The sequence below is a fragment of the Globicephala melas genome, chromosome 11, assembly GCF_963455315.2.
Source record: "Globicephala melas chromosome 11, mGloMel1.2, whole genome shotgun sequence".
NCBI lineage: Eukaryota > Metazoa > Chordata > Mammalia > Artiodactyla > Delphinidae > Globicephala > Globicephala melas.
In genome coordinates, this window is record NC_083324.2 from 18,876,955 (window position 1) to 18,948,579 (window position 71,625).

At 45.1% G+C, this 71,625-nt stretch overlaps 1 protein-coding gene across 1 annotated transcript; it reads left to right on the top strand.

The window, feature by feature from the left end:
• The first annotated feature begins 3,812 nt into the window (after positions 1–3,812).
• EIF4E3 (eukaryotic translation initiation factor 4E family member 3) lies at positions 3,813–42,557 on the top strand. The gene is made up of 7 exons (XM_030867723.3): positions 3,813–4,019; positions 18,640–18,712; positions 27,899–27,993; positions 29,606–29,666; positions 32,257–32,323; positions 36,047–36,202; positions 40,559–42,557. The coding sequence occupies exons 1-7, from the start codon at positions 3,838–3,840 to the stop codon at positions 40,603–40,605; spliced, it is 681 nt and encodes a 226-aa protein (XP_030723583.1). The 5' UTR covers positions 3,813–3,837; the 3' UTR covers positions 40,606–42,557.
• The last annotated feature ends 29,068 nt before the right edge of the window (positions 42,558–71,625 follow it).

A 71,625-nucleotide genomic window follows, 5' to 3' on the forward strand; every position in this document is an offset into this window, starting at 1 on the left:
TCGGATCCCTGCCTTCCCTTCCAGCTCCAACATTCAACTGTTCCTGTGACTCCCAGGGAGCCGGATGTGAGTGGAAGACAGAGGACCACTTGTTACTAGGCAACCAGTACCCACCTCACCCATGTTGCCATGGTGATGATGAAAGTCTGGCCGATGGGATTACCAGCTCCTGTTAATTGCATATGAAAGCTGAAGGTCTCCGTCTCTTTCTTGCTTGCTCTCTCCATCTTACTTTCTTGTTCTAGGAACTGTGGAGAGATCTCCTCTCCTCCATCTGCAATGTCCCTGAGGCAGCCATAGTGCAATGGAAAGCAACTAGAAATGGAGACTGGCTGTGCCTCTGAGTAGCTGTGTGACCTTGGGCAGGTTACTCGGCTTCTCTGGGCCTCTATTTACCCATTTGGAAAATAAAGGTGTTGGAGTAGTGGTCCCTGTCTAAGGCTCTTTCCGGCTCTCAAATCCTTTTTGATGCCTAGGGAGCACGTCAGGGGAGCAGACCACACTGTTACTAGGCAACCAGCAGGCACCCTGCCCAAGTTGCCTTGGTGACTGGATGCTGGAAGGGAGGGGAGTAGTTGCTGCAGCTCACTGCTTAATTATTTATGAGTGCCTCAAGTCTTTTTTGTTGCTTTCATTGCTAGGGGCTGTGGGGTCACCTTCTCTTCCTCCCTCCTGCCGCCCCAAGCTGTCTGAGTTGCGTGTTACGCAGTGGGAGAGCACATTGGCCTGGATCTCAAGCTACCCACGTTCTAGTCCTGCCTGTGTTATTTCCTAGAGCTGTGGCCTCGGGTAAGTCACCTCACCTCTCTGGGCCTCAGTTTCTCCATTTGTAATATGATGGGTGTGCGTAGGTAATCTCCAAGTTCCCTTTCTACCCTGAAATTATTGGAATTCCTGCTGCCCAGTTGCAAAGTGGGAAAGATGAGGGGAATTTTCCTCATTTATTATCTTCTAAGGGTGATTCTGAAGAGTGATAACAAGAGTTAAGTCTCTTACACATTTCAGACAGGAAGGGAACGAAAGTAATGCCCATTGTTCCCTCCTTGCTTCTCACCTTAGTCATGTTGCCTGACTTCTTTTATTAATCTTAAGGTGATTTAAATTTTATATTTTTTGTATATCACCTGCTTCCAAAATAGATTTGAGGGGTTCACGGTATAAGATGCACACGTGCAACTGGATCATTAACATAAAATAGGAATATATTAACATAAAAATAGGGATGCTTTTTCATTGGTTAATATTGATGTTGTGATGGAACAGCAGCTGTAATTTCGAGCATCCTGGAAGCCAAAGCAAAAAGAGAGGGAGGTACATAATTGATATTCAATGAAGACAAATTGCGTGACTGTTCCTACTTCTAAATTCTGAAAGTAATTTATCAGGTGGTGCATACTGTCTTTTAGAAACTGCAGATAAAACTTTAAAATATTCCTTTCTTGCTGAGAGTATTGTCACAGAACATAAGGGAGAAGCTAAACTTGACAGTTTGACTAGTTCTAATCAATAGAAAGCAAAAACTCCCTTTCTACCAATGCCTTAGAATTTTATATAAAGATTAAAGATGTCACTAAGTAAATATAAAATTTCAGAATCAGCCATTATTTATAAATCAATTATATATAAATGCATGTAACCATTTGCATGGTAATTTAGCAATGTAATTTAGCAATTTTAGACACAGGCAAAAATTCTTCTTCTCCAAACTTATTCTGAAATAAACTTGTGCAGTTGAGGAAAGACATTAAATATAAAAATGCTTATGGTAGCATTATTTATCAAAGAAAATGACTGCAAACCAAATAAATCTTGAGGGCTAGTGAATTAAATTACATTACTTCTTTAGAATGGATTACTTTGCAGTCCTTAAAAAGAAGTAGATTTATATGTTTTGATATGAAAGTCTTCAAATGTATAATGTCAGTTAAGATAAGGAGGTGTGGCAGTGGTATAAAATGCTTCTATTTCTTTATAAAAGATATAGGTAGTAGGTATACAATTTATATTTGTAGATATATGCCTTTACAGGCATACTTGCATTTTTCCGGAAGGCAACTGTTAACAGTGGTTTCCTCTGGGCAAGAAGACTGATAGCCTTGGGAGGGAAGGAGACTTACTATTCATTTTCTTATTTTCACTATGTGGACCTGTTAGTTTTCCAGCTAGAGAGGCAGTAGAGACTGGCAGTTACAAGCCTAGACTCTGGAGCCTGAATACGTATGTTCCAATCCTGGCTCTCTCACTAACTGGGTGACCTTGGGGTTAATTTAACTTCTCCACTTCTCATCTATTAAATGTGCTAATAATAGTATCTTCCTCATTGGATTTTGTGAGGATTAAATGAGTTAATAAGGATAAAGTGCTCAGAATAGCTTAACCACTGCCATATATGCATTTTCTGGAAAAAATAAAAGGAGAAATTAACCAACCCCAAAAATGCATCTAACCGAAAGCGCCCCTTGTATCTCAGAGGTGCAAGGGCTTTTAAACATGTCACTGCTTGCAGCATGATACGTCGTATAAAAATTATGTTCGAAGCAGGGATAGCAAAGCAGCGGTTTTGTTTTCATTGTGGTCATTTTAGCAGAACTTGAATACCTTTTAGGGAAGGCACCTACCCTGGGACTCATAACAGGTGTTTACAATGCCTGTGAAACCCCCGAACCCATCTAGTTTTGTAGCTCCTCTTCTAGTCCATCCCAGAGTTGCTCAGGTTATGAGCGGAATGTATGCTAGGCCACGGAGAAAATCTTTGAGGAGACAGAACTCTACATCCACAGCTGGTAAAGGCCAGAGAGGCACTATCCAGAAATTCAAGCTTAAGGAGGGTGTCCATGTCCACGCCAGTTATGACATGTGTGTTCACATGCCCTCATGCGTCTCCTTTTCTTTTGAAAGAGAGAATGATAGACACTTGCCAAGGGGCGGTGCTAGGAGGCTCAGGAATCTTAATGGCCATAGGGGCTTCCTCCGCGGAGGGCTGGGTTCCTGATGCTCAGTTTCCTCCTCCTTCCTTGTGGGTGCTTTGGGGCAAGTGTGGAGACCTTGGGCTGATTTGGGGCACCCTCATTTAAAGTTGGTCACACTCTGGGCACCTGGTGGCCCCTTCAAATCAGCTGAGTTAGGAAACATGCAAAACTGACCTGTAACAACTTCATCCCCCGGTCAGTGGTCCTGGTTCTGTCTGTCTGACCCTTTCTTTCTGCACTCTTGGGCACTCCAGTCTCTATTCATTTGGCCAGCGGTTCCCCGGGCATCTGTCTCTCACATCCAACTGTGCTTCCATCTGCCCTTCCATCCCTCCACCCCTCCTCCTACCATCTGCCAGCTTTCCCACCCATCCTTCAGACTGCTGGTATGTCTGTCCACCCCTCCTCCCCTCCCACCATGTGGGTCTGAGACTCCATCCACTGGACCATCCATCCCTCCATCCCTCCATCTTTCTGTAGCCCACCCATAGGTCTTGCTCACCGCCTGTCTGGCTGCAGAACCCACCGCTTGACCCTTCCTCTGTTCCTCCCACCCCTGTAGCCTGGAATCCGTCCCCGCCGCTGCTCTGCCCTCCCCCAGACCCGCGAGTCCGTCAGTCCCCGCACGCTGGGTCGGTGCCTGCGCCGAATCGGCCCCCCACTCGCGTGGGCAGTGCTTTTGTTCGGCGGCCCCGGGCGGCCCGGCGGCGCGGCTCCAAGGCCGGGCGGGCGAAGGGCCGGGCCAGGGCGGGGCGCGCGCGGGGCGGGGCGGGGCGGCCGCGGCGGGGCGGGCGGGGGCCTGGGTGACTCAGCCGCTGCTCGCCCCGCGGTCCGTGCGTCCGCCGGTCTCGCAGGCGGGGCGGAGAAAATGGCGTTGCCCCCGGCCGCCGCGCCCCCCTCCGGGGCCCGGGCACCGCCGGGGCCCCGCGCCGCCGCCGCCGCCGCCACCACCGCCACCGCGCCGCCGCTGGGCCTGCAGCAGCTCTCGGAGCTGCGGCCCGAGCCGGGTGGGATCCCGCTGCACTCGCCCTGGACCTTCTGGCTCGACAGGTGAGTGGGTCGCGGGGCTCGCCACCGCCGCCGTGCGCCCGCCGGGCCTGCGCCGCCGCTTTGTCTCGGGGCCCACCTCCCCCGCCCCGCGCCGGGTGAGCTCGGGCGGCCCGGCCCCCAGCCCCGGGCCCCGGGCGCCGGCCCCGCCGCGCGAGCTCGCGCAGAGCCGGCTCGGAAGCCGAGGGTTTTGGGCCGACGCGAGCGGCTGTCGGGCGGCCTCGCCTCACGGCCGGGAGAGAAAACACGCAGTCGCCAAAGTTTCGGCAGCACTTTTCCTCTTTCTTTCCTTCCGTAGAAGAAACGCCGGCGGGCGGGTATCCTGGCTGGGCAATGGGAGATGCTGGGCCTGGCGGGGGTGATCGGTCCTCGCTGTAAAGTGAAGCGAGTGATGCTGTCCTGGTCACCCCCACGGGGCTCTTGGGGAACTCGGGACACGACCCTCGCCGTGACAGCGCTCAGGAAAGTCGACCAGCCCCCTGGGAACTGTGCGGAGGTGGTATTACTGTGGCACAGCGGGCGCCTACCCCCGTCCACCGATGCAGCCTTTGAATTCTTTCTCATCCACTGGGCGGCTGTTTCTTGAGCACTTACTGTGGACCCACACGCCTGCTAGGCGCTGGGGATTCAGTGGTGAGCCATGCCTCACCTTGTTGGTAAAGTGGGGCCAATTATAGCTTTCTCAGGGGACAGCTCAGGTACCTTCTCAGAAATGCCTACATGACTGCCGCATCTAAGTTAGCAGCCCTCCTCCCTCCCTTCACTCATGTCCTCTCTGTTTTTCTTCATAAAGTTCATAATGCTACTGAGTTGTGCTGTGTAGGAAACTGTTTATTTTTCCATCTGTCTCAATCCCTCAACATTTCCCTCTCTGTTACGGGCCAGTGAGCAGGAACTTGTGTTTGGCACCTAGTAGGAGTGCAAGAAATTTTTGACAGATGAATAAATGGATGAATTGCAAAGTTCCTTCGTAGTATCTGTCACCCAGTCGGTGCCCAAGGATGACACTTCAAGGTTGTCCCAAGAGCTTATGGAACTTTTGATGACACTGTAACTCAATGGTTAATTGTTAGGGAGGCATGGGTGTGTCCGTTTGCTGTGAAATTTACTCAGTAGACGCAAATCTGTTTTTTGTTTGTTTGTTTTGGGGTTTTTTTTTTTTTTTTTTTTGCCTTACACGGGCTTCTCACTGTTGCGGCCTCTGCCGTTGCGGAGCACAGGCTCCGGACGCACAGGCTCAGCGGCCATGGCGCACGGGCCCAGCCGCTCCGCGGCATGTGGGATCCTCCTGGACCGGGGCACGAACCTGTGTTCCCTGCATCGGCAGGCAGACTCTCAACCACTAAGCCACCAGGGAAGCCCGCAAATCTGGTTTTTAAAAGCCTTGCGTAAAATACCTGCAAGAATTTTAAAAAGTGATATTCATCTTTTCTTAGGGAGACAAGCTCATTCCTTTCTTCCTGTTGGAATTAGCACCCATCTACAAGAACTGACACTTGGAGTCATTGTCTTTTCTGGGGGCACAGAGAAGTTGGGGGTGGGTAAGATACAGTGAGTCTGTTGGGTTTTTTTTATTTTTAATATTTTCACTTTCGTTATGAGATGCTAAGAGCGTTTTACTGTCAAAACAAGAATGGTTTTGGCAAATTGTAGCAGAATGAAATCGTGTGTCTTTGTTTTCAAAGGTGTGTTGTAATTGCTATTACCTGGTATCTGTTTTCAAGGTGTTAAATCTGGACCTCTGGACCATTGGATACTGGTGGGCTGCTGGAAACAGTATCAACAGAATGTGTTTATAAACAGGTCAAAAATTAGTCTCCTTACAGGCACAACATTTTTAAGAATGGTCTAAGATACTAATACTATATAGCAACACAACTTTTAAAGAATATCTGGTATCTTTTTTTTTGGAAGCATAGTTGATGTACAATATTATGTAAGTTACACAGTGTACAATATAGTGATTCATAATTTTTAAAGGTTATACTCCATTTATAGTTATTATAAAATCTTGACTCTATTCCCTGTGTTGTAAATATATCTTAACACAACTTTTAAAGAATATCTAATATCTTTTAAGTTAAAACCACGGTAACTCCAGTGAAGACAGACTATAGCCTTCCTACTGTGTGTTTGCACATTTTTGTTCTCTGAAAGCCAGTAATCAAATGAAACATGTTACTGCCACCATGTCCAAATCTTCAACAGAAGTGGCTGTATTAATTTAGAAATAATATTTAGCTCCAGCATTGCACGTATGAATTCATTTTGCCTGATCCGTCATCCCATAGCTGCTATTGAACTTTCTCCACTTCTCTGGAGATGCAGGGTGCCCCTCTTTCCCTCGGAGTTGTGAGCACATTGTGTTCTAGAGGTTCCCCTGTATCTTTTTCCCCCCCCAGAGAAACAAGATGGTAGAGAGTGTGGTAAGGCTCTCAGGAGAGCCCTCCAAGGGCAGCCTTCACCTCAGGTAGCTGCTGTCTGCCGCCGATGACGTCAGTCTTGAGAACCACACCATCCAAAGGTCTCCTGCTACTTGAAAGTCTTTGGCACCTGCCTCTTGGCCTGTCCTACCTTCCAGCCTACTCTGTGACGGTGAACAAAAGTTCTAGCCTCACTAGCCCTCACTTGCATGGTTTGTGAAATGGGAATAAATAATCATAGGATATTCTTAGGGCTACATGAGCGCTATGAATGTAAAATACCAACAAGTGTCCTAGCATAGAATAACGTGTAAATGCTAACTACTAAAATTATTATCCAGTGCTCCCTAATTACCACCCGTTCGCCCATCAGTGGTTCCCCAGAGCAACTTGTCTGAATTCAGTGTGAGGAAGCCAGCATCCTAATTTATTTCCGTCATGGATGAATTTGAGAGTCCCCCCAGTAGAGTTATTTGCAGTTTCAGTAGTAAACCCCAGTAAGTCTTTATTTGTTGTTTTGTTTTTTAATTAGACTTTATGGCTAAGGATTCAAACATTTGGGGGATAATATTGGCGGGGGGTGTAGGAGGAAGAGTTTTCCTCCCTTTTCTGGCTCTGTAAAACTCGGACCTGTCTTGATTCTTGGAGGCCACTCTTGTTTGTGTGCCTCTGACTGCTTTGTTTTCATCTCATGATGACCCTCCCCTGTCCTCTTAAGTTTTATCCATGGGCTCAGTGCTCAGGCCTCTTCTCTTGTTCCCAGCCACACCAGTGATCTCATCCAGTCACAAGGCTTTCAGCTGCGTCTGTACACTGGTGATTCCCAAAACCTTGCACTCACGCATCCAGCTCCTCCTCTCCGTCTCCATGTGGATGTCTAATACACATCCTTACTCAACACGTGCCAAACCACTTCCTCGGCTGCCCTCCCCACCTTGTCTCCTTCGTCTGTGTCATCTCAGACCAGAGCAGTTTACAGCCACCCCATCCTTCCAGTTGTTCATCGCCCCCCCCCAAATCTTGGAGTCATCTGTGATTCTCTTCCTCTTCCTCCTTACCTCCCCCCCTTTTCTATCCCCTTCCCCATCCTTCTTCCTCCTGGTACATCCGTTAACAACAAATGCTATTGATTCTACGCTCAAAATGCATCTAGCATCCAATGTATTCTCACCACCTGCATCCCAGACCCTGGACCACACCACATCTGTCACCTGGATGAAGGCAAGAGCATCCTAACTGCTCTCCCTGCTTCTGCTCTTGCCCCATACAGTTCATTCCCATCACAGCAGCCAGAGCGGTCCCTTGAAATACCACAGTTCAAACATGTCACTTCTCTGCTCCCGGGTCCTCTGCGAGCAAAAGCCAGAGTGCTTATCGTGGCCCGTGAGACTCTGCAGCATGTCCTGCCCCCGCCTGGTACACCTTTCTCCTGCTGTCTCTCTGTCACTCTCCCTACTGCACATGCCCTTCTGGCTTGCTGGACCCCTTGCTCTTTCTCCATCATCCTAAGCATGGGCCTTTGCCACTGGGGGTCCTTCCTCCTGGGATGCTCTTCCCTCAGTCATCTGCTAGGTCTGCGCTTCCCTTACTTCCAGTCTCTGCTTGAATGTCATCGTCTCAGCGAGACCTTCCCTGACCATTGATAGAAAATGACCCGCATCTCCTGACACATTCCCCGAGGCCCTGCTCCTGCTTTGTTGTCTCTGTAGGGTTAGCACTGTTCGTCTGTCTTCTCTCACCAGAATGTACACTTCCCAGGGTTCTTTTCCCCGCCACTCTGTCCTCAGCTCCTAGATCAGAGCCTAGGACAGCTCAGCCCACACTAAATATTTAGGGGGCTCTTGAATTCTACCCACAGTGACTTTCCCTTCTGTGGCGGCTGATTTTACTCTAATTATCAGTTGCAAATCTGCATCCTAGCCCTGACCCCTCTCCTGAGTTCTGGACACACATCACCTACCCTGTTACGGTCAACACCACCACCATCCTACCTGGAGTCCCCTTCTGTCTCACGTACCCTTCCCCGTCCAGCTCTGTACTTGACGTTGCTCCAAGGCTAAGCCGTCCCGTCCTCTCCGTGTCCCTCCCTCTGCACATCCTGGGCCCCTCCAGCTCCTGTCACACTCTCTAGCGTCCTGCTCCCAAGCTTGTCTCTCCCCAGGCCTCCCCGACCTGGGCTCACAGCTTAGCCTTCTACACTACGCCTGGTCTCGTCGTTCCGAAACTCCCCTGCCCCTCTCCTCTGCCACGGCAGTGCATTCTTTTGACTCTGTCTCTCACCACCTAAGGGTGCCTCTGTTGTGGGGTTGTGTGCTCCAGCCAGGTGGAATTGTGGGTCTGCACCCCTACCTTTACCAGCAGCTCTGACTGACTTTTGTGGTAGAAACTTCTGTATTGCTCTTTTTAATCTGAAACCCACCTCCTTTTCAGCTTCATCACCTGTGTCTCCCCAACTCCATTATGCCGCTCAGCTGGCCCATTCTCTCTGGTAACAGCAGCAAATGCCTGGCCCTTCTGTTGGATAAACCATGGACTTGCCAGCCTCTGAGATTTGTCTTGTGAAGTTCCTTCTGCTCGGGTTGCCCTCCTCCCCTTCGTCTACCTAAAAAGCTGCCACACATCCTTCGAGGCCTTCTTGAGTTGCCACGTCTTTAATTGTCCTTCAAAGCGCTTGGCCCAGGCATGATTAAGCCCACCTCCTTTGTGGTCCTACCGCGTCTTTATAGCCTGTATTTGTATTAAGGATCGTTAATTCCTCCTCCCTCGCTCATGACCACGAGACACGTAACTGCCTCGTGTCTGCTCCCGGAGTGCGCCTTGGTGTGCAGAGGAGGTACCTAGTGAGTGTTTGTGCTCTCGTGTTTTGAATCGCAAAGGTGGGCCCTCACTACATCGCCCACCGACCCCACCCCATCAGGACTTAGCTCCGCCCAGTCAGCGTTAAAAAATACAGGCTCCTGTCCCTGCCCCAGACCTGCTCCATCAGATCTCTGGGGTACAATGTGCATTTGTAACAAATGCCTCAGGTGCCAAAACTTCTCAGTTACTGCTCTGCTTGTTGGTGAGATTAACGGAACATATTAGTTGCCAGTCACTGTTGTAGGTGCTGAGAGTGCAAAGATGACAACATGGGCCTGGGCCTCCCAGGAGGTTACACACCATCTGCTTCAGTGGCATCAGTGAAGAGTTCAGCCAGGTACTGAATTCTAGAGGGACCCGCCTTCCAGGGTGGAGTACGTTCAAGTGTGTTCCAATGGTGTCTCCATAAGAACGCGTCTCATGGAGGCGGGGTGGGACCAGGCTTGACAAAGAGGATCCGCAAGTCATCCTTGTTCATCTCAGAGCGACCTGCTGGGTCTAGGTGAGGGCAGAGGGCTGCATGGAAGGCCGTAGGTGACAGGGAGAAAGTGGCTGGAGTTTCGACTTTTCCTATCCTTTTTCCCCATTCTTGCCTTTCTGAACCCACAAGCTCTCTTAATGGCCAGGATTTTATTTTTTGTAAGAGGCAAAGGGGTTCTGGCTACTTCAGGCAGGGAAAGGCCCTGACCTAGGGGATCACAGCCTGTCCAACTGTGGGTCAGTAGCTGCCTCCTACAGACAGGCCTAAAGGTCCTAAATGTCCTCACTCAGAAAGCTTCCTAGTCCTTACCTGGCACTAGCTTCTCGAAAATACATTTTCCTGCTTTCAGGATTACAGAGGCCATTTCCTTATTTCCAAACCTAAGACAGCTGGCAAGACTTCAGTGACCTGGCCCTTCTTAGTTCCGTTGTCAGCTCTGGAACACTGTTAACACTTCTCTTTCACCCAGCCTCCGTGTACTAAAGGATTAATTAGATATCGAGATGAAAAGAGTCCCAGTTGCTACCGGCAAGGAGCTCACAGGCCAGGAGTGACAATAGACAAGAGAAGGGAAAAAATTCAAAATCAAATAAACCTGCAAAAATAAAGCATTTAGACAGTTTCAATAGACGCACTATTAAACGTTATGAATAGGCCCTGGCCCGTTTTTGCAGGTGAGCCTTTCTCAAACAGGAAGCTGGTGTAGCCACAAGCCGCAGATCTATTTAGAAGTGATTAAAATGAAATCATCTTTAATGGAGTGACTGATATACAAGGCACCCCCTTCGTCCAGTATCTGGGCTTGTGCAGATTTTCTCTGTGGCAGCTGAGCCTGATGTTAGTAAATTCAAGAAGACGACGGGCTTTTAGGAGACGTATCCCTGGCTTTAAAATTTTCCCCGTTTAGGTTATTCTCTTGGCTGAAATGAACTGATCTCTCATATAAGGTGAAGTCATCATTCGTTTTTTCACCAAACGTTTATTGTGTGCATGTGCCCTGGACATGTCTATCCATAACTTGGCTATCCTGTAACATATGTAACGTTTTAAACATTTTTTTTTTCACTTTAACCTATTAGTGTTCACAGCTGTTTACTTCAGTGCACCGGGCACTAGACTGGAGCTGTACATAATTACCCACAGAATCCTCACAGTACTGAAGTAGGCCGCACCAGCAACATTTTACACATGGGACAGCTGAGGCGCGGACAGGTAACTTGCCTGAGGTCACACAGCTAACATAGAACAGAAACGGGATTTGGAGTAAGGACTGTGTGACCCCAAAAAGCACTGGCATCCCTCACCCCAGTGAACACTGCTTCCCCGTGCATATGAACAGTGAATGGGACACAGTTCTCCCGTATTTCATATCCTCAAATATGGGAGCTGGGCAGGACTTGAGAGGTCATCTGGACCTGCCATTGAATTTCTCAAATAAGGAAACTAGGGGCCAGTGTCACAGGAGGTAATTAAGCCAAATTGGCAGAGAAAAAGAGAGCCCCGCCTAAAACCCATGTTCAAGTGCCTTTATAGGATTGTCCTTCACATTTAATGATAACCCCGTCTTAATCATCTCTTTGGGTGATGAAAAAAATGCATCTGTGAAAATGATGATTTTTTTTACATTTTTCTGATGATGCTGTCTATATTCCATTAGCTCTTATTTCCCATTTCTTATGGTGATTTGCTTTACATGATATAAATCAACAAACCTCAAACTTTAATGTATAGACAAATCACCTGGGATTCAGCAGGTGTCAGGCGCGGCCTGGAGACTCTGCAGCTCTAACAAGCTCCCAGGTAATGCTGCTGGTTGGTGGAATATAAGTGGCAGGGATGTGGGCAGGGTTTGGGGAAACCTTTTCAGCTTCTTTCCTTTGTAGGAAGCATCTCCAGAAATCCAGGTCCCTGGTAAGTGTTGCTGTGGTCTGCTAAGGAATGGTTAAGATAATTTCTGAGGTACCGACAAAGGCATCTGTCCCCAGGAATTTTATTCCTGAGCTTAGCCTGCAGCACCCAGGTGAGGTTTAATGGAGAAGGCACGTTTGGACTGCTGGGAAGTCAGGGTTGAGGGTTGCAAGGTGCAGGCGAGCTGAGAATGTATTTGGGGCCGCATTGTGTTCGCAGCACCAAGCAGGGTAGGGCGTCCTGCTGGAAGTGGTTAGTTCAGGCTCCTGACAAAGAGCCAGGCTGCCAGGGACCCTTGGTTCAAGTACCAACTCTCCTGTTAGCCAACTGTGAGCCTTTGGGCAAGTCGCCACCCTGAGACTTAGTTTGCTTATCTGCAGAGTGGGGTTGCAACCGTTATTTACCTCACGGTGTTTGATTAACGATGCGTGCATGTAGCACACGCTGTGTGATCTTTTCACCTACTGGGAGCACAGTAAGTATCTCTTGAATAAGAGAGAGGATAAAAATGCTTTGAAGCGTCTCAGACTCAAATTGAGCTAAATGAGTTCTGTCTTGGCAAGATTCTCAGGAACCTGCTTTAATGAATAGATAAAGATGATTTGTAAACAACACATTGAATTATTGCATGCAAATGGTGGTTGCGTGCCTGGAAACCGTTTAAGTTGAATAGTTGGTCCAACTTACTGAACTTCCTGCCTTCTCGTAATTCCCCAAATGAAAAGGGATTTTAACCAGTTTTGCATAGAGAATCTTAAGATGCATTTGCTCTAATTCCGTGATTAAGTTGAAGACACACAGGGGCACTATAAAGCTGGACTTGGGGATTTTGTAACATTAAGAGTTCCCCTGACATCTTACACTAATCATCTACTTGGCAGACCTCGGAGGATCCCTCCCCACTCCTGCCTTAACCATAACAGCTTCTGGATTCGCCAGGTCCAAGTGGAAGCAGCTCCTGGAAGCTGTGGCCTTAAGCCCAGAGAGACTGGCGCCGGATGGGCTTTCTTTCCTGAGGATGGACCCAGGGGTTTCTCAGCTCTGTGTCACTCTCACAGACTTCTTGGGATTTTTGCCCTCGGTCCCACAGATTAGAAAATGTGCTCGGTGTCTCTTAGTTGTGATGGCTTCCCCCTCTGTTCCTCTTGTGCTCTTGCTGCTGCCGCTGGTGACGACAGCCACTGTTGCTTGTTAGATGCCAGTTGCTGTGTAAATACTTTATGCGCCTTAGCTCTTGCAGTCTAAGTAGGGATAGAGACCATTCTCAGAAAGGGGAAGCGAGGGTCAGGAGAGTCAGGCTTGTCACACAGCGGGTGGCTGGCAGAGCTGGAACTCAGTTCTGTCGATTTCAAAGACCATCCTCTCAAGCCCTCTGCTCTCCTGCCTTCCTGCCACAGCCCAGCTTGGCTTTTGTTTGGTAAATTATCTTCCTCTCATGTCCAGCCTCAGAAAATGATGACCTGTAAATGCGTTCGTCCCGAATTGTGTTCCTTGTATCACGTTTTGGGGTATCGTTATTGCCAAGGGTTCTGGTGGCGTCTAACCCTGTCCCGCGTCTCTGCTTCTCCCCCCCAGCCCCTGCCCGCCCCCAGGCAGTGTGGCTCAATGGGTGGTGGTGGTGGAGGAGAGAGTGAGTGGCAAGGGCAGTGGGTGGGCCCAAGGATGGAGTAGATAACCTAAGAAGGGCTGAGAGGGGGATTTGGCGGAAGATGTGCTACCTGTGACCACCCATGCTCACAGTGACTGCTTGGTGTTTTACTGAGAAGCGTCCTCATCCAAGAGGAAGATCGTGGGCATCAGAGCCAGAGAGACCAAGGAAAGAACCCAGATCTGCTCCTCAAAAACACGCTCACTGAGTTTGGTTCCTAGTCTGTAAATGGAGATAATGATACCAACCTGGCAAGCTTGCTGTAAGGATTAGAGATCTATATGCAAACCCCTCTCATATAGTACGTGCTCAGTAGAAGGAAGCCATTACTATATTACTATCATTAAATCAGAGGGGAAACTCCTAGTGGAACAATTCAAACTCCTCAACCTGATCCACCAGGAGGCGTTTCTTGTTCCACTGCTGTGTTCCCAGCTCCAGCTGTGTCCTGTGAGAGGGTGACATAGTATTCAAAGAATGTGAAAGTAGGTCCTGATTCCTTGGTTCTGTGATTGTCCACAGCTTTGGCCGTATAGCCTTCCAGGAGTGGACACATTCAATGTTATATTACTCGTATATTCCTCCCTCAACTTTCTCTCACACTTCCTGCCTCCCAGGCCAACAAAGAGGAACCTAAACATTGTTTCTTTGCCTTCAGGAATCTGGGAAATTCAGAGAGGCAGGGGTGCCAGTTCTAGAGCATACGCTTCATGAGGACAAGGGCTTCGTCTCGAATGAACACTGCTGTCTCCTCGTCAGCTAAAAGAGGTGTGCGATGGATCTTTGGTGGTTAAATAGACGATAGGTCTTCTTAGGCTGTTTGTTGCACGTATACGGCAGGGTGTCTCAGCATGGACTCTTGCCATTTTGGACCTGATCACCCTCTGTTGCGGGTGCTATCCTGTCCAGCCCTGGCTTCTGCCCACTCGATGCCAGCAGCACCCCTCAAGTGGTGATAACCAGAAATGTCTCTGGATATTGCCAGATGTCTTCTCCTCAGAGGCCCCATCACCTCTACCTAGATGAGCACCCTTGGTCTGCAGAGAGAGGTTTGGTTAGGGTTCCGTTGAGAGGTTTGGGTGTGTAACATGAAGGAAGTCAAAAGATTTTTTTTTAAAGATGTGAGAATGTACTGTATGTATGATACCAGTAAAAAAAAAAAAAAAAAAAAGTCTCTTTCATTGAAATCCACTACACACACTTCCCTCCCAGTTGCTGCAAGTATCTGTTAGAGGAACAGGGAAGAGAGGGTTGCCGGCCACCTGCTTCCCGGGGCTGCAGCTTTGCCAGCAGCTGCCCACACTGCTACTTTAAGAAACAGTAACTGTAGATGGTACAGTTCGCTGTTGAATCAGCAAGTCCAGTACAGACTGACCTGTTTACAAGGCAGATCACTTACGAATCTCGGCTTGTTTTCCCTTTTAAAATCGATTTTGTGGATATGGCCCAGTTCTGTTTGCTAAGGATGGCTGAGGTTCAGGCACGAGGTATAGGCTTTTTAGTGTTTTCTAGTGACTGTCTGGATCACATTTGGCTTGCAGGAGAATGGCTTTCCTTGCGCTGGCCAAGCCAGCCAACGATTCACTACTGTCAGAAGTTCCGACAGTATTTTTCTTATTTTGACACCTGGATATACATAAAACTGTCCAGCATCTGGAAGGAACCTTGAAAATTAGAGAATCCAACCTCCTTCATTAAGAAATGAGGCAACTCATGGCACAGGGAGATCACCTTGGTGCTTTGCGACCACCTAGAGGAGTGGGCTAAGGAGGGTGGGAGGGAGGGAGATGCAAGAGGGAGGAGATATGGGGATATATGTATATGTATAGCTGATTTACTTTGTTATGCAGCAGAAACTAACACAACACTGTAAAGCAATTATACTCCAATAAAGATGTTAAAAAAAAAAAAGAAATTAGGCAAGTCATTTTCCATAGAAGCTGACACATTTCCTTTCAAACACCAATACATCAGCATCCTAAGATGTTAAGCAGAATAGAACTATTGTTGAGCGTGATCCTGTTGGTTTTAGTGAGGACCTTCTCTGCCTTGATCTGATGGAAAGACTATTCGAAGAACATAACGTGGACACAATCTTGTATTAAAAGTAGGATTCAGCAAAAACGGCCGCCTTGATGAGAACACACCAAGAGTCAATTATAAAACTCCATTAAAAAATGTAAGTGTGTAGGGGCTTCCCTGGTGGCGCAGTGGTTAAGAATCCGCCTGCCAACGCAAGGGACATGGGTTCGAGCCCTGGTCCGGGAAGATCCCACATGCCGCAGAGCAACTAAGCCCGTGCGTCACAACTACTGAGCCTGCGCTCTAGAGCCAGCAAGCCACAACTACTGAAGCCTGTGCGCCTAGAGCCTGCGCTGTGCAACAAGAGAAGCCACCGCAATGAGAAGCCCACACACTGCAATGAAGAGTAACTCCCTGCTCGCCGCAACTAGAGAAAGCCTGCGTGCAGCAACAAAGACCCAACGCAGCCAAAAATAAATGAATAAATAAATAAATTTATTTTTTTAAAAAAGTGTGTATATGGCTTGACTGGACAGTTTAGCAGTGAGGCGTAAAGGGCAGGAAGTCTCAGGTCACCTGTCTGCAAATCAGGTTTTTGTGTCCTGAGGCCACACCTTATCAAACCTCTTTAGGCACTGGGCTGCTTGGCTGTAAAATGGTAAGAAGTAATAATGACATCTGAATACGCAGGCTTGCGAGGATTCAGTGCTGTGATGAAGGTGACTTGCTGAGCACACAAGCAAGAATTCAGTCGATGCACGTCAGCCCCTGGCAATGTTGTCCTACGAAGCGCTGCCTCCTTGTTTCATGCTAGAACCCTTCTTGGACTCTGGAGACTACAGAGGTTTCTTCAGAAACCTAGAGCAGTGAAACTGAACAGACCTAAATGACTTTGTATAATTGTCTGCTGCACTAGAATATGAGTAAAAGACCAGAACGTGGAGACAGAGGCATTTAAAAAGAGGCATATAAAGCAAAGGTTTATCAGTGATATTTTTTTCTGGGTGAAATAGTGGTATTCTCATGTTTTATTTGCTTAAATTGACATGTTGTATGAGGTGAACACAAATTATACTCATGCTAAACCGTCATAAATTGAATGGTAGCCTTAAAAATTAGTAAAAATTCGGGCTTCCATGGTGGCACAGTGGTTGAGAGTCCGCCTGCCGGTGCGGGGGACGTGGGTTTGTGCCCCGGTCTGGGGGGATCCCACATGCCGCGGACCGGCTGGGCCCGTGAGCCATGGCCGCTGAGCCTGTGCGTCCGGAGCCTGTGCTCCGCAACGGGAGAGGCCACAACAGTGAGAGGCCCGCGTACCGCAAAAAAAACAATTAGTAAAAATTCAAAATACACAGTTTTAAAAATGAAAAAGTGCAACGGACATTTCCTACCTTTGGATCCTTATACCACCCTGTCCCCCAACCCCATTAGGGAAAGAACCCTGTCTGTATTCTGCTATATGCTTTGGGCAGCCAGCGGTATATCTTCTGGGCATATTTGGTGGAGAGTCAGCTAACCTCTTCAAAGGAAGAAAAGTCGGTATTAGAATAAATGCCAGTAGATTTTCATATAAAGGCAATAGACTGTTCATGTGAAAACCTACTCAGAAAAGGTTAAGGTTTGGGGTTTTTTTGTTTAGTTTTTTTCCCCAATCCTTTTGTAATTTAAACCCCCCAGACAGCATAAAACCTGTATCAAATAGCAAATTAGTATTTATGTAAGTCAATACTGTAGTTCCCGGGGCAGTCCAGAGAGAGCGACGGATGCATCGTGGGTCAGACGCCACCATCGCAGGTGCTGACCCAGCGCCTCGCTCTTCATCACGTTCTGCAACATAGCTACTTGAGGCTTCGGGTCTGGCGGCAGAATGCGGTCCTGGTGGTTATTGTGGGTTTGCGTTTGTCAGACAACGTCCGGCACACTCATAATAACTAGAAAAGAGTTGTAAACCTGGTGCTTTGGGGAAGATTGATTTATCAGACTCCACCTGCTCGACAGGGTCCCTTGTTTGCTTCCACACTAGTCCGTAATTATGCCTCCTTGTGACCTCCAGGCTAGGGAGCGGTGTTCAGAAATGGGTTTTTTATATCAGGTTCAACACCCAGGTCCATAATTCCGGGACTGTAGTCTGCAGAGCTCTGCCCCTGGTGTCTGACGCTTGCCCCACACCTGGGCCTAGCCCTCTGCGCTGCCATCCCCTCCACCTCTGAGCTGGCTCAGTTTTGTGCACATCTCTTGCCAGGAAGCTCACCATCTTGAGGTTCCCTGGGGACTGTGTCTCGGAGGGTCAGTGGCTGGTAGAGAGCATTCCTTTTACAGATTCCAGGCCCTGGTGGGTCAGCTGTGAGCTGGTGCTTGCCGCTCACCGCCAGCCTCTTAGTCCTTACAGCCAGACGTGGGGCTGTCAAGCATTACTTGAGTTTTTCAACCTGAGGCCTGAGGTAGCTGGACCCCAACCTTCCTGAGCAAGACCTGCTAATTCAGTATAGGGAGAAAGGAAGGGTAGCAAGGATGGGGAGGCCTCACTTCTGCAGATTGAAGACACCACGTCCTGTTACCCGCAAACCCAGGACATGGTGCTGGGTGAAGCCATTCTCAGTGGATGGCGCTTCTGGTGAATGAGCTGGTAGTATGTTGCCATCTAGTGGAACATATGGCAAACTAAAGATTAATATACTCTGACCGCAGAGTTCAGCAGAGCTAATTAAATCAGCCCGAGAAAATAACTGAAAGTATTTTCTCAAGGCAGGTGATTTGGAAACACGTGCAGATTCAAGTGAGGCGAAGGGTGACTTTTAGTAATCATGTTTTCTTAAAGTTGGCAAAAGGTCACCCAAGAGTTCTTGAATATTTACCACCAAGGAAGTAACAAATTTTTCAGACATATAACCAGGTCAAGACCCTGCATTGTCATTGTCATCTATACAACATGCCCAGTTTCCTATCCAGGGTCCTAGGCCCAAAAGGCTTGGCTATCACATGGTTATTTTTATATTTTTTAAAATGTGATTTTAAGGTTTCCAGTGTCTTTCTTACATTTCCAGTTTTCCTGTTAAACTTCCACAGGATAAATATGCTTATTTTTAGGAGACGCGAGCACCTGACTTGACAAAGTAGGAGTTTCCCGTTTTAAATTCTAACTAGCATCCCAGCAGTGTCCGCTTCTGTGGTTTCAGACCTGACTTGTGTGAAGACCTGCAGACTTACATTACACTGTGAAATGTTTCACGAACACTGAAACATTTTCCTTGTTTCTTTGCTCTTTTGCTTCTGTTTGCTTAGATCCCTCCCTGGTGCCACAGCAGCTGAGTGCGCGTCAAATCTGAAGAAAATCTACACAGTACAAACGGTACAGGTAAGATCAAGAAACCTGCTGTTCGTGGGACGGTTAATCATCCAACCTGAGACCTGTGCTGTGCTGGCAGCGCCCACCCGGGGCTGTGCCCTGACCTCAGCTCACATGCCCACTCTGGCAGAGCAGCCCTCAGCCACATCTTCCCCAAAGGCCAGCTGAGCACATGCCCGAGTGGCCTGCTCTTCTCTTGGTGACGTGTGGAACCTTATCGTCTCCCAGACCCTCGTGACTCTGGTGTGGTTTTGACGATATCACTGTGTGTCCTCATTTAAGCACCAGCTTGGCCGCTCCCTCTCTGGGCTCTGTTTGCCATCGGTGAGAAGCCCTGGTACCACCTGCAAGCTTACTGAAAGTCACAGGGCAGGATAGTGTTGAGCCTGAAAGTGGAAGGTCTCGGACCCATGTCCTGCTCCACGTTCTCGGACCCATGTCCTGCTCCACGTTCAAATTCCATCATCCTAAGCTGGGCAGGGATCAGCCCTTTAATTTGTGTAAGACTGGTGTGATGGTAGCACCTGCCTCCATGGGTGGGTCTGAGGACCGAACGAGATGATGTCTTTATCAGGCTTAGCAGGAGACCTGATACATGGTAGGTTGTCAGCAAATGTAAGCTCTTAGATCTCTTAGTTCTTTCTCTACCCAACTCTTAGGATGAACGTTAAAAAAACAAAACAAAACAAAACAAAACCTGGTTTATTTAGTTGATCACATTACTGTTTTCTTCCAAAGCAAATTCTATCAAGTTTCTCCCCCTCCATTGTTGTACACTCGATAAGCCTGTTAAGGCTGCTTCATACTTGCATTGACTATGTGTCCTGAATTTTCCAGAAGGGCCAGTTTTAAATTGTGTGTTCTGCCCTTGAGTCTTTTAATGTGTTAGAAATTCTAACAGATCGGTGTCTCTTCGGCAGCCTCTCACTTGCACAGGAGTTGCGCAGAGATCTTCTTTCAGACACTTCTCCCAGTATCTGGTTCAGGAAATTTAGTACTCATGGTTATGCAGCCCCAGGAATCTGATTGTAAAGTGCCTCGTGTGGCCACAGAGCGCCCTAAGCCGGGTGTAAAGACGCGGTCCCTACCACAGGCTGTCTCTGAACTATTTGAGAAAATGACCTAAGCGTGTGGAGAGCAGAATAACAGTGCTGTTGTAAATAAGCAGTCAGTGCCAAGTACAAGCAGTGTCACAAGACAGCACGTGGGCCACCGTCCAGAGGGACAGATGCTCTCAGAATCCAGGAATGGGTCCCCTTCACTTCTCCCCGTGGTGACATTATGGACCTTTTTACCTCTTCCCAGCATTGCTGTGTAAACCTCAGAGCACTTGATTCTAAAGCCTGTCCTCATGTAGAAGTTCTTAGAGCCCACTGATTTTTTTTTTTTTTTTGAGGTCCTCATTAGACTTTTCCCATGCTATTGTGACATTGGATCCACATCACAACTGTGCCTGGGTTTCCAGGAAGACGTTGGTAAAGTTACACCGAGGGATTAGTTTGTTTCCCTGCCCCTGTGTGATGACAACAGAGCATTGGTTGAGCCTTGGTATCTGGCAGCAAGTGACATAGGGTCTTCAGGGACCAATTTAAAGTACCCAGGCCGGCACATACTAGGAAATGCCTTCTTAAAAACTTCATTGGGATATAATTTTTTCAGTAAATGCAGGTCTCCTTAAGTGTAGAAGTTTGATAAATTTTGACAAAGATACACAAACGTGTAACTATCACCCGATCAAGATTTTAAAATTCCATCCTGTCAGGAAGGTTTTCTTCATGCCCTTTTCCTACCAGTCCCTTACCGGAAGCAACCACTATTCACATTTCTGTCACCATGCATTGGCTTTGTCTTTTATTGAACCTCATATAAATGGAGTACTGTATTGTGCCTGGTTCCTTTCACTCCATAAATACTGAAGGATCAAATGCATGAATGAGAAATTAATAAATGAACCACTTTTCTGTCACAGCAGACTGCTCACATAATGATCTGTTAAGCTGTAACCACACATTCTCAATGGCGGCAAAAATTGATTCTTGGTGTGGCCAAAAAGAATCATGCTGTTTTTATGTAGAAAGCACAGATAGGCATACGGTACGTAAATAGATATATAGTCTCTTGGTGGTATTAAAGTTTCACAAGAAAGTGAGTAGGAAAAGGGCTCCTTCAACATAGGGGGGTGATAATGAAACACTGCCCCAAGGGGTCAGGAAGTTCTGTCGTATCTCCGATGAGTCTGTCCTCCTCCGTTTCTTCATCTGTAAAACAGATAGTAGCAGTTCCTCCTCCCTAGGGTTGAGCGAGGGTTAAATGAGATTGCATAGTCCTTAGTAGTGCTTGGTACTTAGTAAGCCCTCAGCTGTTGGCAGCTTTTACAGAAGGTTGCATTCCACACTTCAGCTTCATCGGTTGACCGGGGAGGATGTGGGCCTGGGTGTAGGGTGGTCACACCGCCTGGGTTGGTGTCTCACATCTGCTACTTAGTAGCTCAGGCAAGTTGCTTAACTTCTGTGTTCTGTTTGCTCATCTCTAAGATGGGAGTAATTGTGATACCAACTGCATTGTGAGGTTGTGAGAGTGAAATGGCACAAGGACGTAAAAAGCACCCAGTAAGTGCTGGAGAATAATAATGAATGCGTCTGCCGTTACTTGCCTGCTTCTACTGGAACATCTTCTTGTACATGTCCTCAATCATGGTTTAAATCACAAAACTGTGTACCACTACTTCTAGATGATTTATTTCAAGCAGTTATTCCCCAGATTATACCACTGTGAATACCTCTACTTAGGAAAATGTATTTAACTTGTCGATGAGTTTGGGGATTTCAGGCTGTGTCCTTAATATCTGTGAACAGTCCTTAGTATTTGAGAACTAGCCTGCGTGCTGATTTTAAAGTCATTTGAGGATATGCCTTTGCCCCACTGTCTTTTCATTTTGTGGTTATATGTGGATTCTTGAACTCTCGCTCCGTCAGCACTAAAAAATTACGTCCCTGATCGTGTCTGTTTTTCCCTCATCTGTGTTTAGATGCAGTGTAGTTATCATGTGGTATTAATGATTGTTTTCCATAAGGACATATTGAATAATATGTCTTTTTGTACTTTGAGGCCCTCAGCAAATCAGAGATGCTGATGGGGGTGGCAGAGGAATTGTTATCCCCATTTATTAGCTGGAGGGGCTGAGGCTGGGAGGTAAGTGGCCCGAAAAGTGGCAGAAACAGCCAGTCGCGCTGTGCTCTGGGACCGGAACTCCCTCCTTTTCTAGGTCCATCCTCTTGCTTTTGGTCCACCCTGACTGAAGAGTGAGGGAGGCCTGTGTCTCCAGCCGGCCCACTGACCCCTGCTGAGGACAGTCTCATCACAGCCACCAGTAATGCCCTCTGGTTGGAGTTAAATTTGTTCCCTACTTACCTGCCTTTCTTGGAAAATTCCATGTTTCATCTAGATGTGTTTTCCAGGCACTTACTGATCCCTTTTACTCTTTTGTAAACATTTCAAAGTTTTCCACATTTCTTCTGTGTTTTTATGTCCTAAATGCATGCAGCGCGGAATAGAACACAGCTTCTGACCAAGCCTGATTTTACCTGTGGCAGAAGGGAGTTACCGGCCAGGTAACGATTTGCAGGGGATCCTCCCTTGCTACCACAAGACCAAAATTCCAGCCCTGAAAACTCATTCCTGTGTAGCATTCTAACCCACCTCAGGTATCACGTTCAAGGTTTTGCCACACTGTGTCCTGTTGTTCTATGTCCCATGCAGTGGTCCCATAAATTGACCGACTTTTTACTTAAATTTACGGAAAGCAGAAGCTTCATATTTCTTCTGTAAATGGATATCCAGCATCATTTATCATAAACAGAAGGTCTTCAGAGAAATATAGATACAGTCTCTTAAAATGAAGAGAATCTTCCTTCTATACTTGTATATTGCCGGTGATATCAAGGCATCATCCCTTATCAGAAGGTTGTGGAGCTCCTGTGCTCTTGCAGGTCATTAAGGTAGGGCAGCAGATTGCTTTGCAAATCATTGGGAAAGGAGGGCTGTCCCTTTTGGGAGGAGAGGTTTTATAGGTCAGGACCGATAATGGAGAATGATAGAAAGATTGATTCAAAGTCGTCACTGCCCTGGACCACAGCAGGGCAGCCCACGGTGGGTGGCATCCTGCAATAGAATGACCTGCAGTGAACCATTTGGGTGAAGGGACAGGGTCGAGGGAAGAAAGAGAGAAACTCCCTCCTGAAAAAAGAGAGGGAAAGCCCTGCAGGCAGGTCTACTTCATAGTTCTGTTTAGTGAAGGTTAGTATCGAGAAGAACAGGATTATGTAGCTGTCATTTAATTTATTCATGGGGTACGTGATGGGATCATCATCATAGTCACAGCCCAGTTGTGCAGAAACAGAACTGAAGTCCAAGTACCTGGATCCTGTCTGCTGGCATGTTGGCAGTGGAAGCCGCTGTGCAGGTGGGGTGGGAGATTAAATCTTGTAAAGTGAAAGTGATTCAGTCACTTCAGATGTAAAACTTGGTCTCTCAAGGGGGATCAGAATATGCCACCCCAAAAACGGCACTTGAGCTTAAGAATTACTTTGAACTGAAGGCAGTTGAAAAACAGCAGAGCCAGGAGGAGCTCTCTGACCTCCTCTATCTGCCTGAAGTCAGGGCATAAATTACCCTTTTAAAGGTGACATAAATTTACATTTGTAAAGGTATCCCTTTTTCTTACCCCTTGAGTCTGCATAACAAACCTACTAAGCAAATACTAAGCTGTATTTCCTCAGCACAGTCACACCATATACCACCTCTAGGGGCCCCAGACCCTCTTTCCTTTGTCTGGTCACTCTCCACAATTTATCATCCTTTGTTAAAATGGTGTATAAGCTTCTGAGTCCAATCACGTCTTTGGGTTTTCACCAAAGTGAAAGCCCTGTGCACTGAAAAATATTAACATCAATAAACATATACCTATGGGCCTTACCCAGGAAGCCAAATACACACTGCTCTGCTGTTTCCCCCAGCTTCTCTCCTGTTCTCTCAATGTGTGAACCCCACTTAGCTCCCTGACTCAGACTTTGTTTTTCATTCATTGACTTAACTGCGTGGTGAGAAATTGCCCACTCCCCTATCAGTCCTCCAAACTTTGGTTCTCACTTTAAGACCTTTGGAATGCAAAGCAAAACCCATTTCTCTCTCCACTACCTGGCTCTCCCAGGTCAGAAACACTTTGCTTTCAGCCTGTTGTATCTGCTGTGAATTTAAAAACGTCCATTAAGCTCTTCAGTTGCCTTTCTTCTGGGCTCTGCCCTTCCCATAAACCATTGATTTACTTGGTGGGATGCAAGCCCCAGCCAATTAGAAATACCTAAGGAATGAAAATGTTTGTTTAAAATTTCAAAAATACTTTCAAAGATTTATATGCTGTGACCTGCGGAAGAAATGCTGGATTTGTTGGGTTTTTTGGAGGTGTATTTGCTGCATGTTTTTCTTTTCTTTCTTTCTTTCTTTTTTCTTTTTTTTTTTTTAACACCATGTTGTCTGTCACCACATGGCATCTTTTCTTCTCAAGTATTTTCAAGTATATTCTCTTTTTTTTTCCTTCAAAGCATTTAGTAAAAAATGAGGAAATTTGCCAGTTTTCCTGGTAATGATTGATTATCTATTTGGCAAAGGACTGTTGGGAGGAGCATAATTGCTTCAGTCAGGACTAGTAGGTTGGGGATTTGTTAAGTGGACACCATTGTCTAGTGAATCTAAGCACACCTGGGACTCACCACAGCGCCCTGCCCTCCTTGGTGTCCACACATGTTGACTGAATAAGTGATGCCTGACTTCCCTCCCTCTCCTCGGGTTGTCATTAAGGCTTTTGAAAAAAACACTTCATTATTATTAATAAACATTGTGCTTAGCTTTACTGCAATCTACTGTTTGCAGACCACTTAGAATTAATTATAAGTCTAAGGGCTTTTGAAATCTATTTGCAAGGTTCTATCTGTAGTAAAATTTGGATGATTTAACAAACATAAAAGTATGTTACAGAGAATATGACCAAGAATTATCAAGTTTCCAGTGAAACAGCACTTTCGCTTCCACAGGGGAGGAAGAAGGTCTAAGGAGCTGTGTGATGCCGGGTTCCTTCCTTCAGCTCTTTTGCCATCATACATGCTTGACGAGTATTCTACACACTGCGTGAGGTTTGCAATATGGAAACAGACCGACTTAGTGCCACGGACTTTAATGGGGGTCTTTTCCATGAGGTCACTGCATATTTCACTCTCATTTTGTGTTCATGCAGAAACGTGCAGATATGCACTTGAATGAGTGCATTAGGTCAGGGTGAAGTCTCTCACTGTATCTTCTTGGGCTGTAATCTCCTCCTCTCACATTTGCCAAGACTAACAAAATCAGTTGTCTGTGTTTTCAAGAGAAGCTTCTAAAGCCACACACTGTAGCACGATCCTTAGTGTGATGTTCTCACCTTTGGAACGGGAGAAGCATTTTGTTGTGTTTTCCAAGGTGCTTCAAACACTGGGTGAAAAGTTAGGATTTGAGAACTTTGGCAAGGGTGTGAGGGCAGGTGCTCTGGCCTTTTAGGAGACTTGAAGTTTGCTGGCATCAGAGTTCTCTTGGTGGAAGCAGGGATGTATACTCTAGCATAAGTGTGTCCATAAATTCTGCACAGGTCATTGCCACATCATTGCAGAAGTCCTAGGCTAGAGCTAAGGCAGTGGCATAGTCAGTGTGATGAAGGGCACGTGCTGGTGGGAAAACATCTTCAACAGGTGCACCTCACTCTGTGACCTCGTCCATGACCTCGTGGCCTGGTCCATGGCTTCTAGGACTGGAGAAAGATGTGCCTAAAATATGTAGTAATATCTGCAGAGGAAATAGCTTAGTGGTTAAGGGTACAGGGTTTGGAATCCAACTGCCTGGCCTCAGATTCCAACTCTGCCTATTCACACCCATACCACAGGCTATAACTGAAATATTGGAGTAATCTTATTATTTGCACTGATAGCAAACCATTTATAAGGCAGGTATCTCCACAAAGACAGATGTCTGAGCATCTACTGTTACTACAGAGCTATTTTCAGTTACTTCCTACATTAGCACCGTTTTAGTATAAGGGACCCCAGGTATTCTTTTTGTTTGTTTATTTTTTTTTTCCTAGCATTTAAAAAATTTTTTTCTCCTCATATCCTTTTTTTAAATAACTTTTATTGGAGTATAGTTGATTTACAAAGTGTTAGTTTCAGGTGTACAGCAAAGTGAATCAGTTATACATATATCCACTTTTGTTTTTTATATCCACTTTTTTTTTTTTAAGATTCTTTTCCCGTGTAGGCCATTACAGAGTATTGAGTAGAGTTCCCCGTACTATGTGGCAGGTTCTTATAAGGTATTCTTAATAAATCTATTGTCAGGTGGTTTTTGGTTTTTTTTCTGCCTTCAGTTTCATCTTATTGCTGTTGCTGGCCTTGCAGTTAATTTGGCTCCAGTTTTTATGCAACGTGGGCTCAAACAACCCATAAGGATTCTCATTCGACATCGATAAAATTTCATTCCACCTATGCCGCTCTGTTCATGATGCCCTTGGATTCATGTTTCTAATTGTCCTATTGCTTGTTCTGTTCTCCTCAGATCTACTAGGAGACCCAGACAACCACCCTTGACTTACTTCACCACACAGAGTGATATTTTTCATTTGTATAGTAATTCTGTGCATAGAGTTGGTAGCGTAGAGATTCCTGGTACCGTTCCAAACAAGCTGGGAAGGGTTTTCTTCTTTGTAAAAACTCACTTCTTGTCCTAATCCTCGTGGTCATAGCACACAGTGATGCTTGGGAGGATTAGTCTGTGTGCCTCAGTTTCCTTATCTATAAAACAAGAATAATAATTGTACCTCTTAGTTAGGTTGTCATTAAGATAAATTACATAAACATGTAAAAGTCAGAGACCAGGGCTTCCCTGGTGGCGCGATGGTTGAGAGTCCGCCTGCCGATGCAGGGGACGCGGGTTCGTGCCCCGGTCTGGGAAGATCCCACATGCCGCGGAGCGGCTGGGCCCGTGAGCCCCGGCTGCTGAGTCTGCGCGTCCGGAGCCTGTGCTCCGCAACGGGTCACAACAGTGAGAGGCCCGCGTACCACAAAAAAAAAAAAAAAAAAGTCAGAGACCAAATCCTGGCCCTATTACTGTTGCTGCTGTTACTCTCATTGTTACTATTACTCTACTATTTTTATGTAACCTGTTTCTGACTACCAGCCACCCTGTGTCTTAGTTCCAGCTGTTGTAACAGAATACCATAGACTGGGTGGCTTCAGCAACAAACATTGATGTCTCACAGTTCTGCAGGCTGCAAGTTCAAGATCAGGGGTGCCAGAATGGTCAAGTCCTGGTGAAGGCAGTCTTCCTGGGCTTATAGGCAGATAGGCGTCTTCTCATTATATCCACACATGGTGGACAGAGAGGGCTAACTCTCTTCCTTTTCTTATTGGGACACTAATCCCATCACTGGGCGGGGGGGTTCCATCCTTATGGCCTAATTATGCCCGAAGACCCCACCTCCTAATTCCATCCTATTGGGGGCTTGGGTTTCACTATATGAGTTTGGAGAACACACAATCATGGAATTCCTAACACTGTGCATCTTGGGCAACTTGTGGCTTTGGCAGCTGAGCTATTTCCTTTTCCTCCTGGGAGAGGAAAGGAAGGGGGACAGAGCACATGAGGTGATTCCTCTTTGCCTCCTCTATACCCCATCCCCCAATCCAAAGTGTAACAGATTCTTTCTAGGCTTAGAAAGAAGACAGAGTCAGTGTCATGAGGAAATATGATTCAGTACACGTATTCAGCACTACAGGTTTTTATTAGATGCCATATACCTGTCAGAAAAATCATTAGCAAGATCCTTACCCTGTTTTATGTGGAGACACATTGCATAAGAATGTTTGCTAAACCATAGCTTCCTGAAGCATACAACTTAGCCTGACTTCAGAAAAGAACATTCTTTAATGTTATGTTACATTTTCTAGCAGAAAATTAGGAAGAATACTAAGAAAAATCTAGTTTGAATGGGTAGGACTTAATGAGATCTGATTTTTTTTTCTTTAATGCATGAATTTTATAAGCTTTAATGCATTAATTTTATAAGCACAGTAAGTCAATACTGGGTGTATTAAACAAAGTGTTTTTCTTTTAAAGATATTCTGGAGTGTGTACAATAATATTCCTCCTGTGACTAGCCTGCCTTTGAGATGTAGTTATCATTTAATGAGAGGAGAGAGGCGGCCACTTTGGTAAGTGTCTTCTGTATAGTTTGAGGTTAAGGTGGGAGGGAAATGGTTGTGAACTTAATAAAATAACTTCATGCCAAATTGGAATGCCAAAGTAATTTTCTCCTGGTGGTGTCGCAAAGTCATTTTAGCCATGATTTAATTTTGAAATAGACCCCTTCCCTCGACCCCTTTCCCCTTGTGCTCCAGAGTGATGAGCAGGTGTCTCAGCATCCGCCCACAGAGGACCCCATTGCAGTCTCACAATACATAGGTCCTCATTAGCTCGCTGAAGGTGCCGTGCAGGTCTTTGTATCGGGGTGTGGCATCATTTGGGTTTGTTCTTTCACTTGTTCAATAATGACCTGGACAGTGGAGTGAAAAAGCTTATAGGCTGGAGGGGAGATGAGGGAACAGATGTGGTACCCACATCTATTATATGAACAAAGATCATATAACCTCAGACATACCTCATGTGGACCACATAGAAAGTGTATGATACTGATCACGGCCCAGGGTTGAGGGGAAGGTGTCTTTCTTCTTTAATAGCTGGAGTAGTGTTGAGGGTGGAGGACAGTAAGCCAGTTTGCCTAGGCTGGAGTCCCAACTAGTAGTAAATCCTTGCATCATGTCCCTCAACTGATCTAAGCCATTTACTCATTAATAAAATGGGAATATATCTTAGCTCTTTGGTAGCAAATGGCAGAAACGTAAACTGAGCCCCCAAAAAAACAACAAAACGGAATCTTTTGGCTTCTGTAACTAAACAGTCTACCGGTAGGGCTGATTTCAGGCAGATCTGGGTGCTCAATTCTTCTTAGGAATCTGACACTCTCCGTCAGACTTGCTTTGCTTTTCTCTGCCTTGGCTTAATTTTCAGGCAGGTTTTCCCATTTGTGACAAAATGGCTTTTATAAACTCCAGTCTTAAGCCCTACAAGTTTGTCAGTGTCAGCATTCACCAGCTCCAGTAACATGCCAGGGCAGGCTCTCATCGGCCCAGCGTGGGTTGCCTTTCCATCCCTGGCCAATCATAAAGACTACGAAGTCATAAGTGTCTGGGTCATAAGCCCACCTTTAAAGCTAGGATATGGAATCAGCCATATCAGAAAGGGTCTGGCATAAGAGTAGGGGACAAGTAGCTCCTTAAAGGGAAATTGGGGTGCTCTTGCCAGAAGAGGGAGCAGTTACTACACAGGGAGACAGCAGATGTCCTCTACCGGGGCTGAGTCCCCTATTAGGCTTATGACACAAGACTGAAATGCGAATCAGATGAGGCGATGTCAAGAGCATGACATTGAAATGTAAAGGCCTTCTCACATGTGAAGCACTTGTATTAGTTTGTCCACCCCAGGGGGTCTAGGGAACCTCTCCTCACCAGCTCCTTGAGGATGAGAACCTGGTATCCCATCACCTTCCCTACCCTTTTGGCCACTGAATCCCACCTTCTTCCCTCCCCATCTCCATCCCCTTCCTTTTTCTCTCATCTGCTTCTGTTTCTAGTAAAACGAACCGGGGAGAGTTTATTGCAGAATGCTCCGTTGTTTATTGTTTTTAATGTCATCCATTGTTGAACTAGATGTATGTAGAGCTACTTAATCCATGAGTGTAACTGTGAACATTTGTCTTTGATCCAGGGAAGAGGAGAGTAATGCAAAGGGTGGCGTATGGAAGATGAAAGTTCCCAAGGACAGCACGGTAGGTTCGCTCTCATCCTTTTCTAGAAGCTAAGTTCGGGGTTGTTGACAGCTTATGATGAACCTCTTGTGCGTTCTAGACAGTCCGCCTGGTAGACTCAGAATGGGACTGGGGGTGAGAAGTTCTATTCTGACCTTGGGGGTTTTCTGCCTCACACTGTCACCTTGAAAATGCATTGTGAGTCTCTGTAGAAATGGTGTAAGAGTGTGACTGTATCATATAGTTCTGAACAGCTACATGCCTATAAACTTTACAGAAAAGCTGATTAGGGCTGTCATGTCCTCCACAGCCATGACCGACATGTGGAAGTGGGTCTACGTAGTGAGAAGCAGGATCCTTCCCAGCAAAGGCTCGTCCCTTCCCCACTGGGGCGACAAGCACTTCTGAGAATGACCCTGGCACAGAGAGTGGGGATGTGTGGGAGGCCTTGCATCTCACTGCCCTTTGGGGTTTCATGCGAGGCTGTGTCCAGTCTCCCTCTGGGGCTGATGAAACCCTGGTTAATGGCACAGCCTGCTTGGCCGCTGGTTGGCAGTGGTCAAGCCTCAGAAACCTGGGTTTCCCGGGAGTGGGCTCTAATTCATTGTACCGACTGAAAAGAGCATTCAAATCTATTCTTAAGCCGCCTTTGAAAATGGATGAAAGGACACATGCTCCCCAGTCTCACCTTTTCATGGTTTCTTTCACGTGGACGAGCTCAAAGGATTGAAACATCTCCAGGGACCCACAGGCTTGACCTTGCATTGTTTCCCGATGAGCACACACCGAAAGATATGACCCAACTTGTTTGTTAAAGGTGCAAACTATCGTTAAGATGCATAGCTACGAGATTTGGCTAGTATTTGGCATCTATAATTTTTAAAACGTCAGGGGAGCAAACAAAAAAACAAGCAAGGCCTGTGAAGCTCTTCCTGCCCCCCTGAAAGGAGAGAAAGTTGTTTTGAATTTCCATAAGGACACCTTTTCCTTGCCATGTTCTTTATTTACTTGCAGTAGACATTGACTTCTGGTAGAAACAATCATGACGTCAGCATTGGATGAAAGGTAGCTGAAAGACAAGTTTGTCCTCCCTCCTTGTCAGCTCACTTGACCACATTCAGTCGCAAATAATAACGCTTTCACATCTGCACAAGTGCCCTCATCCCAAGCAGCTCAGCCCTCTCTTTGTTGCTGACCGGTGGGAATCCGGTGGGTCAGCCTCCTCTGAATTCACAACAGGAGAGGGAACATCCCCTCCCCCTAACTTCCTCTCAACACCCTCATCTTTGTTCCTAATAGCGTAAGAGACTGCAGATGAGACAGATAAAAAACAGAAGCGATGGTTTGTAGGTGGGAGACAGGTAGACAAGACGGAGGGTCTAGGAAAGAGAAAAGAAAACCCTCCTTGAGAGTGAAAAGCCATGATGGTTGACTGCTGTGGTCTTGGTTAAAAATTCAGTGAGGCTGCTTTCAGCTCATTAGAACATGATAATACGTACTCTCATTATAGTTAATACATTAGTGGGCGCCTGGTCCAGAGCAAACACGCAGCTGTTTATGGAATGGATCTTAAATCTCCAGTGCTGTTGTTGCAATCACAGCGCTGAGCCCGTCGAATGCAACATTTGTTGACTAATTTCATGGTCACAACAGCCCTGGGAGGTCGGTCCTATTATTATTCCCTGTTCACTGAAGGAAACTGTTGCTCAGAGAGGCTAATAAGCCTGCCCAGGGTACAGCTCTAAGCCGGCTGTCAGGAATCAAACCTGGTTCTGGTGGAGTTCAGGGCCTGTGAATCAAGACAAGGAAGAGATACGGAACCAAGAACTTTTTGAGGAAGAGGAACTGGAAAGAACTTGGAGACCTCCAGTTACCTGTGCGTGGATGCTGACTGTTGATTGGATGGCATTAGGGGGTCTTCAGCAGAAGAGGCTCCAGGTTTTCTCATAGGGAAGAGGTGGACTAGAGCGTGCACTGATTCTTCCAGGGAAATGCACATGTGCGCGCACACGCACACGCACACACACCACAGTTCAGTCACTTAGCAGAAACAAAATGCCTTCAAGTGAATGGAGATCTGCAAGTCTCTGGTAGTCAGTAAACCAGAAATTTCCTTAAGTGTTCTTCACTTGTGTAACCTTGGAAGTACCTTATAAACTGCTGGAAAAGAGAGAAGGATGGTCCTAATAGCATTCACTTATAACCAGCTGATACATTTTGAATCAGTGAGAGGCAAAGAAATTGGAAAAGTGTAGGTCGTTTGAGTGCATTTTCCCCACGTTGCTCTCAACTTCATCAGAGGTGGCACTAGAGATTAGCTCTGTAGCTTCGGACCCCACAGTTTTGTGGACACAGAGTTTGTGACTTGGGATCCCTTGTATCTCTCTGTGCAAAGCGATGTGTAAAACAGTACAAACATACGCCACCACGTGGGTGTTTACGCCTGTGATTCAGCGATGCCTGTGGGCTCCAGATACGGGCGTGGAAAGGGCGTGAGAGGTTAAAGAAACTGTGACTTGGGTAGCTCCTGAAGATAATTGTTTAAAAATGTATATGTGTTCCTTTTCTTTGGTTTTCTTTTGCTTTGCTTTTTGTTCTTTTCCCACACCAGTCCACAGTCTGGAAAGAGTTGTTGTTAGCGACTATCGGGGAACAGTTCACAGACTGTGCCGTCGCAGGTAATGAGACCCTCAGCTCTGGCGTCCCCGCTCGCGCGTGCTTGGCTTCTGCTTGTTCCTTGCTGAGCCTTGTTTCTGTGTGTTTGCCTTTTTTACATATTTTGGAGTTGCTTCTTTTGTAACTATGAAGTTACTTAGCTTTTTCCCATGTGCTCGTGGCGTTTTCATGTTACATGTGTATGTGCATATGTATACTTACATATGTGTATATTACGTGGATATACATATGTGTATGCGCCTATATATTTTTTTGCACTTATAGCTCATCTTCATAGTGTCCGTGACCATCTGTCTAAAATAAATAGGCAGAAAAAAAGGAAAACTGTTTTTTTTTAATTGAAGGGTAATTGACATACAGCCTTATATATGTTCCAGAAGAAAATGAAATTTGACATTGGGCTCCTAACACCACTGGTGGTGGGCTTCCTTCACCAGTTCCAGTTCTTCCAGAAGAGCCCAGTGGCTTAGTTGTCACCTGAAGTTTGTAGTTAGGTCGGCACAGTCCTTTCTGCCCCTCTCAGTTACTCGCCCCTTCCTCCTGTCCCTCTCTTGGTCCCTTCTACTCAGAGTGAGAGATAAAGGGGAGGTGGGGATGAATCGCCATTAGCGTCTGTGATCTGACAGCTGGGGCTGAAATGTAAAGTCTTCAGGACTTGACTTTGAAGACTTCACTTGAAGACTCACTCAGTTTTCAAATACTGAGTGCGTTTCTGAGAGCCCTGTGAATACATTTTTATTTTGCTTTTTTTGTTTGTTTGTTTAATTAAAGCATAGCTGATGTACAAAACCCATACGTTACAGGTACACAACATAAAGAGTCACAATTTTCAAAGATTACACTCCATCTGTAGTCATTACGAAATAGTGACTCTGTTCCCCAGGCTGCGCGACACATCCCCGTAGCTTATTTTATACCTAATAGTTGGTACCTGTTAATCCCTTAGCCCATTTTTATTTTGCTTTGTTTTTGTCGTGAAACCACTGAGAGAGGAAAATTGAATTGCTCGTTTAAAGTTTTGTTTTTTCTTCTTGGGTAGTTCCTTCTGAATGCTTCTGAGGTAACATTTAGAATCACATTTTTCCTGTTCAGCTTTCATTTTTTTTTAACTCTTTGGTATTGACTGATTTGCCCTCAGGCGTCTTAACTGGTTCTGTCTTTGGGAACCCTTATAGGCCTAGCCGGTGCCAAGCAGGTTTCAGATTTACCTCACTAACAGTTTCAATCATTCTCCTTTTGTTTTCCTTAATTCCTGCACATCTTTTTATTCACTGAAGACAGAACCTGGGTTAAGATGAAATTATCTTAAAAGTACAGATCCCTTCCGTTTAAATAGGGGGTAGGTAGCAACTTTACAATATGTAGTCAAAAATGCATCTTCGGTATAATTATAAACAAGTAAATCCCCGGGAGAGGAAGTTTTCTGTATGAATTATTCCTGTTTCCAGAACCAGGGAAAATAGTCTAAGTAATAATAAATAGGCAGGATTGAGCAAAGAAGACCTATTGTTCCGTGCTTGACTTTGGAACGAGAGCACCATTAAGTATTAACTGTTCGCTCTTAATTAACCCAGCTCCACCACTACAGCAGGTCAGCTCATCTCTCTGGTCCTCACTTCCCCCATCTTCAAACAGTGGCTCCTCCTAGCTCTGACGTCTTGTGCTGCCAGTACCCTAAAATCATCAGCGTTTTTGCCGGTTGATTCTGCTTATGAATATTACATGTTTGCTGATGGATCTCCTTTTGCATACGGGCTGCAGCCTTTTTACCATGCCCTTTCTGAAAGTGCTGTGCTAGGAGGTTACACGTAGGAACCAAAAGCCAGACGAGACTGAAATATTGACAGTTCAGCATTTTCAGCACCCGTAAAGCTACAGTACCCTCTGCCCAATAGTGTAGAAATGGGCAAAACAAAAAGACTGGAAAATGCTGCTCTTTTCCTGAAAGGCTGAGCTAGTGTCTTCACGACTGTTCTTGAAAGTGGTGAATGCCAAAGCTTCCCTCTTCACTTGATGATTTTTTGTTCACATAGAATTTAACATTGAGCTCTAGCAAATATACTTTGAAGATAAATGAGAAAACAAGAAACACGTACATAAGACACATTTCTTGAGGGGATAATAAGTTTCTGTGGGTAGCCGTGATCAGGTACTGTTTACTCTTTTGGAAATTTTTGTTTAAATGTGACATGTATACAGAAAAGGACACAAACTGTTATGTGTGTACCTTAATATTCTCAAAGTAAACAGATCCCTGTAACTGGCACCCAGATCAAGGAACAGAATGTTACTGGCCTCCAGAATCTCTCCACACCCTCCCTTCCCCCAGAGGTGGCCACAAGCCCAACTTCTGACACCTTCGACTGATTTTGTCTGCTTCCAAACACTTCTATACGTGGAATTATTTAGTGTCACGTCATATACATTTAGCCAGAGTCAAGTTTATTTACAAAGGAAAGAAGGGAGAGAGGGAAAAAGGGAATGAAGGAGAGAAGGGAAGGATGGAGGAAAGAAAGGAATTATTTTACTGAAGATGAACTCCTTTAGTAATTGGACAGGTCCTCATTTAAATTGTATCTAAATGCTGGAACGTTTTAACCTCCAGAAGACACACGGGAAAACTGATAGCAGAAATATTGAGATGTACAGATTTATAGTAAATAAGGAAAATTAGGCAAAACATATTAACTAAAGCAAAATTTCCTAACTTTGATAATGCTCATCTTTCACATTTCACTCGTTGATGCTGAGTGTGCAAGGGCAGAGGGGTGACCCTACTTCAGTAATGTGCTGCAAACATGTATACCAGGAGTCAAGTCTTTACTCCTGTCATTTTGCTGCAAATGACTGTACACAAAGTGGCCCCAGAGGACAGTACACAATCCTACTTATCCAGCCACCATTCTCGAATGCCTACAGAGCAGCCCCCAATCCAGAATTTAGTTAAGAAAAAAAAAAAAAGACCTACATTAATCAAAGTAGATAAATGCTTTCCTGCCCATTTGCCGAAGTGCTCTAAGGACATGGCCACACTTAGAAGATACTTACTTTATACACAGAGCTAACAGATGGTCATTGATTCTCTAGCCTACAGTTAAAATGCCCAAACCAGAAGGGGGATGGCTAGGGAGAAACAGGCAAGAGCAGGGATGATTAATAGGAAAGGAGCAGACAAGCAAAACCGCAGAAGCAGAATGAGCAACTCGGAACACACAGTCTGGGTCCAGTTAGTGTTGGGGCCTGGAGCACTAACCACCCCGAGATCTCTGAATGGTTGGCGGGAAGTCGGGAGAGATACTTGCTGTTCTTCACAAAGACAGCCAAGCATCGAGGAAAAAGTTCATGTGAGTTCAGTTGGCTTTCGGGGGGCCGATCATTATGCAACTTGAAGAAGTCTTATCAAAACAGAGTCAGAAATAGTCCAAAGCTTCGGTAACATGTTAAGAAGGGTAACTCACTTGTCTGGAAAATTTGTTTGGCCGGGACACTCTGTTTACCTAAGTCGCCGGATAAATGTGATGTGACTGCTGCGGCTTTTGCCCACTAACTTGCTTTTTGTCCAACGATCCCCCTTAGAAACAGTATTTATCACGGGTTCTCTCGTGCCACCTTGTCTTGATCATCTTCTCTACAACTTACAGATAAAATGATAAGTGCTAAAAAACCGGCTCCCAGCGGACTTGAAATTATCACTCATTTCTTTCTTCCCCCTTCCTTCCGCTCAGATGACGAAGTAATAGGAGTTAGTGTCAGTGTCCGGGACCGGGAAGACGTCGTCCAAGTCTGGAATGTAAATGCCGCCGTAGTGGGGGAAGCCACCGTTTTAGAAAAGATCTATGAACTCCTGCCCCACATATCTTTTAAAGCCGTATTTTATAAACGTAAGTGCTTCATTTCCAGTTACTACTTTCTAGCTTATTCTATCATACTTTTAAAGACAGAAACCGTGTTGCCAATGAGGTGCAGGGAGAATCGCTTGAAATTCTATAATCCAATAAGTAATTCAATAAAATACATTTTAAGGGTGTTTTAAAAAAACTGTAGCCTCAGAAATTGAAGTGAGATTTCAGTTGTCGCCTAAACACACGGATCAGAAAAGGAGATACTTACTGTTTTTATTTCAAAAATTCAAACCTGATCTCAAACTTGTCATTCTCAGAAAAAATTACCTTCTATTCGAAGCAACAGTAACAAAAAAAGTTATTATATGAGCTGGCAGGTAGATTTTCAATCATCCCTTCATAAACAGGGATTTATAATGTATAACATCTGTATCCGTGGAGGAACTCGTTCTGCGCACAGGCAAGATTGAATGTTCTACTGAAATGCTAATACGTCCTCATTACGGATGACTGTGACACAGAAGAGAATGCACGCATAGTGGTGAAATGTTAACAGTATGAATAGGTGTGTGGACCCATTGTTTCCATCATGATTCATGTTCATTGCTTTTGTGTGCTCTTTTGAAAAAGTCATCTTTTTCATAATGAAAACAGCTTAGTGCTATTAAACCAATGTTTGGTAGATCAAACTGCGGGTTACAGTTTTAACAGTGAGTTAGAGCAAAGCATTGACAGCCCTACACGTATATGGTGAATTTCCTATTCCCCAGACTGTTCCAAGAGTCAGTAACCCAATTTTTTTAAACCACGGTATTTCATTGACTCTAAGATGCTCTTGATGATAAGTATTATTTTAGTATTTTACTAAGAAAGAAACATACAAGGCTCCTAATTGACCCATGGCACGTTCTTGATTCCGGGGTCTTCATATGTGCAGTGGGGAGGCGGAGTGGGGAGTGCATCTTAGCATTGGTGAAATATACTCTGTTACCGTTTCACTTTTCCCAACCCCTCGTCAAAAAGGAGAAGAAAAAAAGTCAGATTTTGCTTTGTGATTGTCTTACTGTGATATGAAGACTAAGCCTCCCTCTAGGCACTCATATAGTCACAGGCCCAGTGCTTTAGATTTTAAGCAGTGGGACAGATCTGCTGCTGCAGATACTCAGGAGATGCTTAGCGTCTGAATTTTAAATGCAAGTTTCAGTAAAAGAGACAGAGGATGGCACTGCAGAAGGCGCTTATTGATTGTGCCGTGCGGAAGTCGCACATTTGTAGATGCAGTTTTGCCTCCATAGGGAGCATTAATTGTATTTTCAGCCCAGATATTCATTGAAAGTTCACCGAGGGTCTTTTTTTTTTGTACTCCGCGAGACTCACTCCAGCAGAAACTCTCCAAAAGGAAGTATGTTTCGCCGCCATTTATGAACGGGGCGAACACGTCCTTTACCTCCTTAGGACCTTCTCCACATTTGACTCCAAAGAGTAGAGAAGCGATTTGGAATGGTCAAGTCAGGCAGTCTGGACTTTTGTCCCACTTCAACACTGTGACCTCGAGCAAGTCGCGGTGTCTCCTCCTTCCACTTCCCCATCTGACTATTGAGAAGGTTGGTCTTAAATGATCTCCAAGGTCCCTTCTGCTTCAAAATTCTAACACGTAGGGTAGCAGCAGGCTCAACACATGATAGGAGTGTTTAGGCCACAGAGATAATCGGGCCATTGAGTGGTTAGGCTAGTTTTTAGGCCAGTGGCAATAATGAGGTAAGACTAAGCAAGGATGAGTCATCACTTCGTTGTTGTGATGGCTGGGGTTGGGGGAGGGTGGGGGGAGAAAAAAGCGAGACAGAGGAGGGGACATTGCAGCTCCCCAGATCAGGCGCCCTTTAGGGCGTCTACGTTTATGTGGAGGCCACGGTGACATTCGTGAGTCAGGCAGAACTGGCTGCGGGTCTTAGTAGAAATGCATATTTTAAGGGCATAAATTGACATTTAAAAATTCAAAGATTATTCAAATAAAAATTGGAATTGGAAAAAACAAGCAATTGTCTTTATTTTAAATAAAGCAGGCAGTCCTTTACTCAGTAGGGTTATACACCACGTGCTGCAGAATTGATTTGGAAAAATGAGGTTTTGGGCAGAAATGTTACTCACAGCTTGATAAAGAACAGGCAGGGTGTTAGGTAGGTAGGTGAAGAACAGGTAGGGTGGTAGGGTGAACTAGGTCAGAAATGGCCAACTCCACGCTCTTCCTCAGTCTTGTTACAGGAACCACGTGACAGGGGAGATTTTCCCGCATAGAAAGAGCCCTGATGAATTTGGGCAGGGCCTCCAGGCGGGTGGCTGAGGGTCAGGCTGTTGATAAGTTATCTGTGGGTTAGATACAGTTTGGTTACTTGACTGAGAAACTTAAATGAATGGAGACCCCCTCCCCCCGCCAAATTCTGTTGGGCTCTTCGGAGCAGCTGAATGACAAATGTGTTCTGATGTGAGAATTGCTTAGAGCAGAGTTTGGCAAACTACACTGTCCAGCCAAATCTGCCCCCTTCCCACCTGTTTTTGTATGGGCTGCAGCTAAGAATGGCTTTCACATTTTTCAATGGTTGGAAAAAAATCAAAAGAAGAACTACGTTTTGTAACATATGAACATTGTATGAAATCCAAATTCCAGTATTTATATATAAAGCGTATTGGTACCTAGCAATGCCTGTTTGGGTATATCTCATCTGTGGCTGCTTTAACGTAACAAGGGTAGGGTTAATAGTTGAGACAGAGACCCTGTGACCCACAGAGCCTAAGATGTTTATCCTCTGCCCCTTTCCGGAAAAAAGTTTGCTGACTCCTGGCTTTGACCTTTTCTATATTCCCTTTCAACCAAGGCTAACCCAAGGCCCACAGAACTTTTCCCTGTTCCCCAGAACTCTCCCGATTCTGAATGTTCTGTTCCCATCTCCATGACCCATCAGGACTGCACTGTCTTAACTATGACTGCCCCGAACTGTCCCTCCCACTGAGAAGTAATAAAAATCCATGGACAGTGCCTCTCTCTTGATTTATCTTTCGGGGTCCAGCATCGCTAAGAGGTCTGTGCCCCACCCCCCACTTGACCCAGTAGCAATGCTATACTTCATTGAAGAGCAGGCCATGTTTTGTTTGATGTCTGTCCTAAAAATCTTTCTTAAAAAGAAAAAAAAAACATACAAAGTGAAATATTTATTAAGTTCTACATGTGAGAAATGTTCAATTAAGTCAGCTTGGAGTCCTGGCCACCCTTGGGAATTGGGCCAACCTGCGGTAACCCCGGGAGCTGCAAAGTGTGCTTCTCTCAATGTTTTATCCAAGTGAAGAGCAGGTTTGGGTGAATGACCATGATGATCCTAAAGGGCAAATGGTCCTGTTCCCCGCCTCACCCCTACCACACACTAGTCTGAAGAATTTAGTCCATCTTAAAAATACAGACTTAGGAGGGGCTTAGGAGGTGAGATGGGCCAGCCCATGTCTGCCCTCCTAGGACATCCTTCCTAGGGGGGAGGGGGGATGGACAAAGCATGGGGGATCCTGAGTGGCCTTTGGCTTTTTCAGCCCCAAGTCAGTAACTTTTCCATTTGAGAGAAGAGGATCTGCCCTTGCTTCATGATGATGGTTTAACCAAGTCCAGGAAGTGGATTTTCAAACTGGGCCTTTCGCCTTGGAGGAAATATTTTATATTTCACAGGTCTCCCAATTCCCACCTCCACTTTATAAAAATTTAAGTCTTTGGAAAATATTTTTCACAGCATCATTTTTTTATTCTGAAGTTCCTAATTTTAATTAGTCATTTTGCAAGCCAGACAGTAGGGCTGGAAAAAAAGAAGAAAGAAAAAAAAAAAAAACGTGATTGGGAAAAATAAAAGACCCATCCATTTAATGAAACTTCATTTCCCACAGAGGGTGTTTAAAGGTAGGGGAGGACCTAAGAGAATTGCTGTCCTCCTGGTGGTATTCTCAGTTCTGTTTTACTTTTGTTTTGTTTTATTTTTGAAGATAAGCTTGTGAATGGCCCTGTCTTGGTTCTGTGAGGCCCCTCCCCAGCACTGCATTCTGCGGGGCGCATTTCCCTACAGAATTTGCTGGCAGCCCAGTGTATCCTCTTCATCAGCTTGCTGGGATTACTCATCCTCTCCGGCACAGCAAGAAGGAACAGGCAGCATGCCCATTGCTTGTTTATTCCTTGTTTTAATTTTCATTATTACGTTTCTCAGGAAATGCACGCCTTAGCTAACAGTTACTGGCACACAAAGGTATTTGAGTTCTTGCCAACATTTGGGGAAACTGAATGAGATGCCTTAGAGGAGGGTTGCCCCATCCTTTGCTTAAAGTTTTCTTTCCTTTTTTTCTTTTTTGTTTTTTTCTGTCCTTTAGCCCATGAAGAGCATCATGCTTTTGAAGGTGGACGTGGAAAACACTAATTGCACTCTGTAAAGAATTCTTTGTCCTTTGCTGATTGGTTTTGGAAACGGTCTTAACAGGAGGGAGAGTGAAGAGAAGACTTGCCGAAGCCCGATGCTGGTCCATTTAGAGTGGGTTTCTGCCCTTGCAGATTGAGCAATTAGGATTCAAAGTGGCAGGTGGGGTGGAGGGAGATTGTGTGGGTTTTTACCGTCACATTACTTGCTTTTTTTTTTGCTTTCTGAATTCTCTGTTCTTTTCACTCCATTTTTTTTTTTTTTTTGCCCTTTTAAACTCCTCATTCAGTCTAATTATTGTTTTCTATACTCCCCTTTCATTGAGGCACAAGAAATTGGTTTCCCTTTAAGTAGCTCTGCTGTACCTAGTTAATGAGAATATGCATAATCGTGACAATACTGCTTTTGAAAACCACACTGTCCTCGGAGGAATACTAGCTGGGTGAAACCTGTCTTTTGATTATTTGTTGTGACACATTCCTACATACTGTGCACTGGGCATTGTTTTTTCTGTCCCAGGGAAAAGAAAAACCTTACTTAATCTGATTTTTCACTGAGAGCACACACATCTTTTATTTTTCCTTTTTAAGAATTTTTTTTTTTCCGAGATGAAAGGAAAGGAATAGTTGGGTTGCCAAACATGAAAACTATAACCACAGTTGAGTATCAGGATATAAATCAAACTGTAGATCTTTGGACCCTCGGTGGAAATACTTTCCAACCAGAATTTCAATTTGGCCTTTTCAAAGGGAGGCGCTTGGAGTGGTAGCAAGGGGTTTGTCTCAATAGGAAACCTTACAATTTCTGATCTAAAGAGGAGGTGATATTTTAAGTGTTTGAATTAAGCTGCTTCTAAATTTTGGGTGTGTGTACCCACTTAGGGCTTTCCAAATGAATTCAGACACATTTTGTTAAATGATCCCCTTTTACCGTTCACATTGTGTGTCGTTTCCAATAATCAATCATTCTCCGGTGTGGGCAGCTTTCCCCCTGCCTTTTTCATTTAGGAGCAGAAGTTAAATCTCATTTCCAGGATGAATGTGAACATTCACAAAGTTGAACTCTGAATGCATTCTGTTCACATTAATTTTTAGAATTGTTGAGATACATCGTATTACGTTACCAAATAAATACCGGTTTTAGTAGAAGGAAATGACCACCCTCTGGAACACTCAGAATGTTCTGATTTCCCTCCGTGGACTCTGCCAAGCCTCCTACTGCGTCTACCTGAAAAAGGCAGGGCCATTTGGAGACGCTTCCTCCTGCTGGCTTTTCTTTCTGGACTCAGGGGAGCTAAGGCATGCTTATACTTCTCACAAAAGGGCGGTGCATCCCAACTTCATTGCACCCAGGACTTTTAATTCCCCTTGCAGTACTGACCAGCAGAGAGAGGTGGGGCTCCTTGCAGCCCGCAACCTGTGTTTGTAAATAAAATCCTCCATTCAAACATTTTAAAGGATTTGAAACAATATCTTTTTACAAAAGTCGTGCCCTTCACTTGCATCACTAACCACATCAACCATAATAACAATGATCATGGCTTTTCTTTTTTTTTTTTAATGCTTTGTTTCTAAACTTGAGTTTCTCCAGTGATTTCAAAATGAGGTATAAGGATATCAGACCCATTTTTCAAAAGCCTGGAACTTTTATTTTTTTAAACATTGTACTAACATCCAACTTGTTTTTAAATTATTGATCAAGGATTTAAAAAAAATATTCTGGGCATGAATTTAAATTCTTTTTTATAATATAAGTACTTTTCTGATAGAGTAGAACAAAGGATATAATTGACTTATCTTCATTATAATTGTCATATATATTTCCACAAGTAAATGGATGTTGAAGTATTTTTATTTTTGAACTTTATTTAAAGCATTGTGATGACATGTTCAACTTTTGCATGTATGTAGCTTTTGAAGTAAAAAAATAAAAGGAATAGGCATGTTAGGCTCCCATTAATGTTTTCTAGTTTCTATTGTTTATGATCACGAAACATGGTTTAACACACAAAGTAGGTTTTTTTGTCCCAGAGAACTTGTGCCACTCTTTCTGACCCTGTGGAAAATACCAGCTGTGAGAAGGGTTTAATTTGCCCAAGTTAAAAACCTATCATCTAAATTACCCTAAGAGAGGATTTTGTCAGATTTTGCTTTGGAAATTGTTTTAATTGACTATTTAGTTCTTAAGAGACAGTGTATGAACTAAGCTGATGTAATCAGTTTAAAAACCTCTCATTACCTTTTTGGATTAAAGAAGCTAATACTCTGGAGATACAAGGAAATGTTTTGTGGGGCACGTGACTTTAGTGTTAGGGTGGCGTCCCCCCCTCGGCCATTGCTGGGTAAAGGGGGTACTTGCAGTAGAATCCGGGTGTCTTTCAGTGAAGTCTTTGCACGTGTAGCCTGGACTCTCTGCATAGAGCCATCCAGAAGCCAGAGAGCTTGCTCTCTGGTCTTTGTCATTCCTATTAAATAAGGACAGATGGTACTCATTGAAAGTAACTTGTCTGTATTTCGGTTCTCTTTTGTAAGCGCTTTCTGAATGCCAGCTCACTCCGTTTTAATATTCCTCCCACCCACAATGTTTCTGCATTTCTGAAGTGAGGGTGTAGTTTACATAGGACACGTCCATTTAATATGACGTGCCTGTTAAATTGAGGGATACAGTTGATGGAGAAAAAACATGGAAAGGAAAACACAATTCTGGTAAACTTTGAGTTTAACTTGACTCTGACCTTCTCCACTTTCTTGAATTTAGCCGATGTCTAGATCATACATATAGTCACAAGGCTTTGTACTTGAAAGAAATTTTGAACATAATTGGGCCCACTAGACATAGTGTATAATCTACCCACAGAGAGATTGTCCTTTGTGAAAGGACAGGGGACTAGCCAGCGTGATAGAGCTGGGCATTGAAGTCTGCAGGCTACACCGCAGTCCAGGCTTCCTTAAACAGGGAACACTCCAAGTCTGTCCCCCTAACGCCAAAACATGTCACCCCGATCACGCACTAAATATCTGATCCAACCTGGCCATCGATACACCGATACATAATCAGATACCCTTGTTATAAGCAGCTCTCGTTCTCTGCCTGTCACACTCAGTGACCGAAGCAGTGTCACAGTGTGGTGTTAGAAAGTAACCTTATTATCCCAGGAGGCGGGCATTTTGCTACACGATGCCCACCTCTGAGAGGATCCCAACTTTTGTATTTACACAAAGCTGACAACGTTTGGAGCGACCACATGGTGGCGCTGCTTTCCCGCCAGCGGTTCTGCCTCAGCAGCATCGTGTATCCAGCTCTGTTTGTATAATCGTTTTAAGGTTCCACTGCCTGTTGCTCTTTGTGGTTTTATAAAAATTTGATGAGGTACTACCAGTAGAAGTTTAGCTCTCCTACACCTAGTAAAAATGTGTCAAAGACAGAGCACTCCGGATGTGCTTTAAAAAAAAATCTCAAATCTTAGGCTCTCATTGAGCCTATAAGCAGTTAGGAAGAGAAGGAATGAAATAAACTAACATATAGGAAATACCAGAAATATTTCATCAAAGTGGGCAAATCTTGTGCCCAAAGGGAGAAGTAAAGTTAGAGTTTGATTCTTTTTTCTTTTTAAATATGAAAGTCCCCTTTAAAAATGTAAGTCTGCTGTTCACCTTTCCTAGATTGATGTTTCTGTCACGTTTCGCTCGTTACAAATGCAAGTAGAGGACTGCCTGTAGACAGTTTATTTCTTAAAAGAGGATATTCAGACCGATGACAAGTTACTTAAGAGTTTGGTGAGTCACGATGGTCAATGCCTGGAGAACTAACTGCTGCAACAGCAGAGAGGGGTCAGAAGGTGAGCAGGAAAAGGATAGGAATGGAAGTGCAGTGAAAGCCCCCTTGGGGTCTCTTCTCCTATGCAGCAGTTAGAGTGGGCTTTTCCTCTCCATCTCCCATGAGGACAAAAGCCCAGATAGATGCCTCACACATCTGATGATACTGTTCTGTTTTTGTTTTCTGCTTTTACATATGCATCGAAATCTAACAGCACTTCTTATTTAGGTTAACCCATTCAGGCTCCGAGTCACTGTCTTATCGATCTGGCTGATACAACTCTACTCCTAAAACTCACAGACTCTTAGAATTTTAGAGTGGAAGGGACCTTTGAGATCATCTACCAGGGCTTCTCATCCCTTAGCATGCAGAGGAATTTACTGGGGTGCTTCCTTTCTCGACCCCGAACCTAGAGTTTCTGATTCAGATACCTGCCTTTTTAGCAAGCGCCCCAGGGGTTCTAATGTGGATGGTCTTCAGACCCTCACTTTGCAAACCCCTGATTATATCCAACCCCTTGATGTTTCAAATGGGGAGAGCCTCACAGCCACCGCCGCACCCCCCACCCCACCCCACCCCACCCCTGCAAGCTCTCTCAGGTGACCTGATTTGTGTGTACAATACCAACAACCTTCTGAAGGCTGGAGAAAGCCATTATTACTTAGACTTGAGAAGGTGATGTTCGTAAATAAGAACTTTATGGCTAGGACCACAAGCAGTAATAGGTAGCCCACCTCCGGAAGTCCATAATATAAAACCTTTAATACAGAATGGTGGCTTTTCTCTTTTCTAGATACCATTTCAGCCTGTTAAGAGAAAAGAAATTAATGTTCAGAAAAAGTAGGTACCCCATATGTGCAGTAACTCCTTTTCCATAATGTCTTATGGCATCTGGGGTTCAGCATCATTGAACGAGATTAAATGAACGTTACAGAGCTATAAAATTGCATGTAAAATAACTCAAAAGTGTTCAAATGACTATCAGAGTAGTCTGGGAGTGAATTTCCACTCAAATTAATTGTCACTCCTAGATGTGGCTTAGCAAAGCTGTTACTAAATTGGAAGGATCCTTTGATACGTGGAAGTATCCAAAAAAATCAAAGTATTCCCTAAACCACGTGAATGATAAGCAAAAGTCATTGTGAAGTCAGTATTATTTTGTTCATCGTTGCTACTAAAATTGAGAGTCCCATTGTATATGTGTGTGTTGAATGTACCTTACTAGAATATCCAATACAACAGCCTTTTGGATATTCTATGCTCTTGTGTCCTTCGGAAATCGCAAGGTTGAAGAAACCTGTCTTAAATGGCTTTGTTTTGGTTGCTGCCTGAGAAAAGTGATCAACTCACTTAATGTAACGCACGATCTCTTTATGACAGTTTCAACTTAGGTTGAAGTGAGAGAATTTTTCTGAAACTTTTATCTGGGAACAAGTGTTTGAGATTTATTAACCTGGCAACTTTGCATGAGAGAAACAAACGAAGTAAATAGTAGCATTTCTGAGTTCTCTATAGAACTTTTTTTTTTTTTTTACAAACAAGCGACTTTTGATGAAGGTTTAGGAAGTGAAAATTTTAATTTTAGCAGTTTACATAAGTGATGAATGGGGAATATTAAAGGACTTCGAGCATTTTAATTAAGTTACAGTGTTTCTAGTTTCAGTTAGAGCTGTTAGCTTCGTGAGTATACATTAAATCACCACCCCCCCAAAGAAAAATTTCTCAGCCCTCAATCAGGTAATATGGCTGACAGCCACTGTATGGTTTTTCAAAAAGTCTTAACTGTCTTCTCAGTAATTGGGTAATAACAAGTCACCATCCGTTTGCATGTCCCCCCACCGAGATTTCAGTTTCATTGACATTGTTACACAAAAGGATTTCTGAGCTTAAACTAGTGGGCACACTTGACCTTGGCACCGCCAGTACCCTTTGTCCCAAATGTAAAATCTTATCACTGGCATTCACAGTTATTCATTCTTTTGAACCCTGTTACCTGTGTAACTTGAAGCCGGTTTATTTGCCTGATGTTTTGGATCTGCCTGTGCCCCCTCCTCCCCGTGGTATACCATCTGTGCCCTGTGCGTTGGGGGCCCTTTCACATATGGCTACAAGCTGGTGTAATGCCCTTCCTTTTGATCTGGCTTCATCTCGTGATTTGCTCAGTATTTTTAAGGTCAGACTGAAAAGTTTTCTGTTCTAGTTATTTTTGATTTTATATTGTGTGTTGTGTTTGATGTTCAGATACATGTGAAAGTTGCTTCTCTAAGTCAGTAATTTTTATTCCAGCCTTTGGCAGCCATCAGGTAAGACTAGACTGTACTTTTCTTACTTGAAAAACAGTGATTTATGTGTTTAGTGCACATGTTTGGACTTTTCATGCAAAAGTTCTTGCCGTTTTCTGATTCGGGACTGTATTGCTGTGAATTGGTGCTCCTTCCTTTTCTTAAGTTAGAACTTCGTGGGGTTTGTTTAGGTGTTCATTAATCTGTAGAGCTTTATGTCGAGATCTTTCCTAATCTGTTGCCGTGGATTCTCACGCTGTAACTGGGTTCTATAGTATAGAAATGTCGTTCTACTCCCTCAGGTTTAGAATTTCATGCAATGTTAGAAACCACACTGCTTCATCTTAATAAGGTTCCAGGTATGTATATGTGTGGTGATTGTCAAACCCTGTTTATTCCGGCACCTACTGAAACTTTCTGTCCACCTGTTTGGATGCGTGTGAAGCTCCTAGCATGGTGTCTGACACCTAGTAGGTTGCCATGTGTCCTCCGGCAGGAAGCAGCTATTTCTATTTCTTCTACTCCCGTCTTTTTTTTTTTTTTTTTTTTTGCGGTACGCGGGCCTCTCACTGTCATGGCCTCTCCCGTTGCGGAGCACAGGCTCCGGACGCGCAGGCTCAGCGGCCATGGCTCACGGGCCCAGCCACTCCACGGCATGTGGGATCCTCCCGGACCGAGGCATGAACCCGTGTCCCCCGCATCAGCAGGCAGACTCTCAACTACTGCGCCACCAGGGAAGCCCTCTTCTGCTCCCTTCTTGAATGTATTTGGTGATAGGGCTCACGTTGGTGTCTTAGAAAACACATTTTATTTTCATTCTTTTTCTTTACCCGTTACTAAGAATGGTTTCATTTTAGAGTAAGCCAATCATGCTTGTTTCTCTTTTGTCCCCCAATTTGCCCGTAAGATTCAGTTGCCCCTTAGGTAACATAAAGTCGATTTACTCTTGCTTTCTAGCTAACATATGCCTTTAAAAACAAGCAAAATGCCAGCACTCTTATTTCTCCCATTCATCTGTAGACTCTTCCTAACTCTCCCTGTAAAAGCAAGCAGTTCAGGATTGTGTATATGATGCTCAATTAATTTTAACACAGTGAATTAAATGAAATTAATTAAATGAGGAGCAGGGCATAACAGTGTGAAGGCTCTAAGATTTCCTAATATCTCCTCCACCCATTTGAGTCTGATGACTGCAGCCGTGTATTCGGTGTGTCCTTTATCACCTAGAGGTTATCCGTGAGCTTTTGGAATGTGTTCTTGGTGGTTTTATAAGCATAGGCTCTGCCTCCCCACCTCAAATCCAGTTTTTTCGAGGCCAACCGGTGACTCTTTTAGTGTAGTAACCGCTGTTAGAGAACTTTTCACTGCTTTCACTAATGAATGTATTTTTTAAAACTCTCTGGAATTCTACAGGAAGTTAGGTCTTTTGTTATAAAAAGAAAACAGTAGCACTTACAAGGCTCAGCAAGCCTTAAAATGTGTATCATTGAAATATGTATCTATTTCCCATCATCTGGCTCGGCCATGGTGCTGACTAGCGTATTTCTTGCCAGAGAAAATAAGTTTAAATCATAAGCATATTTAACTAGCAAGCATAAATCATAAGCCTTTCCAGTCATAAGCACGCTGAACTCTGGTACCGTTTGTACAGATGGTATGGTTAGTGCGTGTGCTCCACCCAGCCTCAAAGATGTGGACAAGTTTTTACTCCCCGATTTCCTCTTTCACTGGGGAAACTTAAATCATTTGTTTTCGGTGCACATAGAATTCTGGAGAGCACAGACCTAGAGGAGGTTTCAGGTCCTAGGAAAGTTTTGGGTTTTGTGGCTTACTGGAGAATGAAGGAAGTGAAGGTTCAATACTAAAGCAATAATGCCCCCTTTTAAGGCAAACATAATTGGTGTTTTGTGAAGATAGTCAAGTTCTGAAGGGCAGGACTTTGATTTTCAGAGTGTATCTTTAAAAAAAAAAATCACGGACTCAGAAATAAAATTTTAACAGAAGTCCCTTGGCTTTCAAAGAGTGTTCCCCAGGTGGCTGGTTCTACAGAAATACTTCGGGATACTGCAAACAAAGCTCCTATTGTAAAATATATTTTTAAAAGTTTAGTAAAACGATAGCACATCCATACTGACGTGCGTTGCGTGGCAAAACGTTAACATTTTGGAAGCCAGTAAGCGTAATTTACGTGCTCATTGATTTTGTTTTATGAAACAACACTTTTAAGACCTTTTTATTATAAAATAAAACCAAGATATAGAAAAACCACCCAAAACAAACGTGTAGCTTAGTGAATTGTTACACGGGGAAGATTCTTAGAACAGCACCCAGGTCGAGGACTGGTGCCCACTACCCCAGGAGCTGTGCCCACTACCCCAGGAGCCCCGTTCATGAGTCCCCTCCTGGTCACAGCCCCACCTTCCCCATTAAAATAACCTTTATCCTAACTTAACAGTAAGCACTTCCTTGCATTTCCTTTTGGTTTTATCACTCGAGTGATAAACCTCACTTTTATCTTTTTCTGTAGAAGCTCCTCTACTTATGAAAGTTGAGGTCAGAAAAATCATTTATGAGCCCTTTCAATGATAAGTGCAGAGTGACCGTCTATAAACAGTTGCTATCCCCCCAAGTCAACAACTGGACAGGCTCTGATGTGCTTCTGCTGGGGGTTGCTGCTCTGGTCACAGCTATATTATTAACAGTAATAGCTAATGTGTATGGAGTTCCATGCCCTCTAAGCACGTGGAATAATTAATGTACTTCTCTCCAAAGCTCTAGGAGGTAGATCCTCTCATTGTTGTCCCCACTTTCTGTGTGTGCAAACTGAGGTTCAGAGAGGTGGAATAACGTGTCCGAGGTCACACAGTCAGTCTGTCTCAGAGCCAAGTTATATCCAAGGTAATGGCTCCAGCCCGTTCTCCCAATGCTATGCTGCCTTGATGGAAGTTGAAGATTCCGAAGCACAAGGATTTTGAGATTCCATATAAGAGTTTACTTCTAAAGGAGAGGATCTACAGCTTTAAGAAACAGATGGAAAAATTGCTGTCCTAGATCACCTTTTTTCCTTTTACAGATGAAAAAATGACCCAGAGAATATAAAGAATCTGTCTAAAGTCACACAAACAGTTGGTGGCAAAGTTACAGACAGATCCCCAAACCTTCCAGCTGTTAAAATCAATGATCTTTCCTTCATTCCATACCTTATGTGGAAAAAAAGACATTTTCTATTCTGCTTTTTTGCATCATTTCCACAGGGCAGAGTTGACTTGAAACCAGTTTATAACTAGGCCGCACCATCCACTTGCTTATTTTCTCAAGGTTTTAACTGGGAATTAAAAAATTTGTATTTGAAGTTTGCTTCCCCGCGGCACTGACTGAGTGCCCAGTCTGTGGATGCACGTGCCTCACTTCTTCTCCAAAGAATGTACAAGAATAACACATTTGACTGTTGTGGATGGCAGGTGAAAAAGAATTACTGGTATAGTGTAGGCCCTTCAGCACATTCACGGCCAATTCTGGATTATCCCAGCACAGATGGATTGTGCAAAATCCCTCTTCTGCTTCTTACTGGTGACCTTTAACTATTTGTGTTTGCAAATGCTTCTACCAGAGATTACAAAGGAGAAGAGCAGACAAGATGGAATTTGATTCCACGACCAGAAGGTTAGGCATCCTGGTAAAAGGTTGGGAAGTTTTGGTGGCAGACTGTGGGATCCTGTCTGGGTTGAACCTCTCTGGGATGCCCGACTTGGCCTTGCGTGCAAACCTTCAGAAGGGAGGCAAACTGGGCATCATGCACGGAGCTTAGTTTGAAATTTGTGTTACTGCGTGGAAATCCTGTTCGCTTGTGCCTTGAGCAAATCACCCATCTTCTCTGAGCCCCGGTTTCCTCATGTTTAGAAGGGAAGAAGGTGGAGCTGCTTCAAGGCAAACAGCATACGTAGGCACCCAGCTCGGTACTTTGCTCATGCAAAGCGTTAGTAAATGGTACTTCCACTGGTTGACCGTATCCGTGAGGTAGGTCCGGTAAAGAGAATGAGCCGATCCAGTGAAACTCTGGCACTTTCCTCGTGAGGGATTGGCCCAGCTTCAGCTGTTTGAAGTCCTGCAAGTTGTTGGTGGCAACACTGGCCAAACCCGCTAGTCTCCTAACTGCTTGTTTACCGGTCTTTCCGCCTCATCACACCATATTGGGGAAAGCAAAGCTACCTGCTTCACCTGTGCTCTATGTACCTGGCTTCTGAGTCCATTTGCCACAAACCAGTTTAAAACCTGAATGAACCTTCCAGTTAATTATTTTTTAAGGACATGACTGCCATCATTACCCAGGAATATGTATTAAGAAGGAAGTTTGGGGGCTTCCCTGGTGGCGCAGTGGTTGAGAGTCCGCCTGCCGATGCAGGGGACACGGGTTCGTGCCCCGGTCCGGGAGGATCCCACGTGTGCCACAGAGCGGCTGGGCCCGTGAGCCATGGCCGCTGAGCCTGCGCGTCCAGAGCCTGTGCTCCGCCACGGGAGAGGCCACAGCAGTGAGAGGCCCGCGTACCGCAAAAAAAAAAAAAGGAAGTTTGGTAGATGAAAATATTTCCAGGCCGAGCAAATTAGTATTGAAGCATGAGTCCCGTGTTGTGCAACATGGATTGCAGGCACGTAAACATGACACTGGACGAAGACTGTAGCAGGCTCCCAAGAATTGCCTGAGTTATAGGCATATTCTTTGAATCCTGAGTACCTTAAAGGAACGTTGATAGGCATTAATATAGCTGAGATAAGGATTATATGGGATACTGACTCATTCAGCAAGTATGTATTGAATCTTAGTTAAAGTAAGTATTGCATCCTAGTTAAGATGTGCCGGGCACTGGCACATATAAACAAGACATCATCCCTTCTTCGTGTAGCTTACGATTCAGGGGATTGGTAAATACCATAGAACTTCTGAACTACTCCACGGTAAGAAAGACAGGAAGTAGATCTTAAACATCTCTGAGTTCCAAATGCCTACACATACTGCAGTCTCAATGCAGGTTTGAATGAAGGAATGTTTGCATGTTACCCTAAGCAGAGGTGGTTTTTTTAATCAAAATATCCTTAGATTTCTAAAGCTGAGTGTTTTCACTAATCTCAGTATTGTTTTAGAATTGTCTGGTAATAGTTTTGACAATGAATTCAGTAACCACAAAGGCTGTTTATAATTTGTTGGTGCTTTTCAAACATCTTTCAAAGGCAAGCGAGCCCCTGACTTTTGCTCAGTAATTCACTCTGTCTTTCTGTCTCTACCTGAGGGGTAACCGTCATAAAACGGCCTGTACACCAACATGTTAAGTATGGGCATTCTTACACTGTGGAATGTCTAAAGATTGCTTACCCTGTCATTTTTAAAAGCCCTGTAATTCCTTATAAAGCATATATAGCATCTGAACAAGAAATATGACACTAAGTCTAGGATTAAATAATATCTTGGGGCTGCTACCTTATGCATTTTCAGCAGTTTGGGAACTCCACTAAGTGCAGGTTAACAAGACCAGAGCATCATAAATGAGCATCTGTCCCATGACCCAGCTGGAGACCCCTCCGATTATTCATTCCAGAAGCACGTGCTGACACCGAGTTCAGCCCTCTCAGCTCTCCCACTCTTAGTGGTCTTTTAAGATTGGCAGGAGGTCAAATCCTTCCAGCCCCACGCTTTGTGGCATGGCTAAATGTTCTCTGGGTGTTGCATTGTAGCCCTGATGACTCAATTTTCAAAATTAAAGTAAACAAAAGGAGACCCTGGCCAGGGAGCAATCCAACCCTGAACGTTTACGTGGAAAAGGCTGTGTGTGTGTGTGTGTTTTAAGTGTTTTAAATGAGAACAGGCAGCTCTGCGGAGAAGAACGTGTTCGATTGGGCACCACTGCTGTTTTGCCCGCTGACCCGGGCTTTCCGCAAGCCCAAGTTCATCCTTCCACTTCAAAGGCCTGGCTCTGAGCGGATCACACATTTTCCTTGATGACAAATTAATCAAACTTGATTTCTTGTACGAGATGGATACAAAAGAACGACAACTCCCCAAGGCCCGAAAGTCAATAAAGCCCTTCTGGCTCTGATTAGAGTAACAAAAGGATATCTGAGAGGCATCTTCCTCCTGCTGGAGGCTGTGGGACGGGGCTGAAAGCAAGCCGGGCTTGTAAAGGAGAAAGGCCTTATTAAAACACGTTTCAGCTGCGACTGAGTGCATGGCGAGCCCTCCTGACAGAGAAAATTACTTCTTAGTAGATGCTCACCTTTACTCAAGAGCAAAGTTTCCGCTTAGAAGGACTGAGAGGAAGTAGTATATTATGAATCTGAAATGTTTATAGATCTCTCCTTTTATGTTTCTGCTGTGAAGATGAAGTTAGAGAAAAAGAAAAAGAAAAATCGCTCTGTGATATCTGGCAAGCGTTAGAGATAGCCCTGAGTTTGGATAAGGAAATTGACTTCTACCTGGCTAAAAAGGGAATTCCCCGAGTGCAGGGGATTTACCTGTGAAGGCAGGCCTAGCACAAGGTGAAGGAATGGGCTTCCAAATGCAATTGCTGTGGGTCTGCGCCGACAGCGCACTCAAAGGAGAGAGTGAGAGAAGCCTTCTGCTAAATCGGGGAGCACAGGATTGCAGCGCAGAACCCTCTTAGCAGCTCTGTCATCTGCCGGTTCTGTGGGGCATCCGAGGACAGTTTGCATCCTTGTGATGGCTCTGCCTTCTAAATTGAGAAGAATTGCTGGTGCATGAAATATGGTCCCCTAACTGTCCTGGGCCAGCTTCACGCTTTTCCCAAAACGCCTTCACAAAAGGAATGGTTCATACCTTGAGATCACAATTTTGGAAAGAAGTCCCGGAAGGTTTTTTTCTTCCCCTTTAATAATGTAGGCAAAACACGCACGACTACACACTGTGGGGTCCGCTTCCGTAATTTTGTAGGGTCCGCTTGCCCAGAGCCCCTCCCGCCCCCCGACGACTGGTGGCTGGTAAACGTGGGTGGAGGGAAGTGGGGTCACAGGGGTCCATCTCTCACGGCTGACACTTGGTTTGAAGATCCCTCCTCCAAGTATCTTTCTGACCCTGACAGGTAGGTTTCAAAACGTCTGTGGCATTCCAGGACCCTTAATAATTTAAAGCTGTCGTTTAGATTCCAGCAACGGGCAAACTATACTGAGGGTTCTGCCGCCCCCCGTGAGCTGGAGCCTTCCTCAGCCCTGCTCTCTGACATGCAGGCTCCAAGCTGCCAAACCCTCCGCCCCCACCCCTCCCTGCTCACCCCTTTCTGGTGCTCTGGGGGTGAGCCCAGGCCCCCTCCCCCATTGAGCCTGTTCCGAGCTTTCCCGCTTGAGCGGAGCCCTCCTCTCTCGGAATCTAGGAGACACCTGAGCCTCTTTAACTCCGCACACACCGCCCCCCCCCCCGCCCCCCGTGGCCCTCGGTTCATCCTGGTGTGCGTGTTCGTTTGTCAGGCGTCCCCGGGCCTTGCCACACTCCACCTCACCTGGGTCACAGGAAGGATGAACGACCCCATCATTGGGTGGGAAGAGTAAATGAGAAAATTATGCATGAAGGCCCACTACCAACTGTTAAGCGTTGTTCCTGTGTAGGTTTTGCTGTTAATGCCTCATGGTACTGCAGTGTTTTGGTCAAGGTAGGCCTGGGTTTTTTGTTTTGTTTGGGGGTTTTATTTTGTTTTGGTTTTTAGGTATTTGGCTAATTGTTTTAAAATCACATGCTAAAGTAGAGTCCAGAAACCCTTTATTTTTATGAAAATTCATGTTTTTAGGATAAAAGTAGTACATGCTCATTTAAGCAAACGCGAACAATAATAATAGTAGCTGGCCGCCTCCCCATCACCTTTTTTATTCCTGAATGATTAGTAGGAAGTAACAGTGTTTATGAATATTTGAAGATATGCAAGAAAATTGGGCTGCTTCAGGCCAGGGTTGGGGCGAGGGGAGAATGCAGGTGTAAAGAAAGTAAGGGATACTGAGTAGGAAAAAGGAGGGGCCAAAGGAATGCGGTGAGCCTGGTGAAGAGGCACCGCCTTACCTCAGGTGGTACAAGAAAGAAAGTTATTAGTAACACCTGTCTCTTCCCCGTGTTTAAGAACGTCATTAAAGGAAGCCTAGCTCCACCTCTTAACTCCGTTCCCGGAGGGGAGGTTTGAAGGCAGAGAGAACCTGCGAGAGCCCCCTTGCACTTTCAAGGGTTTGGAAGGCCCCCGAATTAGGAATTAAGTCGTCACTCCCACTGATCGACAAATACGCATCATCTTGACACCAGGAGGCAGAAATTTTGGGCCCTGCAGAAACTTCCGTGGAGGTTTGTGGTCTTTAATTCTTTTTCTTGTCAGTGTTGTATCTCGTCTTTAAGAATGGCTTGTGCCCCTTGCGTTTATGTTGCTGAATTCTAGTCCCCATGACATGAGTTGTGCGCTGTAAATGGTTTCTGCTGGACGGTTGGTTAGAGTTGGAGAGTGTGTCAGATTCTAAGAGGATGAAAATGGGAGTTACTTTGGTCTTCTTGTTTGGTTTGCCTCAGTGGGTTGTTACGTCTCTTTGCCCGTATGGAGCCCCCAGACAGATCAGCCCTGGAATGCCATTCAGGTGAGGTGGCAGAGGCTGCAGTGGTGTGAGGACTTTGCCAGGACGGCATGTTTGTGTGTGTCTTTGTGCCTTGGGAGCTGAGAAGATGCCTTCTGCCTGTGGAAAGGCATCAGTGACTCCTGGTTATAACATACCCTTGTTCTGACAAAGCTCAGTAGCCATTTCACATATCCGTTTCATTTTGTATATTTCATTTTTTTTACAAAATTTTAAATCTTGTCTTGGAGACAGAAACACCTAATGAGTTCCTAGATTGAGCTGTTGGAGGACCAAATGTGTTTACCTGGGACAGAACACAGGTTTTGAAAGCAATTTGCATTCAGAGTCTGTTACAGTGACTGGCTTCTTTATCTCCAGTTCTTAGGGATACTTTCTTCATTGAATGAAGTTCAAAATAGATCAAAAGTATCTTTTTTTTTGTTTGTTTGTTTGTTTTTGCGGTGCGCGGGCCTCTCACTGTCGCGGCCTCTTCCGTTGCGGAGCACAGGCTCCGGACGCGCAGGCTCAGCGGCCATGGCTCACGGGCCCAGCCGCTCTGCGGCATGTGGGATCTTCCCGGACCGGGGCACGAACCCGTGTCCCCTGCATCAGTAGGCGGACTCTCAACCACTGCGCCACCAGGGAGGCCCAAAAGTATCTATTTTTATAAAGCTGCAGAAATTCTAAGGTTAATTTTTAGCCGAATAGGTAAACAAAGCACTCAGCTCATCAGATGGTTTCCAATTCACTACCCGTGTGTAACCCGCCAGCGTCAACCTTGATAAACTAACCAGTGTGGTTTTCCTGAGATCCTTGCGAGATTCCTCCCAATTAGCTAGAGGGAGTCATCAAGAGACAACGAAGACCAGCTGTGCCTTGGAAACTCGTGGTGAGGGTTCGTTCTAGAGAGATTCCACTGTGGTGGAAGGTGAGCCCAGGAAAGTCATCTCTCTCCGTCGGTTAGGTGGTAAGGTGTGGTCTCCTGCGCCCAGTAGGACTCAGGCAGGTTGGAGACCCTCTCCCAGGGTTGCCATTGCAGATTTCCAAGATCCAGTACGTTAGGTCCTCCGGGGTTGTCGGTTACATAATCCCACCTCTGTGAGCTCAAGCACAATGAGGAACCTTTCTCAGCTGCACCTGCCAGACACAGGTGTGGACCTTGTTGGAAGGAAGGTAAGCTGCCGTTTACCTTTGGATATGAATGGGCTTCCTGAATCCATGCTGGTCATCCTTTGATGATTCAAGAGCAGTCACTGACCTGAATCAGGGTCCCATCTAGTGACACTCCCTTCTTTCAGATGAGGGTGCTGAAACTTAGAGCAGAACGGTCCCTTGTCCACGGTCACAGAGCTAGTGAGCCTCAGAGCAGGATCTGGACCTCACTCCCCATATTCCACACACAGTTTCCTTTTCTCTAGGTGACTATAATTTTGTAGTTGTTTAAATCACACATCCCTGTTCTCTATTCTGCCTTTATTTTCTGAATTCTGTCCATTCCAAGCCTGAAGTTTTTCACTGAGGAAAATACATGTTTTAAAAGTAAGAATTAGGGGGCTTCCCTGGTGGCGCAGTGGTTGGGAGTCCGCCTGCCGATGCAGGGGACGCGGGTTCGTGCCCCGGTCCGGGAAAATCCCACGTGCCGCGGAGTGGCTGGGCCCGTGAGCCATGGCCGCTGAGCCTGCGCGTCCGGAGCCTGTGCTCTGCAACGGGAGAGGCCACAGCAGTGAGAGGCCCGCGTACCACCAAAAAAAAAAAAAAGTAAGAATTAAGCAAAACACCAAATTAACTTCAGTAGTTTAAAACATTAGGGTACAATGAGAGAGGGTCACCATAATCACCATTGCATTAGGGCTACTGGATTCCAAGTGACAGAAAAACCAACCGAGACTGTCTTAAAGAAAAAAAAAATTATGAATGACATAACTGAAAAGTTGTGGAGGAATGGCTTTAGGCAGAGTCTGATCCGGAGACCTGTTGTCTTGGTTCTTAGTTTTCTTTTGTCTTCATCTTCCAGGTCTAAACCTATATCCCCCCAGTTTTAAGTGCAAAAATACAGATTTTTTTTTCTCCTTTTCTCTCCGGAGTCCTAGTAAGTTCCAAGGTTGTGTACCATTGACTCTAACTAGTTCTCATTCTTATTCCTGAGACAGTGACTGTGGACAGGGCACAGCCATGCGGTGACAGGGCAGGCTTAAGTCACATACCCATCCCTAATGCAGGAGTGAAGTCATGGTGGTGGTCCGCGGACAAGGGGGTATTGATACTGGGTGACAGAACTGGCGCACAGCAGGTGTTCAAAGGATCTTTGGAATGTAAAACAACCAGGGGTGAGCCCTAGGCCAGCCGATGGGGCACCTCCCAGGTGAAGACCTGGTTTGTCCTGAGGCTTTGCTGCCCGGTGGATGAGGGGGTTTCGTGCTGACCTGTAGCTGTGGTCATCACCCCAGGTCTAGGCCGCTTGCCTTGCACGGGGTCCTATAGATGCCCAAGGAGAGTGAGCTGGATACGGAGTGAGTGCCCTCAGCCCCGTACCATCCCACCGTTGGAACAAACCCCGGGGCCCTGCCTGCACAGACTCTTAACAGTCCATGTCTAGTTTTATAGGCCAGGTTATTTTGTAATAAATTCTTGTTTTCAAAGGATGAGCTGCTGCCTGATTCAAAAAGCAGATTTTAATCCACCAAAGAACTTTCCTGAAAGTCAAGATTTACTTTCTGTGCTAAAGCGTTAGAGCTGCTCAAAGTAAAAATGTCTCTGACTCTATGTTAAGGGAATTTGGCTTTGGTAGGAGAATCAAAAATGTCAAAGAAACAGAAATTTGGAAATAACACGATGGTTGATAGGACCCACCCTCTGCCGGCTGCCCCCTCCCCCTTCTCAAGTAGAAGAGCCTACTGTTCTTCCCATGGGGGTGGCAGTTTTCAGGGACGGTCTTGCCAAAGGTGAGGTAGGGAATATAATTCTTTCTAGTCAGGTTGGGTTTTGACTCTTCAAAGGCTAGAAACACTTCCTTGCTGTAAATGCTGGAGGTGAGCGAAAGGATTAGACCCCAGCTGCAAACGCATGCCGTATGTCTTAGAAATGAATCTGGGCAACTGTGCTCGTCAGCTCGGCTTGCACGCCTGCTTCCCTCTCTTTCTGCCGCCAAATTTCCTCTCGTGGAGTTGGTCTCTCTCTTACTGGAGTATTTCCCATGTGTTTGCTAAAGGGAAATCACCACCAAGACATCTGCAAAGTCTCCAGGCTTTGAAGTACCCACAGGAAACTCGGCAAAGAGAAACCCAGAGTTACTCTGAGTCTCCCGGGTGGGTGGACCTACTGTTTGTTTGGTTTTGGTTTGGTTTGAGAGCAGCTGGGGGTGAAGCCCAAATCCAGGGCGCTGGCACCAGCGGAAATTAAAGTGTCTTCATTCTTCTCCTACCTGAGACAGGAGCTTTAAAGAAAACTTTTTTTTTTTTAATTCAAAGCAATGAAAAATAAAAGCACGCATAGAAAGTGTTTGTTTAGTTTCCCCTTGTTCGAATGACAATTCAGACCCGCGTGTGCTTTGAAAGTCTGTGTTTTGAATTCATAACCGTTGCAATGTATGTAGCGTGTAAGAGTTGACAAAGGGCGTTTGTGTACATTAGCTCAGGTCACCTTTGTAACAAATCAAGGTGGTTAGCGTATTACCATTATTTTGGTGATGAGTTGACTGAGAGGAAGATGGAAAGACTTGCCTGGCATCACTTTGCCAGTGAGTGGCAGCCCGCGGTCCCTCTGATTGCAGAGGGAGCGCTGTCCAGCTGAGAGACTCTTACTCTAATTACTGGGGGAAAGTGGCCTGACACTGAGCTGTTCTCCCCTCCACATCGCCCTCAAATTGTGGAGTCATCTCTTCTTTCTTTGGGGGTGGAGGCCAGTCTTCATGGCTCCCCAGATAAAATTAAAGAAATTAAACAATAATCACAGTATGATTAATAACATTTCTCGAGCTCTGTGCCCAAATCTGTTGTCAGTTACATCTGTGAATTGGTTGGGCCTCACAGGAACCTTCCGTATACGGTGAGGTCAGGTGACCTGCCTGCTTGAGGTCAGTTGGCTCGAGGTGGTAAGCCAGGATTCAAATGCAGGCGGTCCCCCAGCAGGCTCCTCCTCTTAACCCCGTCTCTGTATAACCCTGTGTTATACAGTGCCAGGCCCTTTGTCTGCACTATCTCATTGACTCATCACCATCCCCATTTTATAGACGACGAAACAGAGCTTCAGTGCGATTAAGTGACCTGCCCAGGTCCTGAGACTTAGGAAGAATTGGAGTCAAGGGCTGAGCCAGGCTGTTAATCCCCAAAGCCGATCTCAGAGCCTCTGCTCCATTCCCGGCCCCAAAAGAATACCATTGACACTGCAACACGTAAAACATGACAAGAGCCCACTGCGGGGGTAGACGCCAGAGGCTGTGCTACCCAGTACAGCAAGAGGGTCCCAGCTTAGAGCCCCGCCCCAAGCAGACGGTGTGTCAGCGAGGCAGCAGACAGACAGGGATGCTGAGGCCCAAGGAGGCTCATTCACTTGCACAAAGACACTTCCACGTGTCTTACGGGGGGCTGCCACCAGGATCTGAATACAAGCTGGGTGCTGAGGGCCCTGGTCTAGGCAGTGGTGACTTTGACAACGTTGAACTTGAGAGCACTGTCCCGGAGAATGGGGTTCGGGAGCCCGGCTTCCATTTCTGCCCCGTCCCCCTTACCCCCGCCCCTTCAGCCTCCCTCCATGTCGCCCCTCTCCTCCAGAAATGTAGAGAAACTACCACCCACCTTCTTCCCAGGAATTTTGCAAAGAGTAACTGGATCGTTTCAGAATAGTTCTTTGAGCGGCATGTAGGAAAGTTGCCATCCAGAAGAAGAAAGTAAAATAATAATTATTCTATTTAAATGTATTTAAGGAAATCTCCCTGGGGGCAGTGAAGAGGAGAGCGACTTATACTTGTGGAAAATTCACAAGTTGGTGAAATGCCCGCGTCCCTGAGAGGCCGCTGGGTCGCTGGTGGAGTGACAGGGTCGTGGCACCGGATCTGAAGTCCCGGCACGAAGGGGTGGAAGCTTCTGAGCCAGAACTACCCAGGCTTCTGTACAAAAATAACTTGCCTGCCCATCTCAAAGGCCCACAGGGACGGCGCTTTGCGTGACCCCAGACTGGTTAGTGCCAAGTGCTCACCCAGCTTTTTTCAAAAACTACATTCCCTTGTCATCCACAAAAGGGGGCTTCAGCGTCTGCCCTGTAATTAATTCCTGCCCACTTACCACACGGATCGCTGGGGCTTCTCCCCACCTGCTCGTAGAACCTGTGTTTGTCTTTAGTGGTAAGCCTGGCAGATAATGAGGTTTTGATGCCACCGAGCTGTTGTGGCAAGTTTATTCTGGGCTCTGCAGAGCCCTTGGCTGCTGCCATCTGGTCTGTTCAGATGTTGCCCTCTCTCCATTCGGAGGGCCTGGGTTTGGTGGGCAAGCTGTTCTCTTTACAGTCGACGTGGCTTTGATCTTGGAGACTGGCTTTCCCACTCAAACACCTGGTCGTGCTTAGGCTCTGCACAAGTCCACGCTCCTGCACAGCGTTCCTCTTCTCCTGATACACAGATGGCCACCGTGCTGTGTGCAGCCGCAGGGACGGCCTGCTCGGCCTCCCACAGCAGAGGTTTTTCCCCTCCAGTTAATGCAGACAAGATAACCTCGTAGGCAAACACTTGGGTACTTTCCCATCTCTTACAGCTCCATTCCCTGCTCCACGCCACTCCTGTACCCACTCCTCTCCACCCAGTGTGAGCAGAGACTGGACCCCCTAGAGCAGGGCTTCTCGAAGTGTCTGGGCATCTGATCAGAATACTGATTCTGATCCGTGAACCGGGGGTGGGCCTCAGACTCTGATGGGCTCCCAGGTGATGTCCATGCTGTTGGTCCGTGAATCCCATGTTGAGCAGCAGAGTCTTCCATTACTTCTGGAATAATCTCCACTCTGGCCTCCCCCCACCCCCCCCCCCCCGTAATGTTCCTATCTCTCCTCTCCTTTCTCTTAATAAAACTTCACTGCCTTAAGTGCTATTCCTGTAGAAGCACCCTCCTGTCCGCAGGTGACTATTTCATACTCAAGTGATAACAGCTGATAGATAAGCAGGCTGTAGAATCAGAAGCCTGTATCTTGAGAGCAGGGTATAGATTTACGCTGTGATGACTCTATGCAAATCACATGTGCAGTTGGTGAGCCGTTAACTGTTTTTCATGTATCCTGACAGTATTCTATCTCAATAAGAATTTTTAAAAAATCACTTCATTGACAGTATAAAATTAGGTATTTTAATCTTTTTAATGCATTTTCTCCCTCCATCCTCAAAAACGCAGAGAAGCACAGAAGAACAACTCAGCCAGTCACTCAGAGTACCCAAATATAAGAGTAGCATCGCATCACTCGTGGTTGAAAAGGCTAGCTGTGTGCTTGTTACACTCGGTTCCCCAGCTAAGATCAGTCTGTTCCATTCAGGCTGGAGAAAAGCAGTTTCCATGTAAGAAGTCTGATAATATAATTAAAACATTGTCATTACAACTGGATTCAGGCTTCCCTTTTATCAAATCCTCAAGGATGACATTCAAAATGAGCATGGACATTTGAAATCTAGCTGAAGCAATGGCTTTCTCTAGGAGGGAAGCTCTTTTATACCATCTTTAAAGGGGCTCTTAGGATTCTTCAGTTGATACATCGTGGTCAACAGATGTGGAGCTGAGAGTTCAAGTCACCTAGATGCGTATCCTCGTTCCTTGGTTTTCCCCATGTTACTGAACCTTGTTTAGCCTAGCTTTCCGCATCGGTATAATAGGCACAGCTGTCGTTATCGTTGATGGGTGGCTTGTCATGTGATAGGTTCTCTAGACTCCACCCTTTTCCCTAGGACAGCCCTGGAAAGCTATCTAATGACTGATGGGCACGGATACCCACCAATGAGAGCAAACCAGCCTGTATCACTGGAGAGGCCCTAGTGGCTCTGCTGTGCCCGCGTGTCTCTTTAGTTCCTGGATTGCAGGGTGGCCCACAGTGGATGGGGAGGTTCCCTGTGGGGGGCTGGTGCAGCCAGGACAGTGGGAGGGTTTGGGCTCTGGGATTTGAAGGCGCTGCTCTGGATGGTCTGGTATGAAAGGATGTCAGTATCTAACTGGTCCGTCCCCACTTTGCCAATGAGAATCCTGAGGATTAGATGAGGCAAGTTGCCCAAGACAACACAGCCAGTGAGTGGTGGGCCAGGGGAGTGTCACTCTGGCTCCCATGGCCTTACCCACTGAGCAGCCTTCCTCGATAGGACATGAAATAAGGCACGTGAAAGTGTCTGCTACAGTCTCCGGCATGTGGTTGGTGGGTACTCAGTAAATCTTAGTGTCCCGTGCCCTTTGTCTGCACTCGATTCCTGCCCGGTTCTCCGTGGAATCCAGTGCTGTCCTCCTGTTTGGGGCTGGCTGGGGTCGGTAGATGTGGCTTCCACCTTTGACCTCTCCGTTACCCAGCAGGGCCTGGTCGGTGCTGTGATGCACGGTTTCCAGCTCTGCCAGGTGCACCACTGTGCACGGGAGTTTGCTCGCTACAGGTTGGTGAAGTATTCCAGGGCAGGATGTTTACATCCCCTGGAGGAATGGGCACAGAACCAAGTCAGCCCTTGCTTGGCAACCCCTGGCTGTTCTTTGCAGCCTAAGGCGCCCTGCCAAACCAGCTCAGGAGAGGCAAACATAACAAGTGCTGATGCGCTTGTATTTTATAGAGAACATAATAAAAGTTTTCAGGATGATTTATTGTCCTAAACAAGAAAATACAATGGACGCCATCCATTATTCAACATGCTAATGATAACCTTTACTCTCTTGTCGAGGATGATCTAAGGTAGCGTTTGGTGGAAGTACAAAGAATACGCAGGGAACGCGCACACACACACACACACACACACACACACACACACACACAATCCCACGACATTCCATGCTGTGACAGTTGGAAAATTAATTGTGGAACGAAGGGATTTAAAACCAAGTGGAAAGGTAGGTTTCCACGTTTGCAACTTTGCGAGTGTCATTAAAATAAAATTAAAGGGGTTTCTTTAATTTTATGTGATTGACTTGGAAATGTCCCCCACGCAAAGTGAGTTTTGAGACCTCATTGAAAGCTTTCTTGTGATGTTGTTTTTTGCTTTCTTGTAATTTTTATGAAGTATATTTCTTGCAACTGACATTATTCCAGCCACATGGTGAAGAGGGCCCAGAAGTAGATCATTGCTCAAGATCGTCATTCATGGACCAGTTAACACTTAGGCGTCGGGGGTCAGGGAGATGACTTGGCGTACCGTTGTTCCCTTTTAAGGGGAGAAACTGACTTCTTTTTCCCCTGAGAATGACAGTTGACTGGAAAATAGAAAAGTTTGTTTTGGTTCCATGCGAGTTTGATAGAGTTGGCAGAATCTTGCGTTGCTGACGCAGGAGGACTTTTTCCCAAGTCAAGAGGAAATGGTAATCAAAGTTATTTCCCCCGTGTTTAGTGATGCTCTGTATGTTTCAGTGGATATCAATAAAAGGTAAATCAGTACAGACAGGTGCTTTAGAATCACACCATAACTCAAGTATTGATACCACCAGAGAGAAGGACATTTCTCAATTTCTCTCCTTGAAGCTTTTTCACTAGTTTGTGGACCAAAATAGTCTTCTAATGGAGAGGAGAGCCTGGAGAGATTTGAGAGCTGAGCCTAGGCTGCCTGTTCCTGTCTTTCAGGAGACTGTTAAAGACATTTAAAAAAATAAACAAAAGCAAAAGCTTTTGCTGATTCCCTTAAATGGTTTTTTGGCTATGAAAATGGAAGCATCCCTAAAAAATCTTAATGTCCTTAGCAATTCTCCAAAAATTTCCTCCATCACGATTTTCAGATTTATGAGTAATAATAGAAGGCAGCATTTCTCAATTCTGAATCAGAGCAGAACAGGCTGTGTTGGGAGCAGTCAGGACTTGGGCTCCAGAGTAGGTTGGATGGGTGACCTAGGCAAGGTGGTTAACCTCAGCCAGGTTATAATTCCACTGTTGTAACGTCCAAAAGATTGTTGGTCATTATAAGGTTGAAATAAAGCAATGTAGGTAAAGTATTTAGTATGGTACCTAACACAAAGGAATCCTTCAAGAAATATTGCCCTTCCACTTCCCTCCCTCAAAAGGAAAAAAGATTGCTTAAATATATGTCGAAGTCAAAAAATAAAATTGAGAATTTAAGGAAACTTCCCCAAATAAGACATAGTCATATACTTAGTATTAACAAAAGAGAGTCTGTTTTTATTCTTTCATCCCTTTAGTAAATGTTGATTGAATGCCTGTCATGTGTAGGTGCTAGGAACAATTTCCTTCTACTCAGAAGCTGGTGAAACCCAGCTACGCAGGCAGTCAAGTCAAATTTTAAAGGTTTTTCCAGGAGGTAAAAGTGACTAGGGGCGATGCTACTAAAACCAACTGGATATAAAGTTGAACCACCGGGTCTCATTCTAGAGTTTTCCAAAAGATAGCTCTTAAACTATGTTCTTCTTCATTGAGGGGCTTCTAAAAGTCTTTAGGCTTCTCTCCACCACTGCCTACTTGCGATATCATGTTTAGGATTATTCTGAAGGATTCTGAGACTTTCCACAACTATGTCTATTTCAAGTCTTTTCTCAGAAGATGGAACTCCACAGAAGGCAGTTCACGTGATTTTTAGTCCGAATCTATAAATAATTGGTGTATCCATTTTAGCCCCCCAAACTCCCATCTGGTTCTCTGTTCACATGAGACACTAGGCCAACAACTTGGAAGGGTAATAATATCTCGCGATGCGTGGACGTCGTAGGATAATTGCAATGATAGTAGACGCTCCTCGCTTCTGATTTTTTGAGGACTGGAACTTGGGCTTTCCCAAGGTAATTAGCACAAGATCAGCAGGCTGGATGGGGGAAATAAATCACTTGGAGGAAGGCATTTATTCCATCTTCCCTGTTCACTTGTCCTGCGTGCTTGCAGTCATCGAGACTCCTGGTTCAGGATCAGAAGGCCTGACCTGGTCCCTGCTCCTATGCAGACTTCTTCTAATTCCTGCATGTGAGAGAGGCAGAAGACCGCAGCTTGTTTGGGGGATCCCAGATGGAGTTTGCAGGATGGAGATAAGAAAATGCATCTCTTTTGACTGGTAAACTGAGAAATTTAAATTGGAACAGCAATGAAAAAACCATACATGTTGGCGGGTGGGGTCGGGGTGAGGCAACCCATGATGTTGCTTTTGCATCTGTAAAGAGTCATTTTGTAGCGTCATCTGCACTTTAAGAATTCCTAATGGGTACAGGCAGTTTAGACTCTGAGCTCAGTGTGTTGGAGTCTCTGATCATGTTCTTCTGATTGGGGGGCGGGGGGAGGGCGGGAAGGGGAAACAATAAGAGTCACACAAACACACACTCAACAAAAGATGGGGAAAATGTGAGCACCAGGCGTATCCCTGCTGATTTGGGGATGACAGTTGAAGAGAGAAGAACATTTCAAGTGCAGGGAGTGAAGCAAGAATAGCCCCCCCTGCCAGGAGAGGGCAGAAGGGTCAGCAAAGGTAAGTTTATGAGCCAAAGAGAGTTGGGGGAGGGGAGGGGGTGGAAGGGGGGATGGGGTTAGAGAATCAGGGGAGCGGAAACCCAGCACACGAAACCCGCCATGATGTGTTGGAGATGTTTAATTTGAAACTGTGATCCCTACAATTACTGAAAATGGAGAAGTTAAAAAGGAAAGCAGTTCCACTGTGACAGGGCAGGAAGAACCCGAGACACATTGGACGTTTGAATGCCTTTAATAAAAAAAAAAAAAAATGCCTTTTTGACAAAGTTCTCCTTTTAGATCTGGTGAAATGCATATTAATTTTGCCTCCTTCCTCATGAATCACTGAGTGCTCTGTATGGAGAGTAAAGAAGCATCCAGAGATGGAGAACTGCCTGGCGCCAGCAGCTCAGACTTTTCCTCTGGATCCTATAGGAATGATGAGCAAATGAGTGAGGCGGTCTGGGAGGGAGATGGGATGTGAACAAAGGATTCTGGAGTGTGAGACTTGGAGGTGGATCACTGTGTTAGGTCTTAGACTTCTTGTCATTAAAGAGGATAGGACATGACTTTAGTAAAACCCTCCCTACCACCCCAGATCTCCCCCATCCCCATCCCATTCCATGAACCCACCTGGAATGGGAGAGCCCCCTCTCCTCCCACCAAACCAACCTGGAACTGAAACCGTCTTTTCCCTTGTGCCCTCCTGAGAGTGACTGGCCATGGAAGCCACAGAACTGCCAACTTCTGGTGAAGGCGTTCAGTTCAGGTCCATTCACGATGTACATTCACTTTGTGGGTGGAAAGAAACCTGGAGAAGACAGAGGAAACACAGCTTAAAGCCTCCAGAAACTGGCAGGCAGACTTCCAGAAGGAGGCTCCTCCCAGGAATCTTCTCCTCGAATTAAACCTGGGTCTGAAACACATTTGCAAATGATCAGGCTTAAAAGTGGGATTGGGTTTCCTTGTGTCTTGCTGATAGGGGCCCAGAGACTTCTGTGGGTTGTTGTTTTTTTTTTTTTTTTTGAAGATGAGAGGGAAGAAATAAGGCACCATGAGAATGCAGAGCTGAAAATTCTGGGCAGCAAATCACTAACTTAGACCAGCCTCTTCCTCTGATAAATGCTTCCCAAATACATCATGGCCTTCATGGAAAAAACTGCTTCCTAATGTCAGATTATGCAGTAATAGTCGCTGAATGAGAACATAAATGCGTTTAAAAGAAATTCATCAGTGGGCTCTAAGGCTCGTGTGGTTGCTCGCTTATTCTCTGCAGTGTTCAGCATTAGCAGACCGCAATGAAACAGCTTTTTATTTACAGACCTCCGTTTATGATACATTTACCTGGTGTGATTAATTAAAGATGATTTTTCACCCCATATCTTTCTTTAAAACGCTGAAGAGGCAGTCCAGAGTTTTTCCATCCATAAATGGTGGTCATAAACTACCATAAGATGGCACTGTAACATAAATTATGGGAAGAGTCAGCTATATGGTGTAAGGACTGAAAGAATGAAAAGTCGAGCGCCAGATTTGCAGGTGAGCAGACGGGAATTATTCCCAAAGAGCTGCATTAACTAGGAAACGTGCTAAAAGCGTGTTATACTCACACTGGATTTTAATCAGGGAGACGCTGTCCAGGAATTCAATGCAGACAAGCCCTTTTACATTTTCAGAGAAAATGAATTCCAATACAACGTGAAAGAAAAGATTTCAAAAATACTAAGAGAAATCAGGCTGCAATTGCGGGTACAAAAAAAAAATGGGAAGGTGTTTTCCACTCTGGGTTCTGTCTCAGGAATATAATAACTGAGGTCAGAATGAAAAGATTGTTGAACCATTTTCCCATTCTTCTGACTTCCCTGTCATCCCGGGAGGGGGAGAGAGGCAATCTTAGAAAAATGGCCAACCCCACAGGGCCTGGCTGTGGTGTCTGAACGTCGGTGCCAGCACATTTATCCCCTCGGTTTTGTTGTTTTGTGTTTTTTGGTTCTGTTTTTTTAACAAAGCAAGCATTGCCTTTTACAGATGAGCACTGGGGAGTAAAAGTATTTTGGGATACTGATGCAGTAGGCATCGTTGGTTGCTTTTTTTTTTTTTTTTGCCATGCTCTGTTCGAGAGGGGCTCAGTCAGTGCTGCCTTTGCCAAAGTGGCCCTGGTCTAGTGGCCCTGGTTTAGTGGCAATCCCTTAGAGATTATAGACGAAAGGGGCAGAAACGTCATCCAGATTCCTTTGTAGGGGCTCCATAGCTTCAGGTGCAGTGGAAAACAGCAGTCTCACCAGTGTGTTCTCTGGCTTCATAGAAAAGCTCTTTAAAAAAAAAAAAAATCAGTTTCTTGGAGATCTTAAGCTATTGTGATACCAAGTGGGTACTCTCTTTGGCTTGGCATAAAAGCAGGTACGTGCTCTTCTCTGCTTAGCAAGCAGGTATCCAGGCCCTGTTCAATACCGTACACTCGGGAGAGGTGCTGGATGCTGCTGGAGCCATGAGATGGCTTTTGGAAGCACTTAGCCTCCCTGCAAACAGCGGACTACGCTTGGCTAAGAAGAGGTCACTGGGGAGCCTGGCTTTATGTAGAACATCAGGCTCCTTTTCTTAATGATTTTTAACCCCCATCACTCCAGTAGAAGAAAACAGGGGGAATGTCAGGCAACTGACAATACTGGTCAAAGACCAATCAGAGATGCGTCGCGGGGGATGTTGTAGCCTAGAAAGCCCACGCCTGGTAACGTGGCCTCGGAAGCCCACAGAGCCCAACTTCTAGCTGATGCAAAAACCGATGGGTTTTCTCTCTGGTGGGTTAAGCCTCCATTTGGGGGAAGACAGTCTTGGCTGGTCTCTGGCAAGTAAGCCCCATGCCAGAGAGTCTATGGCACACACGTGGAGTCATCACCCATCTCACTCTGTTGAGTAGACTTGACCATTGCAACCTCTCAGCTCCCGTTGTAAAATCACTGTGGCATTAAGATGTCTGTTTCTCAGAGAACATTAAGTGGAGGTCTGTCTGGGGGTGGAGCAAAGGGAAAAGACTCGCTTCTTAATACACCGGTGTCCTCTGCTTCTGTTGGCAGAAACCTGTTGTGAAATCTCATACCTGCTTTGTTCCTCTGATTACCTGCTTGCTTAAGAATACTGAATTGCCCCTCCCAACTCTTGCTAATTGTCTTCATAAATGTTATTTTGAAAATACTGTTTTAGACACCCCCGGGACATTTTTTTCTCAAATGGACAAAGTTGTATCTTTGTTCATAGGTGTGTGAAAGTTGATACTTAAGGATCCCAGTCCCTTTCCTGAGACTCTTAGTGCCAGAATATAGGATCGGGGGGATTTTATAAAGGCACGATGGTGCATGGACCATGCGTCATGTACCCTGTAACTGGTACTTTAATATTTCTGCAGTGAAATGTGTGAATGTTCAGGTTAATGGTCCAAGTAACGTCTATAGAGATCCAGTATCAGGTCAGGTCTTGCCAACATTGAGTTAATTAGAAAAATAAACAAAACTCTGAATTTCTGAATTATGAATAAGGGAATGTTTTTATATTGTATAAGTGTTTATATTTTAGAAGAAATATGGTGTTGAAGTTACATTCAAAATCTGTGGATTATGTAGAAAGGCAGACTTGGAGGTCTGGCTCTGAAGTTGCCTCTAATCATAATTTCTTATATATCCATCACTTTCTACTTTTTATTTCTTACTGACTAATTAGAACCTCCAGCCACGAGGTTGCAAACTCGTGTGTTTAAGGAGACCAGAAAGATCCTGTGAACTGGGTGGTGGACAACAGGGAATGCTGAGGATCAGGGCAAAGGAGAAACCCGCAGTGTCCAGAGGAGGCGCCCACAACCAGGCAGTTCCTGATGTCTGCTGCCACATGGGAGAATATCCCAGGTCATGTCCTCATCAAGATAAATCAGAAAAAAAATTATTTGAAATACTCTCAACTTTGAAATCTTAGTAAATAATTCAATTTTTTAAACATTCCGTGCAAAGCATATCACCTGTGATGTTTTCATTAGCACTCAAAACCATTTATATACCAAAAGAAGAAAAAAACACCAAAGCCCCCCCATACACACACACACACACACACACACACACACACACACACACACACACCCCACCTTATCATCCTCACCTTCCCCCAAGCAGATTCTCCCTGCTTTCTTGTGGTCGCTGTCATTTCCACTCTGGCTTTGATGGCCTCCCTAGTCAACCTTGACACCCATGGCCGTGTATTTAAACTGTGCGTTGGATATAATAGAAAGACCCCCTTTAGCCTAGACCTTGCATTATTCCTGTTATCCCACTAATGAGATGTGGAGGGCCTCAGTCCTAGGATGCCCGTATGCACCCCTGTTTTCTCCTTTCCTACACTTGCCTGTCTCTCCAAAGAGCCACACAGATTATGCCTCTGTGTATTGGCCCGTCTCCTCATTCACGTTTTTTAAATTGAAGTATAATTGACATGTAATATTATATTAGTTTTAGGTGTACAACACGATTCGATGTTTGGGCATATTGCAAAATGATCACTACAGTAAGTCTAGTTACCATCTGTCGCCATACATAGTTATAAAATATTTTTTTCTTATGATCACTTTTAAGATACACTCTCTTAACATTTCAGATATGCAATACGGTATTATTAACTATAGTCACTATGCTGTACATTACACCCCCATGATTTATTTATTTTGTAACTGGAAATTTATACCTTTTGACTCCCTTTCCCCGTTTGGCTCAGTCCTGATCCCCTGCTACTGGCAACCACCAGTCGGTTCTCTGTATCTATAAGCTTGTTTTTCTTTTTCTCCTTTTTCTAATTCGAGATATGAGTGAGATCATATGGTATTTGTCTTTCTCTGTCTCACTTATTTCACTTAGCATAATGCCCTCAAAGTCCATCCGTGTTGCTGAAAATGGCAAGATTTCTTCCTTTTTTATGGCTGAGTAACATTGCATTGTATATATGTACCACATCTATATCTATATCTACATTGTATATGTACCACATCTCCTTTATTCACCTGTTGATGGAGACTTGTGCTGTTTCCATCTCTTGGCTATCATAAGTAACGCTGCAGTAAACACTGAGGTGCATGTATCTTTTCAAATTAAAGTTTTTATTTTCTTCAGCTGAGAATCCAGAAGTGGAATTGCTGGATCCTTTGGTAGTCTATTTTTAATTTTTGGAGGAAACTCCCTACTACTTTCCATAGTGGCTGCACCAATTTACATTTCCACCAACACGGCACAAGGGTGCCTTTTCTCCACATCCTTGACAACGCTTGTTATCTCTTGTCTTTTTGAGAGTAGGCATTCTAACAGGTGTGAGATGGTATCTCCTTGCAGTTTTAATTTGTTTTTCCCTGATGATTAGTGATGTTGAGATCGTTTCATGAAGCTGTTGGCCATCTGTACGTCCTCTTTGGGAAAATGTCTACTTATATCTTCCTGTTTTTTAATCGAGTTGTTTTTTTTGCTATTGAGTTGTATTAGTTCTTTATATGTGTTGGATATTAGCCCCTTAACAGGTAAATGATTTGCATATATTGTCTCCATTCAGTAGGTTGTCTTTTCATTTCGTTGGTGGTTTCCTTTGCTGTGCAGAATCCTCATCCACTTTCAATCTGACCCAACAGAGATAAACCAGTTCCCTAATTAACAAATCCTATGGGCTTTTCCTCTGTTTTCTTTGTTTGTTTGTTTGTTGAGTTAAAGAGAAAACTGTATGATAC

What these genes read in the sequence shown, in the direction of transcription:
- EIF4E3 (XM_030867723.3), top strand. Translation starts at nt 3,838, where the DNA reads ATGGCGTTGCCCCCGGCCGCCGCGCCCCCCTCCGGGGCCCGGGCACCG. An exon ending in ACACAGTACAAACGGTACAG is followed by an intron (nt 18,713 to 27,898) that starts GTAAGATCAAGA and finishes TTTCTTTTAAAG; the next exon opens with ATATTCTGGAGTGTGTACAA. An exon ending in TAAAGCCGTATTTTATAAAC is followed by an intron (nt 36,203 to 40,558) that starts GTAAGTGCTTCA and finishes TCTGTCCTTTAG; the next exon opens with CCCATGAAGAGCATCATGCT.